We start from the raw sequence: 72,089 nt of genomic DNA, 5'->3' as shown, positions 1-72,089 counted from the left end.
TACAAACGGATTAAAACATGTAGGCCTACAAAAAATCCCACTTTGAATAGTGGGCTCTGATTGGTCATCCACAACTATGGGGTGAGCATAATGTAATTCAAACTGAGGAGTGTCAGACCAATCTCCCCAGGGACTTTTTTTTTGACAGATTTGTCTGGTTTCCAGGCTGGGTCATTCATGGCCTGAAACCCCAGGCCAATAGCAGTGTGGTTCTGTTAGGGTCTTTCTAACTGCTGCCAACTGGAGCACTGACCCAGTATTCTCTCTCTCTCTCTTTCTCTCACTCACTCACACACACACTCACACACACACACACACACACACACACACACACACACACACACACACACACACACACACACACACTTAAGCTTAAGCTTAAGCCTTCTCCTGCCCAGACTCAATGTTAAGAATTATTCAGAGAGCGAGAGTGTCTCTGTAGTGTCTGTCATGTGTCATCATTTCCTGGCACAGTCCTTTCATTGTGAGAATGAATCCCTACAGTATCTCTGCCTGCCTGTCATTGTGCCTGTCAGTGTGCCACTGTATAAATGCAGCACATTTCTGGCTGCTGTGGTGCACGACATGACTGATTGTACTCCTGCGACTGTCAGGCTTGTCTCTAATTATGTAGTGAATGCTGGCTTTCAGATTCACCCACACCACCATCCTATATAGCTCAGTGGTTCCAAAACTCTGCCCCCCAAAAATATATTTTGGGGGGTCCCCGGATGATTAGCTTAATGAAGTGTACAACATTGTTTTCTCACTCAACAGTCTAACAGCAATCTGGTTTTTCCTCCGCCATTGGTGTATGAATAATATGTGTGTGAATGGGGGAATGTAATGCACATCTACATCTACATTATGTAAAGCGATTTGGATAAATAAGGCGATATATGACCATTTTCCAGAACCAGTGCCAAGGGAATAGATATTAAATTGGACATGGACATTGACCATTGACATTGAAATTAGCATTTCTGTGAACTCTCACTCAATAGTGTCTGTCCTATATTTAAATTGCCTAGAGCAGTGCATATGTATTCCCAAACGTTTTTAGCTCGTTACCCGTAACCCAACAGAGACATTTGATGTCTCCTGTTACCCAAACTAGTACAAATAGCAAAGCTTACAATGTGTCAAATTGTGTTTGTGTTGTATAAGCTTATAGGCCTAATGTAGATCTTCTATTTCCACTATTTTTTTTAAAGTGATGAAATTTCTTATTTTTCTCATTTATTTAAGTTTTTATTGTTATTTCTTTCATGTTTGAATTTGTTTTTAATTCATGAACATTTTTTAATTCCTACATGTGCATGTTTTCCCTGTAGTATCAAAGTTAGGTGAACTTTGTGTGAAAAATAGAAAAAAGAAAAACAAACATTTTTCGTCAAACAAACAAACTCAACACTATTCCTATAAATGAAAGGACATTTTGTTTTGAGAACTGATGATATAGAAATATAGGTTTTTGTAGAATCGGCCTCAGGTCTTAATATGTTAAAATGACTAATGAACATCCCCACAATGCACTGCTGCTGCTGGGGTTGCAGACAGCCTATAGGCACACTTGAACTTCCATGTGCGGCCAAAGGAAGCTGTGTTTTGCGTCATCTCCGGGTTTTTAGACAGCTGGTGGATGGAAATGAAGCTCCACCCACGCGGCAGAATGCCGCTGGGGCAAGCTTTTCCGGGAATCTGGCATGGAATCTAAAGTGTGCTCAGACCCAGAGGGTGGACAAAGCTCTATTTGTTTGCTGGTGGGTGGTTAGGGTCGGTTAGGGACGGCGATATGAGGCATCGAAAAATTAATTAGAAATCATATCAGAAGCATAATTACACCCCTGGCCAGTCTAGCCTGGCCTGTAGAGCAGATTAGATGTGGGCCTATAATCTTTGGCAGGATTTGTTGTCTGCTCGATCCGCGCGCCACACACCCAACAACGGGCCAGCTGAATTACACTATAGTTAAAGATGGTTTTCATCAATCTGCTCCCCAGCGCTGCTCACCAAATCGATAGAGAATTATTTTAAATCCAGCATGTCCAACTCCAGAAGTAAATGGCGAACAATTAAAACCAAAATGTTGAATTATGGGTTTGAGCTCACATGCCCTTTTGATGTAAATCAAAAGGGGGGGGTAACTACCTGTCAGTGGGGAGTGTTGGCTGGGAGGAGGAGTAGGACTAAGGCCCTATAAGTCCTCTCTGGGCGGGGGTACTACGTACTGTCAGTGGGGCTGATGAATGAATATCTACATCCTAATACAGGGGGGTCAAATTATGACAGGCAATTCAGGCAATCAAAAAACACTTTGTTTGAAATAGACACTCGTGCTTTCTAAGGTGTGATTTGGGGTCCTATGGATGAATACAAAATGAATATCAACATCTTAAGCGAGTGAGGGCCACAGCTCAAATAATAACATTGGCAGTTTTGCTCTTTTAATGCAATTTTCTTTTCTCCTTTGAAGGCTGTGAGGGGTTGTGCAAAATGGGGGAGAAGATTGACCACGCCAGCTTGACAAGAGTGAACCTGGCATCATTATGGAATGGACAACTTTACAGTAAGTGAAATGAACCTCTTCAAGTCATTTAATGTCTCTGGCTGTGTTGAATTCTTGCTGTACTGATGTGTCGATATTGTAGACCAGGGGTTCTCAACAGGGGTCTTCAACAGTTGGTTGAACCCTTAGGGGGTTTTATACATTAGCACTTTTGGGGGGGGGGGGGGGGGGGTTTGTTCGAGCAACACCAGTCCAAAAGCTCACGATACTATGTATTTAATATGACTCAAACTAAATCGAATCCAGAAGGCTATGACAACAACTAAATCAACTCAACTGTCCTCAACTGATCTACAGTATACGCACCAGATCTTACATGTCCGGGGGGGCTTTGACCCCATCTGTGACCCCGTGGATCCCTTCCACTGTGGATAGGATGAGCTTTATTGATCACCAAAGGGGAAGCTGGTTTGTTGCCCACACACATTAAAATCCATAGTGTTCATTCACCAAAATGGACCCACATTTGATACACTCTTTACCGTGTTAGACAAACATCCAACACACACTATATAAATCGAACCACACAGTCTACAGTCAATTGATGATATATATCATCAACGGCTGCCATCTTGCCAGCAAGGTGCTACCTAGGTGCAACTTCCCATAGAGAGCCCATTCATCCAAACAGAAAAGTCCTATCTAATTGTATTATATAAGGTCAAACTCACCAACATTGCAGCTGTACGGAAAGCTTGAATTATCCTCTATCTGCAATGTGTTTGTTTAATAAAAATCCACTGTTGACATGTTATGAGCTACTGTACTCCCTGTCAAATTCCTTGGAGATGATTTTTTCCTAAGTGCTGGAGTTTGGAAGTGCTCCTTGACTTATCACTCTATAGCCCATGTGTACCACCTGTTTTGAATTTGCACATAATACAGGAGGCAGCAGGAGGTTGCTTTACTGATAACGAGTGCTTCCAAACTCACTTAGAAAAATAATCATCTGCAAGGAATTTCTTGACATGAAAGCTCATAACATGTCTACAGTGGATTTTTATGAAACAAACACTTTGTAGATAGTAAGACGATGAAGAAGATAATTCAAGCTTTTCGTACAGCTGCAATGTTGGTGAGTTTGACGTCATTTAATACAAATAAATAGGACTTTTCTGTTTGGATGAATGGGCTGTCTATGGGAAGTTGCACCTAGGTAGCACCTTGCTGGCAAGATGGCAGCCGTGTGCATATCATCAATAGAGGGCATGCACGTCATCATACCCGGAAGTTATGCAGGAAGAAGCGGTGAAATCGCCTCATGTGCTGGGTGAGCAACTCCACACAAATGGATGGGAGGGGCACTGCCGTCTCTATTATTTACCAGTAAGACGCCCTGAGGGCGCCCTGGCCCTGGCCATATATGGAGCGTGTCTTTAGTGTACAGGGTTTGATGAGGTTAGATCAACATATCGATTGTCAGAACAGGTCAACTCCATATATCGAGATCTAAGGGTGGCAGGGGGGGGGGCAGTCTTGAGCGTACAGTGTTTGATGAGGACTGGCCATATATGGAGCGTGTCTTGAGTGTACAGGATTTGATGAGGTCAGATCAACATTTCGGATGTCAGAACAGGTCATCTCATATATAGAGATCTAAGGGTTTGAGGTTTGAGGTCAGATGTGGAGTTGCTGGCTGGCTCCATGTATGCAGATCTAGGTGATCTAGTCTTCTCCATGTATGGCTATCCAGGGTTTGATGAGGTCAGTGTCATGATCTTCATATATGGAGAAGTCCATATATGGAGACGTGATGTCACGGGGCGTGATGTCATGAGGCATGATGGACCATATATGGAGGTGTGATACGACGGGTTTTGCAGGTTTTCATAGTAATCTGCGACCTACAGTCGCAATAACTATTACTGAGTAATACTCTATTAATGAGTAATACTCTTTTACTGAGTGGCAAAAAACGACTTTCTGGCCTTGACAGCCCATACATCCAAACAGAAAAGTCCTATCTGATTGCAGTAAATGATGTTAAACTCACTTTGCCAACTCACTTTATACTCTTTTTGAAATAACAGTCAATTACAGTTTTCAAATAAGTGTAGTGGAGTAAATGTACAAATATTTGCCTTTGAGATATATTAGAAATACTCCAGTAAAGTAAAAAATAAATAAAAAAGTACATGCACTTAATTATTTCCGCCACTGAATCAATACTGGAGAGAACATGACATCAACAGAGTTCATTAACTGCCGCACAACAAAACAACTTCCTGAGACCTTTCAGCGGAGCGTTTTGGCAACAGCAGCCGGTTGTAACTCGTTCCTGCTGCTACTCTTTAAAGAGGTTCTGCAAATGGACTGTGTTAATTGTATAGTGACTTTTAGTGAGTGCCTTTCTAGTCTGTCCTCCTATACCCTTCAAAGCGCTTCAAATGTATACCATAGGAGAGCTGACAGGTGGCAAAGAGATCTGAATGGGATGGAGCACTCATAACACAATTGAAGAACATGATAATGAGACGGAAAAGTATTAGAGGTTTAGGCAATCCTTGATCAAAATAAATAAGAATACATTCAATACATTCTCTAATTGTGTAGACTTCTTGTAAATCAAGTACTCTAGTACTAACAATAATGTATCTCTTGCGGGATGAAACCAAATGGACCTGGGTCTTTATCTATATCTTTAACTCTCAAGAGTTAAAGATATATAAGGGTCCATGTGGTTACCAACTCTCCATCAAAACAAAAAGTTAATACATGGAGATAAGATGTTTCTGCCCGACAACAGCGCTATGCTGCGCATAAAAGTGACAGACAGACAGACAGACAGACAGTGTCAGAGAGATTTGTGGGTTTATAGTATAGGCAACCTCTGATCCGACCGACCTCTCGCTTGGCACTGCAAGCGAGAGGTCTGAGGTTCTGTTTGAAGTCCATTGGTTGGACGGTTCTTCAGATACGCATGCAGCCTATACAGGGCAGGGACCGACACATTCTGTGCATGTGTTTATAGATAAATATTTCACTGTCGGTACTATACTGTCACTTTACGGTTTATGGCATTGGCATTCAAAAGTGTTGTTCACTGTCCCCTGAACGTTTTGTAATTATATTTGAATTTTGCCCTCTCAGCACACCTGTCTGCTCTGGGTGGGGGCTCCCCCCACTTTTGCAAGACCTCCCAGGGGTCCTTCCTTTATTTTCCAGTCAAAGTTTTTCCTTTTGCCCGGTTGAGGCTCAAAGTGACCTTTGATGTGTGTGTGTGTGTGTGTGTGTGTGTGTGTGTGTGTGTGTGTGTGTGTGTGTGTGTGTGTGTGTGTGTGTGTGTGTGTGTGTGTGTGTGTGTGTGTGTGTGTGTGTGTGTGTGTGTGTGTGTGTGTGTGTGTGTGTGTGTGTGTGTGTGTGTGTGCGCGCGCACACACACGTGTGTGCGTTTCCTGTAAATCTCTTTGATACTGTTAATTATAAAAGAGTAAGCCTACAAATAATATTGGGGTTGAGTTGAAAGGGAAATTGGGTACTACAGTAAGACTACAGTAAGAGCCCTTATGATTGCTGTTGTAGTTTTGTAGTCAAGTCCACCTAAAGCGAGTCTGAGTCAAGACCGAGTGTGGTCGAGTTCGAGGCGAGACCAGATTGTTTTTCTCATTTTATAGATACAGAAAACACTGCGCTCTGTTACTTAACAAGATAGCTGTCTATAAGTGTAATCGTTCATCGTTGGCAGGGAGTGTGTGTGCAAAATTTGGCATCGACCGGGTTAACAGTGCCAGAGATTAGCTGCTCAGACGGACGGACGGACACACACACACACACGGACGGACGGAGTGCAAAACATACTCTCTCCCCATGCCTTCGGCCTGGTGGAGACAATGAAAATGTGGACTCGAGACCGGACTCAAGACGAGTCAATGACTCAGCTACCCGGCACCACCAGGCAGGCTCAAATCTCGCTATCCCTACAACAAGGCAGCACAAGAGATGCTATACAGTATACAGTCTATCCCAGAGGACTTGTCCAGAGACGCCTGGCTGGCAGCATCCTGGAAACAGTCATGTGAGACGGCTGGGCCCTACCGCATCCAACGATGCATCCGGGACCCAGAAGGTGGTGTAAAATGCCATGCCATCTATGGACGGGTGTAGGCATTTGTTCCGACATACCAGTCATTAGTCCGACACCCTAACCAAACACTAACCTGACCCTAACCGCACGCTGACGCCACGGGTGATTTGTAACCCGCAGCACAGGTGATTTGTAACCCGCAGCACATGTCGGGAGTGACGGTGTTGTTTGACTAATGACTGGCGGACTCTTGGTATGTCGGATAAATGCCTGTACCCCCTATGGATCTTGCTGAACCACCTGCACTTTGACGTCGGACACTTCAGGTCATCTATGAAGAAGTAGGGCCTGTCGGACCTCGCCACACATGCGAGTGTGGCGAGCCTGAACAGACTGCCGAGCACATAATCACTGGCTGATCTACAGACTCATAATGAGCTTGTAGATCAGCTATTTTCAAAAGGTTTGCCTCTTTCTTAGGTAATATTTGAGCAAAATTTGGCTAATGTTTGACAACATTTTTATAGCACAGTTTGTTGAGTGAGACAACAATGTTGCACATTAAGCTAATCACCTGGGGAAATAATTTGGGGGACCCGATTGGGTGTCCCGACACCTAGTTTGGAAACCACATTGTATAGGGCTTAAATTATAGGGATGTCTGCGATCTCGATCACGTTATTTTGCTCCCAATCCGATATTTATATTATAATGGAACAGGTTTATACTTTATGCCATATTACAATAGTACAATATCCAAAATCACAGACAATATCCAGTCTAATATCATGATGGATATAATATTGATACAAGGATGTCACGTTTTTTTGCACCCGATCCGATTCCGATCATTTGAAAATGACGTGATCGGCCCCGACCGGGACAACCCTAGCTTGAATTGTTAACAGCACAGCTGGGTCACCCTTAACAAAGATTTGGACCAACTTTCTGTCTTCCAGCTCTCCTTATTGTGTGCTATGGGGTGTCATTCTGGATACGTGTCCTGTCCATGAGTCAATGCTGGCGGCGGTTATTAGTGTACACAGAGGGACACCTGCAGGGCCATTGCATGCATAGATAGGAAGCTAATGTTGCCAGGTCTTTCATCCATTCTTACAGGGGCAGAGTTCTCAACAGGCCTGAAAATCAAGGCCTGAGGCCCGGCCCGACGAATTAGCATAGATTTTTAGGCCCGACCTGGCCATAAAACGTCGGGCTGGGCCGGGTCGAGTTTGGGCAGAATTTGAGATAATACACAGAGTAAAAGTGAAACGCCAGTCAGCACCATCTTTATAATAGAAATATACACAGACAGAACAGAACTATTATTTGTATTATTATTTAAAAAATGCAATATATACAGTATATACATTTTTTCATGGAGCCCGAGGCCCTGCCTGGCCCAGGCTACTGACTAGCATACATTTTAGGCCCGGCCCGGTCCTGGTCGTGTTCGGGCAGACTATTTACACTACTGGACCGTTCCTTCTCCTCCCACTATACAACTTCAGGTAGTGTTGATTTTGACAGCAAATTTTGATTTCAGTTTGAGTCTCTTGAATAGTTTTAATTTAGTTTTAGTCACATTTTAGTCACCTGGAATGTTTTAGTGTTAGTCTAGTTTTAGTCGACTAAATCTACAGTTAATTTAGTCGTATGACTAATTTTACACTTGCTGAAAATAGCCGATCTACAAGCTCACGAGTCACAACGTATGTTGGTTTGTTTCATTCATTTTGAGTGAGTGAGAAAACAGTGTTGCGTCATCATGAAGCAAATCATTTGTAAAAATAACAGATCTATATGCTTCTGTTATTTTCAAATTGCAGAAGTAAAATAATTATAATTATTATTATATTTATATTTACATACACTTTGAGAAGCACTGCACTACAACTACAGTATAGTTATGGCAATATTGATGATGCCGAAAGGTCATATGGAACCCCCTGACCCGTATGGTTCTGTACGGGTCAATTGCACTCATTGTTAAAGAGCGTGTGTGTGTGTGTGTGTGTGTGTGTGTGTGTGTGTGTGTGTGTGTGTGTGTGTGTGTGTGTGTGTGTGTGTGTGTGTGTGTGTGTGTGTGTGTGTGTGTGTGTGTGTGTGTGTGTGTGTGTGTGTGTGTGTGTGTGTGTGTGTGTGTGTGTGTGTGCGCGTGTGTGTGTGTGCCCACGTTCGTACGTAAGTGCGTATGTGTGTGTGTTGGGGGGGGGGGGGGGGGGTCGGGGGGTCGGTCGTCAGTTAATTGAATGCCGGTTCGTATTTCACAGATGACTGAGTTTGTACCGGGGCTTGATTGCTTTGCATTCATCGTACATGTGCATACACTACAGTACAGAACAGTGTGTATACAGTACAGTGTGACCTGCTATGTCACACATCATGTACTGTCGTTGTACACTGAACATGAAAGGTCCACAGCACCTCAGGCCGAAGGCTCTGCTCTTTGCTGTGAGATACAAAGGAGGGAGAAGGCCAGCGATGGAAGAAGTGCTTGCGTGTTTTACTTGTAACTTTACCCATTTAGACACGAGGTCATTTCTACATAATGTCTTCTAAATCATGACCGTTTTCTGAAAAACCCTATGTTTCTGTAGCAGTGGTTCTCACAGGGTTAAAACCTATGTTTCTGTAGCAGTGGTTCTCACAGCGTAAAACCCTATGTTTCTGTAGCAGTGGTTCTCACAGGGTTAAAACCTATGTTTCTGTAGCAGTGGTTCTCACAGGGTTAAAACCCTATGTTTCTGTAGCAGTGGTTCTCACAGGGTTAAACCCTATGTTTCTGTAGCAGTGGTTCTCACAGGGTTAAAACCTATGTTTCTGTAGCAGTGGTTCTCACAGGGTTAAACCCTATGTTTCTGTAGCAGTGGTTCTCACAGGGTTAAACCCTATGTTTCTGTAGCAGTGGTTCTCACAGGGTTAAAACCTATGTTTCTGTAGCAGTGGTTCTCACAGGGTTAAAACCCTATGTTTCTGTAGCAGTGGTTCTCACAGGGTTAAACCCTATGTTTCTGTAGCAGTGGTTCTCACAGGGTTAAAACCCTATGTTTCTGTAGCAGTGGTTCTCACAGGGTTAAAACCTATGTTTCTGTAGCAGTGGTTCTCACAGGGTTAAAACCTATGTTTCTGTAGCAGTGGTTCTCACAGGGTTAAAACCCTATGTTTCTGTAGCAGTGGTTCTCACAGGGTTAAAACCTATGTTTCTGTAGCAGTGGTTCTCACAGGGTTAAACCCTATGTTTCTGTAGCAGTGGTTCTCACAGGGTTAAAACCTATGTTTCTGTAGCAGTGGTTCTCACAGGGTTAAAACCTATGTTTCTGTAGCAGTGGTTCTCAAACTATTTCATGTCAAGGAGCCCCCCCCCCCCCCCCCCCCCCATCTCAGAAGATGTTACCCCACCACCCCCAGAATCAAAGATTTTAGCTAAAAACGTTATTTAATATTGATATTATATTATTGTGACATTGCTGAATGAGTTTACTTCCTGTGCACATCAGAACTATGTATCGAGGGGCATAAAGCTTAGTACCAGATGTTGTGATGAATTTCCTCTTAATATGTTAATGTTAAAGCTAATATAATTCATCTGTATTTGCAGTTACAAAATGGTGGACATGCTGCTTGTTGCAGGACGTTGACAGTGCATAGGAAGGTAGGTTCTGGTTTTACACAATGCCCTGGTAGCTAACAAAGTACAGCTTCAGGCCACGACCTCCCAAAATAATCATCCTTGAACTGGGGACCCCCCCCCCATATTTAAACTGCATGGGACCCTGTTGTTTTGTGTTATTGAGCTATTCATATTCAAGTTCATAGTAGATTTCATAGTAGTAAAAGCTAATTGTAGCCTATAAAATATATATATAAAGTTCATGCATAAGTGTCATTTCATGAACTTTAATGTCATTTGACTCATTTGTCTTGACTAAAGTAGTCACTGTGTTCGATTCCTGCAAGACAACACATACCGAGCAATAGCTCCACCACGCCACAAGGGGGCACATGCACTCCAATGAGTGCTACAGAATTCTGTCAGGGCCTACAATTACATCCTGTACTGCAGTGTTGATTTTGACAGCTAATTTAGATTTTAGTTTCAGTCATAGTCCCTTGAATAGTTTTAATTTAGTCTTAGTCATATTTTAGTCACCTGGAATGTTTTAGTGTTTTAGTAGACTAAATATCATAACATTTTAGTCGACTATAGTTGATTTAGTCGACTAAAATGTATTTTGGGCCGGGCCTTGATGCCATCGTAGCCTTTATATATTTTGTACTTTCTGAAAATAGCTGATCTACATGCTGCGATGCGTTGTGAGCTTGTAGATCTGCTATTTTCAGCATGCAACCAAGTGTAAAATGACATGTATTTTATTTATACTGGATCTCTATTAATTAGTCCCTTCCTAACAATTTAGTCTTAGTTTTAGTCATCAGAGCTTATTTTTCATTTAGTTTCCATTTAGTTTTCGTCATTGAATAAAGGTAGTCGACGAACATTTTTCGTCTTAGTATTAGTCGACAAAATCAACACTGTTGTGATGCAGACGTTCTCAACCTTTTCAGGCCACGACCCCCCAAAATCATATCTCAACTCGAGACTGATATGGAAATAGAGGAATGGAAGCGCTGCAGGGATCTGTTAGTGGCTCTTAGATGGGTGCTTTTGGTGATACAGGTAAAACCATATAGACAAAAGTTATCCTTCCTCCAAGTTGTACTGCTTGTCAAATTGTAAATTGCAGACTTGAAAAGAAAATAATTCAAGGCACTCCGTCTTTGGTGAAAAGTTAAATAGTATATTTGATGATGAGCAAGGCAAGACACTGATACTGATATGGACTCATTAATTTGATGTGTGCAACACATAGGCTACATTACAGAGAGAGGTAAACAGATTGGATGCGACACAATTCAAAAAATGATTCTTTCACAATATGTTTTTTTAATACTTTTATTTCACACCTTTTAAAAAAGCTCTGTGGATGTATTATATTTCACATATTCGTCCAAATATATATAAAAAATATAACAATAGGCCTATTAGACCCTTAATTTAACTTGAGTGTACAAGTAGAACTAAATGGACATGTCTCTAACATTGAGCATTTTACTGCGTAGAGTCCTGTCCAGTGTTGATTTTGTCGACTAATACTATGACAAAACATGTTTGGCGACTACCTTTTTTCACGGACTAAATGGAAACTAAGCTATGATGATTAAAACTAAGACTAAATATATTGACAATTTGGTCAACAAATAAAAACTAGACTTTTCACAGGATGTTAAGACTAGTGGACAAGAGATCCAGTATAAGTCACTGAAAATAGCAGATCTACAAGCTCATTGTGTGGTGAGCTTGTAGATCAGCTATTTTCAGCAAGTGTATCAGTCATTATGATACCTCCCTCCCGTTGTTGTCGATCGCCTCCTCGAGTGTTTTCGAGTGTTTTGGCTACATCAAGCCAGAGCCATCTAATAGAAGAGTTATGATGTTGAGGGGGCAGAAACCGAGCGTTCGAGCGCTGTTCATGCAGCCTGAACTGAGACAAGCTGGAGTTGGAAATACATCGTTTTCAACGAGGGCGGCGCAAATAAGAGCTATTTTAAGCATGTGTGCAACATGACAACTGTTTTAAAGTATTGTACAGTAACAACTAAAGTAGACAGACAGTAGGCTGACAGGAAATGGGGGAGGGAGATGGGGGAGTGACATGCAGTGAGGGCCGTCGGGATCGGGAGTCGAACCCGCGGCACACTGCCAGACTTGGGCTAACGGCCAAGGTGCCTGGACCCGGGATAGCACCTGGTCCGTCGCTAAATGTGCTCCGCTGCTATAAATCGCTGGGCGCTCTGATTTAATGGATTAAATAACCCCGGGCGTTTGGGGTGTTTTAATGTGTATGTCCAGACATTTAGGGCTATCTTGCGCCACCACTTAAACCTTTTAAAAGAGTTCAAATAGCCGATCCACAAGCTCACAACCTATCGATGTATAGATCGGCTAGTTGAACTATTTTCAAATGTTTTTCAAATTAGTAAAAAATGGCAAATAAGTTTAGGGTTAAGGGGTAAGGGAGCTAACTGTGAGCTTGTAGATCTGTTATTATTTTTGGTTAAAGTTTTCCTCAGAATAGGAATGCTAGGATTTAACTGGTTAATGTAAAAACAGTTCCTACCACACAAAAGATTTGGCGCCCCCCATGTAGTAACTCTGAGGATCCCTACGGGCCCTGGACCCCCTGTTGAAGACCCCTGCTCCGAAACAATCATAAAAATAAATAAATAAAAACTCCAGCACAAATACGTTTTGTCTTTACAGTCGCACACATTTGTCCTAATGTAAATAAAAATGATCTAACCTAAGCATGCAGTATATAGCTTGTTGCTTAGCTGAGATTCTAAAATATTTTCGCGAATGAACAGCTTCCGTTGTCAGATGTAGGTGTAGTTCCAGACTCTATATAGCATTCAAGAGGTGTAGTTCCAGACTCTATAGAACATTCAGGAGGTGTAGTTCCAGATTCTATTCAGCATTTAGGAGGTGTAGTTCCAGAGTATATTGTATAGGCAGCATTCAGGAGGTGTAGTTCCAGATTCTATTCAGCATTCAGGAGGTGTAGTTCCAGATTCTATTCACCATTCAGGAGGTGTAGTTCCAGACTCTATAGCATTCAAAAGATTGTGGAATAGTTGTCTGGCTATGCGAGACTACCATACATCAGACACCAGTGGCTTCCACCATCATTTTCTCGTCCATTTCGGCGTCGCTCCTGGGCGACTTCTCCCGTCCTTTGAAGACGTTCACGTTACACAAGGTCAGGATGGGTCGGTGTGGCCACGCCTGGCGCAGGTCACTGGATGGAGTGGTCATACCGTTGGGATTCTGAAAGAAAACCCCAGTCCTGTTAAAAGGTAATATTAACAGTTTGACGCTAAACCCGTCTTTTTTCCAATTGGCTTTCCCTGCTAAACCCGCCTTTTGTTTTATATGTTTAATTTGTCGTTTTTTTTTTTTATATATTATTTTATCCCACAATTTTGTAACCCATTTTTCACCCCTGTGTCAATCATCTAATGTGATCCTGGGCTCTACACACCCTCCGCCAACCTGGGGAGAGCAACAGACTTAACTCATGCTTCCTTCATGCTTGAGTGTCCAAGTTGCTCCTTTACACCTGACAGGGGGGAGATTCCCTGGTTGGACGTAGCGCGTGGAAGGAACACGTTATTCCAACCAGTTCCTTTCCCCTCCATCAGGCGCCCCGGCTGGCCAGGGGGAGGCAGTTTAGAGACCAGGATTACTGCATGTTTTTGTGAGGGTATCTACCCTAGGGGACACGGGGAGAACATGCAAACTCCACACAGAAAGGCCCTTTCGCCAACCCCACCTTCGGGTATGGGCACTGATGACGCGGAGGAGGAAACACGCCGCCAGCACCCACAGCGCCCCGAGCGGGAATCGAACCCAGGACCTTCTAGCTGTGAGGCGACAGCACTACCAACTGTGCCACCGTGCCCCAATTTGTCGTTTTTTGATAACTTTTAAGACAGGTTTCTCTCAGACAGAGTGACGAAGATGACGCTTTGGGATGACGTAACCGGATATTGACCTATCACTGGCTTGCAGGGGCTTCTGGGAAGTTGAGGCTCAATGCATTCGAACGGGCAAGGGCGGCATGCAGTGGAGCTCTCGTCCTTCGCTCTTTGTTGTTGATCTGCAGTTTAGATTATTTTTCAACACGACGACAAACGACCAGGTGAATTTTCGTGAAACGGATGTACGTACATGCGAGACCGGGCAATGCTTCAAAGGTTAGTGTAAATCCCCGCTGTGAACCTTATATCAAGGTAATCAATTCAACGCAGTGAGAGTGAACTCAATGTCTGCCGAGGACTTAATTAACTTCTTTTTTATGATCTCCCAGACTGCTTTCCCGATTTGAATGGGTTTTAAGTTGTGCAGTACCATCCCAGGTAGTAGTGAGGTTCACTCACCCGCACCAGTGCAACAAATATATAGACGGGGATGCACATCAACGGGACGATGATGAGGATGGAGCAGAGCGAGGTGGTGAAGACACTGGGGACGTAGTCGTACACCATCAGAGGCTGTTGGACCGCCAGGTCGTACATCATGGTCACCTACAGCACAGTGCAGGGAACACAGGACACTCACGTTTAACACCCATTTAGGCCTGTCATACCTCTGATAAGTCTCTGTCTGTGTGTGTCTACTGTTGTAATCCACGTAACTCGAGAACCGTTCGCCCCACCGACTGCACCGACTGCGTACAGCATTGCCCAACGGGCACCGCTGTAGAGGCTCCAACGGGCACCACTCTAGTTATATATAACAATAATATTTTATGTCCCAAACTATTCCCTTTCATTCTAAAATAAGAATAATAATGGATGCATTTTTATAGTGCTTTTCTATGCACTATACATGCCTACTCAAAGTGCTTTTCAATTGTCCATTCATTCATACATTGGGAGGTGAAGCAGCGAACAGTCAACGGTGGCAACCACTGGAGGCAATGTGGGGTTCAGTGTCTTGCCCAAGGACTCTTCGACGATGTGGACAGGCGGAGCCGGGATTCGAACTGGCGGCCCATGGATCATTGGATGACCTGCTCTACTTCTTGAGCCACAGCCGCCCCAGATAGCAGATCAACAGGCTCAAAACATATTCGTTCGAGACGTGTTTTGCCAGCCCAGACTGATAACATGGATTCACTCACATAATGTTGCCCCACGGTATCAGTCTGGACTTCGGCCTACCAGAAATTGATCAGGCAATCAGTGACTGCGTTTCAATTGCTGTCCGTACAACAGTGAACATCTAGCATCAACAATAGCAGCTCTACAAGCTCACAATGCTTGTAGATCATATTTTTATGGCAAAGAGATCTACTAGGAATAGAGGGTTTAAGTTTAAGTGTGTGTGTGTGTGTGTGTGTGTGTGTGTGTGTGTGTGTGTGTGTGTGTGTGTGTGTGTGTGTGTGTGTGTGTGTGTGTGTGCGCGTGTGCGTGCGCGTGCGCCTCACCCCACAGATGAGCGGCGTGACAAACAGCCAGCAGTACTTCAGCACGGGGAACGGCCGGTACCCGATCATGTCCTCGATGTTGTCATAGAAACGGTCCGCACCTGTGAAGTCACCGTCACAACGTTTAGAGATCACACGGTCAGCCTGTCTATTTTCATAGGGCAGTGGTCTTCAACAGCGGGCCCGGGGACTCTTGAACCCTAGAATCCCTATCCTGGGGGAGCATTCGCGAAAAATAGCAGATCTACGAGCTTGTAGTTCACCTATTTTCGGCAACAGATTTAGTGTAGAGGTGGGAGAGCAAACCAAGTACACAGTCAACGGTCAAGTTTACTATGAATTGAGGGTTTAAGACAAGTGGTTGAATGTGAAACGCCATTAATTCACACAACACTGATGATACGGCTGTTAAGTCTATGGAGCCATCTATGAAATCTATGAATAGGTCGAATCTGCAACGCAGCTTTATACAATACTATGTACTAGTAGTGGGGGTCCCTGCTCCGTCTCATTCTCAGCTAAGGGGTCCTTGGCCTAGTTCAGATCACATGCAGTCAATATGTCTGTTTTCTTACCGTAGGGAACACACTATAACAGATGGGCAAATGCACTGGGCTGGTGGTACAAAGGTCCTGAATTCTCTCCTGTTGCTGAGACGTGATCTCAGTGACGTGTTGTGAATTGGCAAGGAGCGTTTATCTGTTACAGTACTAATTTCCCTTAAGTGTTTGTTGTCTTGTTGTGAGTAAGTGCATGAGCCTTTTTTTTTATTACAAGCAAGATAATTAAATTGTGTAGTTTATCTATTTTGTTTTATTGTGACATGTCACTTTGAAAATATATAGATATATTTCCTGTCATGACGTATCAGTAGTAATAATAATAGCTTGAATTTATATAGCGCCTTTCATGAACCCAAGGACACTTTACATCAAAACAATGAACAACCAAGTCACACACAAACAAACTAACTGGCTGACTAGGAGAGACCGTCAGACCAATGGTAATTTGGAAAAATGTATGTGGGACTAATGGAATGTTGGCTGACTGACTGAAGAGTACACAAACAAACATTATTAAATTACTGTAGCTACTGATTCCTTGAATATTGCTCCATGATACTTAATCCCCTTTGGTATTTCCTTTGGCAATGTAAACCTGAAATTTGAGAGGAAACGGTAATCTTTTTAATACCAAACAGTACTCCTAACTAAACTAGCTCCAGCTTATCCAAGATCCACATCTGGGATCTTGGCCAATCTAAAATGTACATAAAGTGGATTCAAATCATAAGAAAAGCCAATTGTTTTTAGATATTTATATTATATTATATATTATATTTATATTTGTTTTGTTTATTTGTTGACTTACCGTAATGTGCCTCTATCCTGGCTCTATATTTACCCATTAAAACTGGGAAAGCATAGCTGTGTCATTTTATATTTTAGCCTAGTGGTGTTGACTGCTATTTTGGAACATTTTAGAACAATCTTGAAAGGGTAAAAAATCTTTTAAATCATCTCTTCTGGGTACCAATTTGGGGATCCTCGTTGACACTAAAAGTTTTTGAGAACCACTGATTCAGAAGACTGGAGTTAGGTCTTATTGGGTTAAAGGACTAGTTCACCCTAAAAAATTAGAATCAATAATCAATCAATAATTTGATGACCGGGTCATCGGTCAATCGGTAAACTCTGAGTCTCCTCCTACCGGAATGTCTGTTTTTTTCCCCCCATTCTGAAATCCCATAGACGGTAATATTAGCGTTTTCTCATCGTCTGTTAATGCTTCATATCCATATGAGTCCATTTGTTTATTTTTGGAACACAGTTCTTATACGCCACGGTATTAAACACGGCTGTGGGAATTCAGAATGGGGAAACAAAAGCGTGACCCAGGCCAGATAAGAAGACTTTGGTCCTATATTAATAGCCGCCAGTGACAGAACGTACCATACACCCAGGCAATGACGACGGTCTCAAAACAGGCTATGAAGAGCAGGCTGGTTCCACTGGGACCGTAGGTGTCAATCAGTGTGAAGATCAGAGCCCCTCCCTATAACAGACGCACGCACGCACGCACGCACGCACGCACGCACGCACGCACGCACGCACGCACGCACGCACACACGCACACACGCACACACACACACACACACACACACACACACACACACACACACACACACACACACACACACACACACACACACACACACACACACAGAGGCATAGAACTGAAGGAACAAACCCTGGGTGGGGAATTAACTGTGTTGGTACGTACACATATGGTAGATGGAAAGTGTGGTGTAACAGTCTTAACCACTTGAATCTATTAACTAACCTACTGGGTCCCTAAGGGACTCACCCACTGCTTAACTTTCAGGCTATTAGGCGTCTTAAATACGTCTAAATGGCCGTCTAAAATGAAAGTTTTTTAGCGGTCTAGGCTTAATTAGACGACGTTGAAACAATGTCGTTTCAACATACAGTAGCCTATAGAATGGGCTATATGCAGCCAACACTTCTGCGTTCAGCTTCCTTGGCCTCAATTGCGCATGTTTCTTTCCTTCCAGAGAGCAACATGGAGTCCACCGTGCGGTCTTCGCTTCCCGTCCTCTTTTAATAGTCCTTGGACTACATGTTGTCTCAGTAAGACCGCCTGTTTCTGGCCATAGGGTGCAAATTTAAAATTGTGCTACTGTTATCTACCACAAATACTATTGAGTGACTGCAGTTTCTTCCAGCGGTGAAATGTCTATTTAAGGCACCCTCTTTGAGAAACCCCCTTTCTCCTTCCTCTCCGTCTCTACTAGGCGTATACCTGGCTGACGAGGGGCAGGCCCAGCAGGAAGCAGGACACGGCGATGGCGAGCACCAGGAGCTCCCTGCGGCCGCGCAGCGCCCCCGGGAACATGTCCGTGACGGCGGTGGCGACGCTCTCCACGCACACAAACTGGTGGAAGGAAACCAACGGTCAGTGCTCGCGTTGTCCCAAACCACACCATCAGGGACTCCTTGGGACAAAATCGTTTTAAGGTCAACCACACCAAAGCAACTCATTGAGTTGCAATGAGTTGCATTGGTGTGGTTGACCTTAAAAACCGTTTTGTCCCGACCTGTCCCTTTGGTGTAGTTTGGGCTTTATGCAGCAATAAGCAGTGGTGGGAAAAAGTACTCAAATGTTTTGCTTAAAGGACCACTTCACCACTTTTCAACCTATCTTCATATAATAGGTCCTCACTAATAATCATGAAAAAATGGCGCAATCTTTTTCTACTCAGTCTGTGTCTCATATAGTGCTGTGGGCAGTTCAGAAACCGTCCTCCAGTGACATCATCGATGGGGAATACAAGCTAATAGAAACTGAAGGCTTTCTTGTCCTGAAAAGTAGCAATGCGAAAATGGAAGCCATCATTCTCACGATAATGAAAATCTAAACATTTTTGTAAAATAAAACCTTGTTTAAAACAAAATCTGCCTAATGATGATGTCACTGGAGAACAGTTTCTAAACAGCCCACAGCAATCCTATGAGACACAGACTGAGTAGGAAAAGAATCGTGCCATTTTATCATGATTATTAGTGAGGACATATTATATGAAGATAGATTGAAAAGTATCGATACTGCAACTTCAATGTTTGAGTTTACGCAATGTTTGTGTTTACACAAACACTCAAAGCTTGTCATTCATTGTCAATGGCATTTGGCGTTTGTGTTGGGCCAATGATGTAAAACTAGCCATTCATTATCAATGGCATCTAATGTTTGTGTTAACACAATGTGTGCACAAACCCTCAAAGCTGGACATAGGAGGGGCTAGTGCCCCTCAAAAATAGCAGATCTAAAAGCTCACAATGCGTCGCTTCAATGCGTCACCTCAACATGGGTGTGATTTTTATTTTCTAACTGCCTCTGCCACTGATTCACATTGAAAAAAATGAGGGCCTGTGCCGCAACTGCACTACCGAGACTGAATAAATGTGATGATGTAATCATCATAACATTTCCAGATTTTTTGGGGAAAAACGTCAAGCCGTCAAAACTTCTAAACTTCTAATGTTCAAAGAATTATATATAATATATATAAAATGATAGCAGATCTATAAGCTGTGAGCACGCACCTGGCTGTCCAGACCCAGCAGAAAGAGCATGAGGAAGAAGAGAACAGCCCAGAAGTTGGATCCAGGCAGCATGGACAGAACCCTAGGATAGGAGATGAAGGCCAGCCCGTGACCTAGTGGTCACACAAGACACATTGAACTTGACCGTTGACTCTGTACTTTGTCTGCTCTCTTTCCCGCTCTACACAGCAAACCCCAAACAGTTAAGCCATTTTGGGCGGGAACCCCTTTTGGTGTTAGCATTATGTTATGCTTTAGCTATTGAAAAATAGCAGATCTACAAGCTTGTAGGTCTGCTATTTTTGAAAAATCGCCTTTTCAGAAAAAGGATGTAGAAGACATTTTTTTAATCTGATCTCAGGTCAGAATGGGTTAAGCCATTAAGAACGATTCTACAAATGCCTTCTAAATCACAATGTCACAACCACCAAGATTGTACAGGCTACAAACCTGTGTGGTAGTTTTCACATTCATGGATTAAATCTGGTGTAAATTAATGAACACATATTAACAAATATATATGGGGTAATGGTGAGAATCATGATGGCTTTCCTTTCAAATAAATAATCACTCAGAGTTAAGGGAGTGGACATATGTCTGTTCAAACAGACTATTGACCGCTGCAGCCATTCAGCTCTAGAAAGCAAGTAAGAATATTGTGTCTCTTTAAACTGTATATGAGGTGCCATCTACTGGACATTGGTTGACATAGCAGTTCCACTTATTGTCCATACCGAATGCATGCAAGTAAAGAAAAAAAAGACAAAAAGAAAGAAAGAAAGAAAGAGGTTCATTTAATTTAGAGCACAGCACAGATGTGCTATTGTGATTCACCAGTGACCTATGAAGACTTGCATATATCATACCACTGGCAAGTTATAATACATTAGAAGGCTAGTTTAAAAGGTCATGGAGTCCATTGTTTTATGTACTCTTTTCATTGTAACCTCGGGGTGACGAATTACAGCAGTAAAAGTCAACATCTTGTAACATAAAAGTCTTGTGATGACCCAGGCAGGCCTTTAACCCCCCCAAATATCACTCACACCCCTTTTAATAAACTAATCATTAAACGGATGCCACCGACTATGGCTGTGAAAATCATTCCAAAACACAACCTCTTAGGCTCTCATACAGATGTTGATTTTGACAGCAAATTTAGATTTAGTTTTAGTGATAGACTTTTGATTATTTATCATCTGAAACGTTTTAGTTTTAGTCTAGTTTCAGTTGACTAAATATCATTTTGATATAAATATCATTGAGATTTTAGTCGAGAAAATTGATTTTGTCGACAATTTTATTTTGTATTTATTTTTTGTCAGGACTTGATGCCGTCGTATTGACTCTTCTCCATTAGTCCCGCCCTAACATTTTTGTCTAGTTTTTATTTGTTGACAAAATTGTCAATATATTTAGACTTAGTTTTAGTCATCATAGCTTAGTTTTTATTTTGTTTTAAATGTGTTTTAATCTGTGAACAGATTCAACAGATCAACAGATACTCAACAAACTTTTGCTTTTAGTTTTTAGTTTTAGTCAACGAAATTAACACTAGCAGAAACCTATCCCAAACTGTTACTTTTCAGGGTTCAAATTCAAAAGGAGCAAAAGTAAAACACAGCATCCATTAAAAGACACTGTAACACTGGTCTCTTTCAAAATTAAGTTTTAAGGGATTAGGGATATTGTTTGCAAGCAATTGCAAGTAGTTGCATGTTGCAAGAAGTTGTCATGTTATCACGTCGGTGCACTAAATGGGTTAATGGCATAGTTCACTGTTCAAAATGAGTGGCATTCCCCCTTTAACGTCTGATTGTATGACGATTATGAAATTATGACCGATATCTGATCTCCGATTATTTTGCTGGGTCATATCTGCCGATACCGATTCTGACCGATAGGGGCTTGGCCAAAAGCCTGTTCATAAAGTATTCAATCACTTTTTCCAAGTGAAAGTTTATTTTTACTTACTATTTTAGATCGTATTTGATTTGGCTTTTGTTCTAGACTAGAGATACTAGACACGTCTGCCTTCAAACATCAGAAATACACAAAACAAAAGAGACAGACAGACAGACTGGGCTACAAGTACAAATTAAGCCATTGACGGTCACATTATTATTGCGTCATCCCGATCCGATACAGATATGGCATTTTTATGGCCGATATGGCCGATTTTGATATGCTACCGATTATATCGTGCATCACTACTAATAAAGCATTCAATAAAATAAAAAAACAGAAGTAAAGAAGGAAAGGAAAGTACTCACCAGATGATGCGACTTCGGAAACATCCACGCCCAGTTCATGAGCCATGTATCCCAGAGCCGAGAACACGGCGAAACCAGCAAAGATACTGGTGGCACTGTTCAGACAGCACAGTGCCACACAGTCCCTGTGAAACCACCACACGGAACCACTGAGAATCCCATCGGCAAATAACGGAAAAACAGCGGCCCCTAGTTTTGAGTCAACAGTCTGTCTTCAGTACATGAAAGCCTGGGTATCGAGGCTAGTCTTCAGAGACTATCCTCTCTGTTGTCCAAAATTGTCACTTTTCAAGATTAACCCATTCTGACCGGGCACCCATTTTGGTGTTGGCATCATGTTATGCTTTAGCTATTGAAAAATAGCAGATCTACAAGCTCATATCGCGCCACCGAGTGGCGCGATACGAGCTTGTAGGTCTGCTATTTTTGAAAAATTCGAAGAACGACTGACATTTTTAGAATCTGATCTCAGGTCAGAATGGGTTAATCAGACCAGTGTGTGTCCCGTGGAAACCTCGTATGAATCTGATCTCAGGTCAGAATGGGTTAAAATTCAAAAGTAGCAGATCGACAAGCTACTGTTGATGCTTTTGTGTGTGTTGATGCTTTTGTAGTATGATCAAGCAGAGCAGGGCGTTTTCGTGAAATGTATGGAAAACATACGATATACAATTGTACTGTTTCGGTGTGTGTGTGTGTGTGTGTGTGTGTGTGTGTGTGTGTGTGTGTGTGTGCGTGCGTGCGTGTGTGTGTGTGTGCGTGCGCGTGTGTGTGCGACCCATGCGTGTTGCTACTGACCTATAGCAGTTGTTGTTGTATTTGTTGTAACTTCCCAGGGCAGTTAACACTCCCTGACACACCGCATAGGAGAAGAATACCTGGGTTCCTGCATCACGCCATATCTGGAGAGAGAGATGGAGTAAGAAGGAGAGGCAGAGATGGGGAGAGGCCAGGGTGAGGGACAGTTTTGATTCTGACAGAAAATCTTGATTTTAATCATAGTCTTTAATTTATTCATTTATTGAAATATTTTTTGATATTTGTTTGGGGGGCTTTTTTATGCCTTACTTGATTATGTACACACAGTCACAGGGAAATGGGGAGAGAGATGGGGGGGGGGGGGGGTTGACGCGTGTCAGCAAAGGTCGTCGGGGTCGGGAGTTGAACCCGTGACATGCTGCCAGGCTGGATTACCGTTAATTGGGTATGGCAAGTTATGGCAGCTGCCATATATAGTAGTTCCGGGTGGATTATATATTTTTTACAAAAATACGAAAATATGCTCAAAAAAGAGGCAAATATCTGCAAAAGTAGAGGAAAATAGGCACAAAAAAAGGCAAATAACCGCACATAATGGCGAAAATGTCATACACGTAAGCACAACATCGTGAACTTGCCCTACCTTAGCTTTTACTGAAATGACAGCCTAGTTGCCCAGACAGCTACGCCAGCTGTCCAGGCCACTCATAGTCTTTTGAATAAACTTCCATTTAGTTTTAGTCACATTTTAGTCATCTGAAATGTTTAAGTGTTAGGGCCGATTCATACTCCTATTTTACCGCTGTTTCGGCGCTGTAGTGCCGAAATGATTTCGGTTTGTCAGAAATTTTCAGTAGCACCGAAGAGCCGACTTTAGGACGGTACCCGCCCCCCCGAACCTCAAATGACGTCAAATTGTAGGCTCTACAGAGCCGAACCGACTTTTATTCTGCTCTAAAATAGGAGTATGAATCGGCCCTAAGTCACCCTCAAACCACACCAAGGCCACCTTAAATTGTTTTTTATTTATGTTTTGACACTTTAGCAATGTAAACTTATGTTTTCTCATACCAAAATACAGCTCGACAATTTGCAAAATTGACAAAAGATAATAAAGGAAATAATATAAGGCAATTTTAAGTTTTCAAAGCCACCCGTCCCACACTGGGAGTTGAAACGTTTCACCCGGTGAGGAAAGATAAGCACGAGCATCTGGTTGCCATTACGTTTTTTCCTTGTAGGTCAATAAAAAGTCATTAGTCTCAGGTCAACAGCACCATTAAATAAAGCCTGCTTCATGCCAATATAAACAGTCATCTGTGTGTGTGTGTGTGTGTGTGTGTGTGTGTGTGTGTGTGTGTGTGTGTGTGTGTGTGTGTGTGTGCGCGTGTGCGTGTGCACGTGTGTGTTCGTTCAATGAATTGTCAATTGGGTAGCATTACTTGTGCCGCTGCGCATATGTAGTAGTGTTCTGTTGTTTCCAGTCTGCTTTGTTTGCTGTCACCTGCCTTGTCTCACCTCCCTGCATTAGTGAAACTCTAGCCACCTGTGTTCTGTTGCCCGTAAGCCTATACCAGTGTTGATTGTGTATTTCAGTTCACTTGTGTGTAGTTAGTCTTTGTCTATTTATATGCCCCAGTGTGTTCAGTGACAGTCCCTTGTCAGTTTGTCGTCGTATATGATGTGTTCAGCTCCTTGTGTGTATTCCTAGTCCTAGTTATTTCCAAATTTCTTGTGATTTCTTTGAGATTAAAACCTCTTGAACGACTACTTCTCTGCCTGGCCTGGTCGTTCTGCATGACGCTCCGTTACCCATGCAGCTCCCAGAGCCCCTCACTCCCATTCGTATGTGAGGAACACTGGCCTCTCTGACTCATCCATCCATCCATCCATCCAAACAAGGACATTGTACAGACTCTGAGGCAAATTTAAAGCTTTAGATTTTGAACAGAGCTGTCCCAAATCCATCTCCGCGCAGAGCGTGGGCACACACACACACACACACACACACACACACACACCGTACGCACGCGAGCAACAACGGACCCCTTTCAACTGCACTGGAGGTCCACTTCCTCTGAGGAGAGAATAAAGACGCTTGCACTCAGTCAGTCTCATTTGCCTGGGCGTTAGTTGTGTAACCTCGACCCTCTGACCCCCACAGCTGCTTTCACTGTGAACTTTTTCCCCACACGCAAAAAGAAAGAGGGGGGGGATTCTCACAACTTCCTGACTGACTGACTGTGTGCTCATCTGGCTTCTAATTGCCAGCGGAGCTGTACGCCTCGGCTCGCACAATCGTGGAGTAGGGAAACCACATTCCCAAGATGCTTCGGAGCAGTTCTTCTGACTGCCCCCCTTTGTTCAAAGACACAATGCATCTTTATTGGCTTAAAGACTGCCAGCAGCCAGAATCAATCTTCCACACTAAAATGTAAGAGTCAGATTAACAGATTCCTCGGATATTCCAGTTGAGTTGATTGAGCAGTCGCGTTCCTTGCTCTTATAAACACACAGGGAGTCCGGGACCCTCCTCGGGGGTACTCAGAGTTACTACACGGGGGCTGCAACAGATTTTGTGTGATTATTACATTAACCACTTGAACCCTATAGCATCCCTATTCTGCGGGAACGTTAGCCGGAAATGGACGATCAGATTTAAAGCTTTTGATGTTGAACAGAGCTGTCCCAAATCCATCTCCACACACCCACGCATGCATGCACGCGCACACACACACACACACACACACACACACACACACACACACACACACACACACACACACACACACACACACACACACTCACAATGCATGCATGCAGACACAAATACAGACAAATTAAGGCAAGCAGTACTGCAAAATAAACTATCATGCACATATCATAACACACATTGTTGGACGGCGGTATTTAAAACAGGAAGTGGGTGACCGTGACAGAGAGGAATTGACCCCACATTGCTGACATTGACCTTGAGCTGTGAAGACACACAATGATGTGTCTGCTGTGAGGATACAGACAGACGGACGGACGGACGGACACACGCTTCTATTACGGTCCAAAAATATGTTAATGAAGTTTGGGTCATGACCGAAAGAATAAGATTGTGGATACAAGCGGCCAAAATGAGTTTTCTCAGCCTGTTTATTTTATTTTATCGTAACTCAAAATCCCCATACATGGGGAAAGCCGCCATATATTGTGCCCAGGTCTCGTGACATCACTATGACATCATCAGGGACCCAGCAGCAGAGCCCAACAGGACCTAAGCGGTTTCCTGGAAGCATGTCACCCATAGTTTCTCTTTCTCCGTAGAGTCTTCTTTTTTTTTTGTGCAGCCGGCGAAAACTAGAGTTCTCAACAGGCCCGAAAATTAAGGCCCGGCCCTAGGGCCCTCATCAAACCCTGTTCACTCAAGACACGCTCCATATATGGCCAGTGCCCTTTAGGGCGAGATCGCTTCCCGCCCTCAGGCATCTTACCGGTATTATATACTACTTTAGCTAGTATATAATAGCAGATCTAAATAGCAGATCTACAAGCTCATAGTGTGCCACCGAGTGGCACGCTACGATCTTGTAGGTCTGCTAAGAGATACCCTTTTTGTGAATCATGAATCATGAGTGAATCATGGTGAATCATGGTGAATCATGAATCATGAGTGAATCATGGTGAATCATGGTGAATCATGAATCATGAGTGAATCATGGTGAATCATGAATCATGAGTGAATCATGAGTGAATCATGGTGAATCATGAATCATGAGTGAATCATGGTGAATCATGAATCATGAGTGAATCATGGTGAATCATGAATCATTATTCACCAGGATCCTGGATGGCTTGATTCCAGGCTTAAAATAATTCATATAAATAATTTTTGGAAATCTGTATGGGAAAAACAAATGGGCTTTCTATCTGTGGAACCACAAAATGAGCGAATCTGTGAATCAACTTTACTCAACTTTACTCAACTTGTCCCCACGTCGTCATGTTGCTTCAGATGTTGTGGAAAAAGCTGTTTTAATTAAGGTTATGGGCCTAGCTGGCTAGCTTCCTTTTATAAACGTATTAAGACTGCTACCGCACACGAAACCTGTGTTGCCAGATTTTGGAAGAGAAATAAGGTGCCAGGTCTATGACAACGAGCCCAAAAGGAAGCGACTATTAGGCCACATGAGCACTTTAAACCATTGTTTTCCTTAGGCTATGTAAAAGTATCAATACCATCATCTAGCAATACTCTTGTTTCAAGTAAAAGTCCAGTGTTCAAAATGTACTCGAGTAAAAGTGCAGAAGTATTATTGGCATCAAAATATATGTAGTATAGTAACTAAAGTACTCATTCTGCAGAATGTTCTGTTTAACACATTTTTTTAATGCATGAAAATCCTTTGAAAATAGCTGATCTGCAAGTTCAGTGATGTGACACGTTGTGAACTTGTAGATCGGCTATTTTCAAACAGTCAAAGTATATAGGGCTGAAGTGGTTAATATCATGTCATAATAATCAACTAGTAACTAAAGTTTTCAAATAATTGTAGCACAACATTTGCCTCTGAAATGTAGTGGGGGTAGACGTAAACGTATTGACAATTGAACACACTCCAGTAAAGTAAAAACACCTGGAATGTGTGCTAAAGTACAGTACTTGAGTCCACCACTGGTCTGGAGTTGTGCAATCATTTCCACTGGCAGAGTTGTTTACTTGGGTTACAGTTACACAATCAAACTCTCCAACTTTGAAATGGCACCAAAACATATGACTTGCCTATTGTTTATTGTTGTATTGTATATATATTATATCTTTACCTCCGATCTAATTCACATTAGTATTACTTACTGAGAAGGGCCTCTTGAGGTTTACAACGCAGAACAAAAAGCAATTTCACTTAGACCCATACCATAAGATTTATTTCACCAAATCAAGTACAAATGATCACATGAGCAATTTGTGATAATAACTCAAATAGCTTTTTGTTGATATTCCATATTGTTTGTCTGCAATTGCCTTCCGAAATTAGCGGGAGGGGCCTATTTCTTATTATTCTTAAGTGTGATATAGCATGTTGTTAAATGTCATGTATCATGAACGCAAAGTAGTTTGTTGAGGGGTCTCTAGAGCAGGGGGTATATCCACAAATTATGACTGGGGGGAGTTTAATGGTCATTACATCCTGATGTAAGGTTATACAATTTATTTTTCTTTTATGCTACCACAATATTTAGCTTATGGTGGTTATGGCATTTATATGTACATCTTTTTGGTATGTCCTGTATGGGTCTGTCACATATATTGCTATATTATCTGATTTACTGTATACCCTGAAATCTTGAATAAAAATAATCAATCAAAATCAAAATCAGCTGGGAATATTGGATTTGGTATCATAAAGTATGGCACGCTGACTATCACAGAAATGAAAGCATGGCTCTTCATGTGAAAAAGATTGCACTTTCACTTCTGCTGATAGGGGGCACCGCAGCCAAAAGTTGAACTGTATGTCAGAAGCTTCATTCCTCTGGTTCGGATGACTGCATCGCTCGTCCCAGGTTAGGCCACCAGGCCTGGCAAAGTTCTTAGTGTTAGTCTAGTTTTAGTCTACTAAATATAAGATTTTAGTCGACTAAATCTATAGTTGATTTAGTCTAAATTGTATTTTGGCAAACCTTGATGGCATCGTAATAGCTGATTTTACCCTTGCTGAAAATAGCCGATCTACAAGCTCACAACGTCCTCCGTGTCTTAGCGAGGTCTTACCGCGGGGTCGGCGATCTTGGAGAGGTCAGGCATGAGGTAGTATTTGATGCCCGTGGCGGCGCCCGGAAGCGTAACGCCACGGACGAACAGGATGAACAGCATGAAGTAAGGGAACGTCGCAGTGAAATACACCACCTAGAAACAAACGCACGCACACACACGCACACACACACACACACACACACACACACACACACACAGAAGTTTGCATTCACTGCATGTAGGGTTCTATTGAGTGAAAAAGTAAAAATTTATCCCAAGTTCTGTAAGAAGTGTTCTCCAAACACGGACAATATCACAATATCAAATGAAACTCAATATCTTATAAAACAACACATCTCTTGTGTGGTTTGTGTTGAGTCATTGATTGACAGTTATTCAGTCAGGACAACTCAAGAATGGATGGAATATATATTTATTGAATATAAGAGGAGCAATATATTTATTATGGTTTGGCGATGTATTGGATCTGCTTTTTAGGTACTCAGATCAAGCGCATCAATCCCGACCATAGGGACTCCGAATCCCCCGTACCTAAACAGTAGATCCAAAACGACAGGTGGTAGCTGGGGTGGAGGAGGGTGCGCAGCAAGGTTTGCATACAGCAGCGCAGCAGAATCAGCAGCAGCAAGCAAGGAAGTAGGAGGGGGAGTGCAAACCCTTCTAGTTTAAATAGCCGGTATGAAGATGGAGTGAGTGTGTGATTGGCTGAGTGAATCATGTGAATGAGAGCGTGATGCTGAGGTGGCCCAATGTTGGTCTGGGCAGCGACTGCACTGAGTGCACTGAGGTTCCCTGACTGAACTTGCTCTGCGCACAAATGCTCATTTGTCTCCCATGTTTTGGTACTATGATGCGCGGCGTTTGCACCTGTTTGAATTTAGTTATTTTGCTTTGATGTACTTCTCTGTTTAAGTTCTTTTGTAATTTACTCTGATTCTAAAATGTAATGTATATGGATTTGGATTGTGTTCTACTTCTATTGTAACTTCGGCTACATTAAGTCACAAACAGGGCCTGATTGGCTGTATGAGCAGGTCCTCACCTTGCCTGTGGACTTGATTCCCTTCCAGATACAGAAGTAACATATGACCCATGCTGCGGCCAGACAGAAGGCCAGGTCCCAGTGGATGTGCCCCACAGACATGTCGTCTGACATCCTCAACACACGTAACCTGAAGAAGAGGAGGAGGAGAAGAAAGAAACTTGGTAAACACCACATTATAACACCCCCCTTCCATATTGTCACACTGTCGGACACCTCTTATCTCCATATTCTACCTCTTTTGTGGGTTTTTTTGTGTTTTTCTAACTTTTTGACCAGGACCACATGAACTGCCCTGCAGGACACATTGCTACATGCGTGTGTTGTCACTGCTGTTGTATCCTACTGACTCGCTTCCCAGTGAGGAGACCCCACTCTTTACTCTTTTAATCTGAAATGGCACCTGCTGCTAACTTTTAACTTTAGTCTGGTGAGTGGTGAGCCAAGTTCCCAAGCCAAATAATTTAGGTCCCGGTAGAAAAATGATAAAACAATCCTTTGAGTTATGGAGGCTATCAGGCAGTCAGACTATAAAAGACTGTCTGGGTTTGTTATAAAATTGAGTATCATCAGCATAACATGTGGACATTTACATTATGCTGTCTAATGATGTAATGGAAGCATATATATGTGTGTTCCAGATACATGATAGCTCCCTGACTAACAGTGAATTCTGCACAGTTATGTAGGATCTCAAAGTGTACACTTCCACAGTGTGTTTGGGGTGGATGTCAGTGAGTCACGGATACATTTTTATGGTTTGTGACTTGCGAGTAAATACCCACCATTGTGGGTATTTACTGTGGGCGAGGTCGCGTGCACACATCCGCCTCGGTGACGGCAGACTGCTGGGCGCTTTGGCATGGGTGGTCAGATCCACATATGGAATTAATTCTGTACTGGCCATATATGCAGGTACAGGGTTTGATGAGGTCATATGAACATAATTATGGAATGTCAGAACAGGTCAGCTCCATATATGGAGATCTAAGGGTGACTGACTGACAGGTTAGACATGACTGACAGGTTTTGCAGGTTTTCATAGTAAACGGCGACATACAGTCGCAATTATTTCAAAAGATACAAAAATAAATCATCAATTAAAACCCCAACAAATTCAAGTATTTCATAAATCCAATAAAAAATAATATAATAAGAAGTAGTGAAAATAGCTCACAAACTTGTAGATGTTTCACTAGTTTGGGTCCCGGGGCAAACGTCTAATTTCTATTTTGGATGTTGGGCTAAAACGTTAGGGAAACCACTGCTCTACGCCCGTAATGATTTTAGCTATTCTTTTGCAACATACAGCACGGAATAATTCTAACATTCTACCAATTCATCATAGCAGGACAGCATGGGGCGGGAGGGGGCGGGGGGGAATATATATTCCAAACATTTTCCCCTTTCATTGTGTCCATATGGACTCCCTCCTCAAATGCATAAAGAGTCTGGAAACATCTGCAACATAAATACAGATGTTTCGGTCTGCCTACGGGGTTGGCTTTAGCCAGCACACATATTGTTCTGATCTGTACTGGGCAGCGCAGAGCAAAGTTCTCCTCTGATTTCCCAACATCTGAGCCTCAAAAGGAAGCAGGAATTCATTCATCACGTGGCGAGCATGCACCATTGCACCCACGTACGAAAGAAAGCCCCCTGACATTTTGATCCTTTGATCAAGTTCAAAACCTGTTGGAATTTGCATACCGGTATTATTGTATGTAAACAGAGATGATTGGGGACTCACTCTACTAACAGAACGACAGAATAATTTCCATGTTGTTTTGCAGGGACCGTTCCTGGTCAGTGGTGGAAAAAGGACTCACACGGTTTGCCTAAGTAAAAGTATCAATGATGCAATGTAGATGTACTCTATTGCAAGCGGACTTCAATACGGGACTATGACTTAAGTCCTGTATAAAAAATGTGCCTGAGTAAAAGTACAAAGGTTAAAGTACAAAAAGTAAAAGTACTCATTGTGCAGAATGTTTTTAAGCTACAAAGTAACTAGCTTTCATGTATAGTGTAGTAACAGTACAATATTTTCCTCTGAAGTAATCTGGGGCAGAAGTAATTATAAAACTTAGTAAGTAAGTATTGAAAACTGAAGAAAGTAGAAAATATGTACTGTTCCTGGTTCATCTCTTTGTGCGTCTGTCTGTCTGGCATGACTCCATCGTGCCAGAGATACATAAACGAGAAGAAACCCATGTTGTTGTGTGGGAAACATTACCGCAGAAGATTGCTTCCATGAACCAATGATCTGGCAGCACCAGAGGATTGAACTAGTGATTCATGAGGGGACTCCCTAAACCCTAACCCAAAATATGCCTAAACCCTAACCTTAAAGATGGAGTGCCGTGATCTTTTTCCACCCGAAAACTTGAACATCAGGTGTTAATATCATATAAGGAGGAAGACTTTTTTTTAAAAGGTGTTGTTAAAATGTTGTTTTTATGTGGACACGCCTTTTATTCAGTTCATTAAGGTTTGCCTGGTGGTGATCCACCTCCATCTTTAACCCTAACCTGAACAAACACTATGCATAACCCTAACCTTTACCATAACCTCACAGAAACTGCCTAAACCCAAGCTCGAAACCACGTCCACCTGGGCAAAACACCGGGAGAAGACTGAATCTAAGCCTTTTGAGAATGCGTGTAACCGTGTGTGCGTACATACATGCGCGGATGGGTGTATGTGTTGTCACTTACATCCAAAACTCCTCCTCGGGCGACTTGATTCCAAACATGGTGGTCCCATTGCTGAAAAATAATTATAATACATTGTTGTCATTATGTTGAGAGAGAGAGAGAGAGAGAGAGAGAGAGAGAGAGAGAGAGAGAGAGAGAGGTGTGTGGGGGGGGGGGGAATTGCACCACTCAGTTCACACGGGTGTGGTTTTGTAAATCAATCTGCACCCTCAGCTGTTTGTTTCCTTTGAATTGCTCAGAATCTGTTCTTGAGAGATTATACTCATGATGTCAATGCCGAACCCTTATGTTTGGTTTGTTGGACGACGGTGTAGGCAAGCACCCGTCTCTCAGGCTACAGTATTGGGGTTATCGTTTATATCTTTTGCTATACATATTTTCTGTGCAAATAATTCGGTTTATGTTTGTATTTAAACATTGAATGTATTACTGGTATTTTTAATGTGTATACTTTTAGCTTGTAACTTCTCTTGCACAATATCTTTCTTCTGCTTTTGACTTTTGCACGTGCTAATAAATAAAACCTAACCTAAACTTACATGTCACCGTAGTCGTCAGAGTAGTAGGAGGGCGTGGTGTTGTTGCTGAGGAAGGACCAGCTGGAGTCTGTGTTGAACATGTGGGGGTTGGCGTAGACACTCAGGCGGTTGTGACACATCTCTGGACAGAGACAGACAAAAACATAATTTAAGTATTTCATCTAACCAAAAAAGGTTAACACAAATAGACTAAACTAAACTAAGGTGACTGTTAACATACATTTAACCAATGCATTACAAGTGTACAACATTATAAGGACCTTTGAAAGAAAGTAAAAAGCCATAACAATATGTAACTTCCTGGTGTAAATCTTCGATAAAGAGAAGAGGTTGTGGTTTATACATCCTACAATCCTGGGGTTTGGTCGGCTAACCGCAGCTTTTATTGCGAACACCAGAGCGGGCTCTTCATGACACTGCCTTGTTGTAAATTATGTCACCTTAAATAAAATACAAAACATCTCTATGTTTTTTATTTCAAATGTATGTTTTCAAATGTATTTTACCGGAGGCTCGAGCGACAGATGCTAAAAACAGTTAACAGGCGGTAAATAAAATACTATTAATCCCAGAGAAACCCGGGAATTTGCATGTGTGGAACATTGTGTTAAAAGTGGTAATAAATGTATCCATACAAAAACAAGTAAACATAGTGCAGGGGACAGACACATTACAGTGAAATGTGATTAAGTGACACCAGTGACAAATGGAGCTGATAATTACTCATGATTACAAATTTGGTTTGCTTTTTTTAAGCCAACTCCTAAGGTTAAATTTGAAGGTCAAATAGTTGGAGGTCTCTCTTACTTCTATAGGGAGACTGTTCCAGTGATGGGAGGCTCTAACAGAGAAGACTGTTTCACCAAACACAGTACATCTGGATGGCACTTTGCAGTCCCCTCTCGCCCTCTGGTTGTTGCCAACTTGCCCTGGTTACTCCACTGTCCCTTCGATCTATGAACTGTTTCAGTGGTGGAGGTGCAAGTATGTTTAAAATCTTAGATGTGAAGTTTTTATAGTATAATTTGTTGATTTGATGCAGTAATGGTCTTTTTATTTTATTTTAGAGGGGGGTTTAATGTTTGTTTTTCCTTGAACAAACATTAAATGCCATTGACAATAAAGAGAGTTTAATGTTTGTTTTGTCCGTGTTTGTTTTACACCACCATTACATCACCTAATCATAGCATGAGTTAGCGCCCCTCACTTCACATGGGTGTGATTTTTTTTATTAAAAGTCTGTAAATTTACGTTTTATGTCCGTCGTCTCCCGTCTAAACCTGACCTCTAAATGGCTAATCCTACTCCTAAACCCAAACTGAATCTTTCCCTAATTGAACGACTAATTCCACAAACATTTTTCCATAAAACTTTTTTTTTTATTGTTAGGACCAGGCACATGCGTTCCTCACAATATTCTATTTCTCAATTTCTAACTGTGGGAACATTTAGCCTTCACAGGTACAGTAATACAATATGCAATGATACAAAATACAGTATACACTACCAGTGGTTCTCAAAGTGGGGTTTACACTTGTGCTATTAAAAAAAAAGCAGATCTACCTATATGAGCTTGTGAAAGTCTAACAATCATTGCTTCTGGAGGTCCCTGGCACGTACACATGAATGTAGGGGTCATTGACCTGAAAACATTTAAGAAGCACTACACACACACGCACACACACACACGCACACCCATGCTCGGCGTGCGCCCGTGCCGTGCATCTTACCAGTGTTCCAGTAGTTGTCGCAGGTGGACCAGGGCAGAGGGTACTTGAAGGAGTTGTACAGGTAGAAGAGAGCCCAGGCCAGGATCACGATGTAGTAGATGTTCAGGTACATGACGATCACCTGGGAGGCTATCCCGATCCCTGTAGGTCAGGACGCAGACAGGCACACATCCATCATTGTAACGGACCCACAGCCACAGGGAGGTTTCCATGGTCAATTTGTGTTTTCTTGAGGCTTTTATTTTGACATGTTTCCTGCCCCAAGTCAGTTCTCCAGGGCTTTCATTTTAAGGGTTTCCTGCCCACAGGGCCAAATCAGTTTAATTGAAATGATCAAGTTCACCTGTGACTGTGGACAACGCCCAGGATGGGGCTGCAGATAGCAGCATTTGATCATAAATGCCACCTGCCAACCTCAGTGGTAAGAGGATTGAGGAACAGATACTGCCTTGAGAAGGAATGGCAACACATGGAGAAGTTTGTCAAGGAAGGAACTAAGGACGGATGGCCAAAAGATCCCTGGAACAAACTGCACATGCCACTTTATTAGCGCCTGGCTGGAAGGGGAACAAGGTTAATACTTTTATTTGTCATATCTTGTATTTTCACTGCTTATGAATTTGATGGGCTTATTGTTGTGGGGTTTGTCATGGTTGATACAAAGGGGTTTTGAGTTATGATTCACTGTAAAAGGTAAACCGTGATTAACTTTGATTATGGGTTCATGTGAACATTTATGCTGTTTGTTTAGGTCTACTGTATATGCATATGTCTCAACCTTTGCTGTGTTTGTTTATGAATTTATTGATTTACTTATGTTATGTATATTTATCTTTTCTACGGTGAATTTTGAAATAAAGTATCAGTCAACATCATCAGTCAGTCTTCAACCTTATTGGCCAGCTGGGTCCGCTACAATCATGTCTATGTTTGCATTCCATTTCACTCATACCCTGGTTCACGGATGTTTTTCTCAATGGAGAATAACATGTGGTCATCTTAAAGTCGTCTCATAAAAGAATCGTGGTTCAAAAATAAACAAACTGTCTTGGCGATATTGTCGGAGGTGTCTCTGAATCGTTTACGACAGTCAGTCACTTATATTTGATACAGTCTTGTTTCTAGCGGAAGTTTTACTAATTCAGCAGCAGTAGCATTAGTGTTACCTCCTCGATAATACTAGTGTCACACAAACGTATTTGCAAATATAAGATCATTGGCAGAAGCAGAGATTATGATCTATTAGTTGTGAGTAATGAAATAATAATACATTGCATTTTTATAGCGCTTTTCTATGCACTACGTGCTTACTCAAAGTACTTTACAATGGTCCATTCATTCATTGGGAGGTGAAGCACCAGCGTCCTCACTTCCCACATTCACACACCAATGGTGGCAACCATTGGAGGCAAGGTGGGGTTCAGTGTCTTGCCCAAGGACACTTTGACATACTGTATGGACAGGAGGAGCCGGGATTCGAACCGCCGACCCACGGATCATTGGGCGACCTGCCCTACCTCCTGAGCCACAGCCTCCCCATAAACACTTTTATTGAAGAGAATGTTGAATATCCCACTTCAATTTTTGTGTACTTTGTTTTTAACAGATATAATTTGTGTTGTTGTTTGTTCTGTATTATGTACATTCGTCGTTTCTTGCAAATCAAATCGAGCGTTTCTGATTTCTCATACTGATGTAGCTATTTTAACATGGGGTCATCTCATCTTATAATCGTCTATAAGCATTGTGGTCCAAAAATAAACAAACTGTCTCAAGTCTGTTCCGAGCTAAACTAACTAACTGCAGCAGTAATTGAAGATTTGTTTATTTTTACAGTTCTTATATAAGGCGATCCATAATACCCCTATGGGGATTATAATGCAAATAAAAAAGTACACAAACCCTGGGAAGACTTCGGTGCTCTATTCCTTCCACATTTCGTGATAGATGCCAGATTCAAAACGCAAATGCATCCAATAGTTAATTGTATTGGACACAAAAATCACACAGCAAAGTGTTACAGAACAAACATATTATTACAGCGTCACGCTTTAAACTCTAAGTGATGAAATGTCTTGTGTGTGTGTGTGTGTGTGTGTGTGTGTGTGTGTGTGTGTGTGTGTGTGTGTGTGTGTGTGTGTGTGTGCATGCGTGTGTATGTGTGTATGTGCATCCGTTCGTCCGTCCATCCATCCGTCCAGAGCTAATTTCGCAAACCGCTGTACCGATCATTGCCAGATTTCTTGTGCACACTGCCAGAAGGCCAAATAAGAACCTTCCCACATAAATTATGTTTTACTTATTTCTTCACTAACATTTTACAATGGAAGACATTGGGTTTGTCGGATGTGCTGAAACCTCGGCCAACGATATCACAGATTGCGTATGTATAGAAAGATGACTGGCGTCATATAGATTCGTATGAATGCTACACCGTTGTTAAGGCCACCAAGCACACAGCCTGAAAAATTAAACCTCATCCAAACCAAGACGGAAAAGTTATACGATTTTATTTCACAAAAATGCATTTATCTGCTTTCTATTCCTCCTGCTTTCTTTCAGGTGTTTTTCGTTCAACTGCTAATAACTAAAGTACGGAACATAGCGGAAAGACACTTTATTTCCCTGATGAAGGTAGAGACTCTTCTTTCTTTTGAGATATTTGTTTGTTTACATATAGAACAGCATATTCCGTGGGTCATGACAGATTGGTACGAATGCTCAAAAACACCGGCAGTGGCTACAGAGCAACTCGGGCAGTAAATGAAGTATACTACTTGAGTACATGCACTTCTAATTACTTTACCTTCAAACATGGGGCAGATCTTCCTCCAGGCCGTCACTCCGCCCTGGCTGGTGTACTGGCCCATCGCCGTCTCCAGGAAGAAGACAGGAATACCACAGCAGAAAAGGAACACAAAGTACGGTATGAAGAAGACCCCTGTTGAACGGGGAACACACACACAACACACGCAAAGAAGAGTGAAGGTCTTGTATACCTTCGATTCAAATGTTTTAACGTTTAAACCCCATATCGTTGCTGTCTGGAAGAAACCTTTCATTTCCATATTCTCTTCATTCAACCTTTCATTTCCATACTCTTATTTTTTCTCTGTGCATTTACTTGAGCATCACACAAAAGCAGAGCCGGGTGGTATTATATTTATTATTTATTATAACTACTCCCTTTTTTCTCCTTCTACACAAAACTCTTCAGCGAATAATTATGGCTGATCTACAAGCTCACAACACATCACGTTGCAATGCATTGTGAGCTTTAGATATGAGTGTTGCGCCTGTCACAGACATGCGCAAAGCAAGGTCAGTCAGGAAACTCAGTGCCGTTGCCGGCGGCCGTTCATTGGGCCGCCAAATATATATCAATTCGGGGGGTACCTTGGTACTTCACCCGCCCCTAATGCATATGCATATCCCCCGAGGCAGATAGTGCAGCGCAGTGTTATATTAGTATCGCAACGCGAGGCTAGGTCCTTGGCACGGAATGGTTTGAGAACAACTGGGTAAGAAGAGTCCCAGAACTTTGAAAGGAAACCCTTATAATGAAGTGAATACAGAGAGAGCCATTGAGATAGCCTTCTAATTTCTAAAGCCCCGCCCACTGCGTGCAGACATGAGTTACTCTCTTCTAACACTCTTCTCTTTCTCACGATCAATCTCTCGGAATCTCCCTAATCGTTACTTCTCACAAATACCCCCTCACATACATAGATACACACATGAAGCACTATAGGGAATGCACAATAAATCGTTTCAGCATCGAACATACTACACACATGTGCAACAGAAAATGTTTTGAATTTGTTGATGTTGACGTGTATTACTGTGTTGATTTTGTATGCTATGTTGATGGATTGAATACATAGGACCACAATGGAAACAAGTCCCCAGGACTTTTCTTTTCTTCTTGTGTGTTATCCTTTTAAACATTATTATGTCTAACTGCACATGCTGACAAATGATCCAAAACAATCCAAAAAGAAAAACAGTGACATTGCAATGGAGACAAATTGAAGCAATTTCCCTCTTTATAGAAAAAACTAACCTGGCACATTTTCTTCACACAAATCTGAGAGAAAAACATGCAGTCCCATCTGATAAATACGTCTTAAGTCGTCTCTGTCGGGTGGAAACCTTGTATGTTAACACATCGCTTTGTGTCGCGTTTCGAGCTTGTGGATCTTGCTACTTTTGATGTTTTTGTGTGCGATGAAGGAGGGCATAGGAATAAACACAAAAAGTTAGAATATGGAGATAGGAGGTTTCTGCCCAACGACAAAATACTTCTTGGTTAACGGATCTTGCGCACACATTTCTAGCGTTCAGAGCTGTCATGTCGAGTCAAACCAGAATAATTAAACCTAACAACTGCCTCATTTCACCCTCTGAAATGACCCTAGTCACATGGAGTGATAAATCATTTCCAAATGGAGGAATTATTTTCTGCATTGCCTTTGTTTTGTGCTCTCCTCTTTGTTTGTGGTGGAAAGTACTTTTACTTAAGTATATTGTACAATTTGGGGGTAAGAGTTGTCAGCTTTTCTGTAGCATATACTTTTACTTCTATTCCACAGTCTCCTTTATATTGTACATTTACTCCACTACAATTATTTCACAACTTTAGTTCAGTCAGACAACTCACGGATAGATTTAACCAATATTTATTATAGAATGAGAATATAAGTGTGCATATGATATTTATCTTGGCATTCGGCTCTGATGCATTTTCTCCCTGCTCGGCGCGATTAAACACCATCATAAAACATTAAGAGCAGGGAGATAGATATACAATAAAACCCCCATGGGGAACATAAATAACAGAGCCCACCGGTGGTGCTGGGGTGGTGGTGGGAGCAAACATCACATAACAACCAGGAACCAAAAACACATGCGTTTCCACAAATTCAAAATGATTCGACATTTTCAAAACATTTTCAATATTCTTTAAAAAACTTTCAAAAGGGTTAGGATAATTCAAAAATACAGATGTACGTACAAACTCACGTGCTGTGAGTACCACACACTTCTTCTTACTTGTAATTTGAGAGCTGGTATACAGACAAACCATCATCACCCCCTGCATCAATCCATCACTAACATGACTGTACAAATTCTTCAAACATCACTCCATCACATCATCGTCCCTCACCTCCTCCGTTCTTGTAGCAGAGATAAGGGAAGCGCCAGACATTTCCCAGGCCGATTATCTCTCCAGCCATGGACAGCAGGAACTCCGTCTTGTTGGCCCACTTCCCCCTCGCCTCCTGGACCCCGTCATCCCCGACCTCTGGGTCCTCCGGGTCTTTGTGGGGCCCCGAGTTCTCTGCTGCGATCCCCCCAGCAGCAGGGGGCCCACTCGTTGTCTCCTCCTCAGCCATGCTCTCTCTCTCTCTCTCTCTCTCACCTCTCTCTCCTGATGGACACCCACTTCTCGTCTCTGTTGTTGGAAGACAAAGTATATTGTTGCTGTCAAGCAGAAACCTCTTATCTCCATATTCTAACTTTGTTGTTTAACAGTTAACGCTGGCTACTTAATAATACTACTATAATGTCACACAAAAGCATCAAAAGTTGCAGATCCACAAGGTCAAAACGCATCGTTTTGGTGGTACGTTTGATTGATTGATTGTTTGTTTGATTGATTGTTTGTTTGATTGATTGATTGAAGTATTTAGCAGTTTTGCAGAATTACAGTACATTTCAAGCACAACTCCATAGAAAAACTGTTGTGGGACGATACCATAAAGCATTACACTTGTTTACAATATAGGGTCCACCATTTTCAATCCATCAGAACATTTAGAGACGTACAAATATACACTTCTATATAGCTATAGTTTTGAACGTGTAGATCTGCTACATTTGAATCCTGAAAAGTAAACCGTAGGCCTATTGGACATATGAGGTTTCCACCCGACAGATAAAATAAGTAAATGGCCTATTGCAGTTCTTTGCATAATAGGCAATATTCACCTTCATAGGATATGAAACCACAGGGATGAACTTCAATAAAAATAAATAGTTCCCTGAAATACACAAACTATATGCTATACGCTCAATATCCACACAGAGTATCCTCTGAACAGTCTTGCCAATACATTTAGGAGCTCTGTGTAAAACCTCCCATATGCAAAAAGAGGCGTCCAAAAGAAAAACAATTTCACAAATGGGAAAACTAACATCATGATAGAGTAATTGATAAAAAACAAATTGACCCCATCACCCCAACAGAAAAGTAACTCTGAATGATTGGTATAATGGAGTGTAGGCCTACAATCTGAAAACTAGCTGTTAATAAAGTAAGTAATCAATCAATCAATCAATCAAACAAACAAACAAACAAACGTGCAGGAATTCTTGTCTTAGCTATAGGATATACGTTTGGTTGTGTTTATTGCAATGACAATTTATGCATCTATTTCTAAGCATGAAGCTAAAAAACAAACAAAACAAAAAATAGGCATCAATTGCCTAACTTTACAGATGCCAAGATTGAGCCTCAGTCAGTAGACCTAGACTATAGGCTGCAGGCTAGCTCATCATCACAATGCTCTGAAAAAAAGAAAGGAAAGAAGAATCTAATCTAAAACATATCCAATTAGCGGGGATGCAACTACTCACCAGATGGTTTGGGACAGATGTGTCAATCCAGAAGAACAGCACTCCTTGGACCGACTACTCTGACTGACTGAATTAAATAAGAAGTTAGGTTGAAAATAATATAAGTTTTATGGGGAGGGAGGGACGGGGCGGGACGGTTCTGTCTGCACGCGGCTCCTATCAGCAGACGGGTGAAAAGCCAGAGCTACTTCGTCGCACGACGGTGTTGCGCAAAGAAATGAGCAGACACAGATCTGCTGTTTTCTGCAAGCGATGAAGCGACACACCGTAGGCTAGAAGTACAGACTCTGACTGAGTATATCTTATTGTTTGTGGCAAATCAACCAAATCGGTGTGCTTATTGATTATAACTGTAAGCCAGTAAGTAGCCTTTTTTTCAATTGTTGAAATTGTTGTCCAATTCCTACTTTGATTTATTTTCTTGTAAAGAAAGAATGAAATACAGAAAGAAAGAAAGAAAGAAAGAAAGAAAAGATAAATATTTGGAAATAAGAGTTTTTTAAATGTATGTATTTAAACAAAATAGCAATCAATGCGTTATGTAAAGTTTGGTGCAGACTATCATTTTTGTTTTGTTTTATTTATTCAATTATTCTTTACGTCTTCTTCTTTCGTGTGTCATCATCATCAGATGTCCAGCTCAGTAGCGTGCATCCACGCCCTCGTCTGGGGGACAAGGACCAAACGCAGTGACGTCATTACCTACGTTGACAAAGCCGGAAGCAAACATAAACAACAAAGCGGCGGAGGAGCGGATTGTTATGTACAATTATAATTATATTATTATTGTCATTAAACCGCCGGGTTTCTGCTAATAATCTAATCCATCCGTGATGGACGAAGACCACCGCTTCATGTTCATGTCCATCTCGTTTCTAATCAAACTGGGGATAGATTGATATACACAACAATGGCAGCTGTTGTTGTGACACTAACATTTTGAAAACATTTCCTGGTTCTGACCGTGTTTTTTTTACGTTGTCATTCAACGTGAGGTAATATATATATGTACATAATATACGTTGATTATGTATTTATTATTATTGTATGTTACTGTCTTTACGTGTCTTGATGCATTGAATGCACAGAACATAGGACCACAATGGAAACGACAAGCCCCGTGTGTGTGTGTCAACAAGGCATTTTGTGTTATTCATTGTGGTAATCATTGTAAACCTTCCTTAAGTTACCTCTGTACAATCTCAAAACTTATTTTTGATTGATTGATTTAATACTATATTAGCAGTTTGCAAAAACATAAAAAATAGGCACGTTGGCACAGATTTATACAAAAGAGTGCTAAAAGGACAATAACACCCCAAAAATGCCTAAAAGGGCTTATTTCCATTGAAGTCCTGCGTATTCAATTAAACGAGACATTTAAAGACCAACAGACAGTATCCAATAATAAAGTATTCAATCAGTATAATATGAAGAAAATCAACAGCGTAAGATGATGTTGTGCTGGGCGCTTATTATTATTGGTTATGAATGTTGTGGCTGTATTCTTTCAGATTGAGTCATTATGTCGGCACCGCCAGAGGAGGACCAGGCTTCCTCCCCAGAGATGGAGGAGATGGACACCTCGGAACCCAACTGGTCCTGGTTCTATCTGGCCGAGTGTGGAGTGTGGCACATGTTTGAGGTACTGTGTATGAGCCATGAGCCTGTGTGTTACTGCCCACTAAAAGCAGTGGTAAAGTAGCAAGTACATACTGTACTGCGAAGTACAGCAAATAATAAAGTGTTTTTTGTGAAGATTTACAATCCTAACTCGGTTTAATTTCATCCACGGTTTTTCCATTGCAGGAGGGGACATTGATGGGAAAATGTGAAAGCTGAATTAATAATAAATAGAGTACCGGAGCGCAGGAGGCTTATTATCTCACTTTCATTCTTAAAGTCTGCTTCTGTAGGGCAGGGGTGGAACTCCTTTACCGGTAGATTCTAACTGCTCTAAATAATTGTTGCTGACATTTCTTGATTGTTGTATGTATGAATGATATTTTTCATATAATTTCATATAGTTTTACAGGGTTAAATTATATATATATATATATATATATATATATATATATATATTTTTTTTTTAACATCTCTGCACATCAGGTTCCGGAGCTAAGCTCATTTTATAAGCCTTAAAGGTCCTACCACACCACACCACACCATGAATTTCAATCATTTTTTTGTTTTTCGGGCTCCCCTATGTGTCTCCCCAATACCCAATAGGTCTCAGAACAGGCCATCTGATGTGGTGGTACCAGTGTTGTCATATGTATTGCCCTAATTGGTATAATCCTTCTCCCTCTCTTCAGTTCCAAATTAGCATTTGCTCTTTGTTTACAATGCCCACCATTGTTGATTTCCCCTTGTGGGATGCAGTAATATCATATCATATATATAGATATATTAACTGAAATAAAAGCCTAACCAAAACGTTGTGGTGGATAAATAGCGATACCAGCCATATCAGGACATTGTGGTACTGCAGCTGAAACTGCTTTAGAAGCCAGACAGAAATGACTTGGACTGGTTATATCAGCGTGGTGATTTAGGTCACATTCTCACCTAATACTTCGGTAGACTCATGCGTATGGGCGGAGATTTTGGGATTCTTGCATATTTAATTTGCTGCAGTTTGCCTTCACACTGTCATCCGTAGCAATTGGAAACGCAGCAGGGGGGACCTTTATCAATGTGTTCCATTCATAAACCTAGCCTACAACACAGCCTACAACACAGTGAACTCTATGGTGATAAAATTATACTCATAACGTGCATGTGTCGTGCCGTCTGGGACTGGACCCCCCCCCCCCCAGCTCTCTCGCTCTCTCACTACATGCAGCAGCCACGCCACGCACTTTTGGGCATGGAGGCACAGCGCTGAGCACACCGATATAACAGACAGCAGCGCAAAATGTTTACAAGTTTACAAGTCGAGATGAAAGTCCCTGCTCCCCAGTCCCCACACAGTGACAGCTCCATGTTTACGGCACAGACAGACAGAATATTCTGTAGGCTATACACTGCAGTGTTTTTATGTGTTTTCTTAAGCAATTGATTAATGTACTCCGACCATCCAAGGTAACGGGACATCTTTGCGCTGCGTAAAATATGCCTTCTCCGTCTCCAACTGTGTTCAGCTCCTCACCCGCCACATTGTTTGCTTCATTTCCTATTTCCTTTATTTACTGCGGATTGCATTCACACCTGCACCAAATCGTAATCAAGTGCGATTGGAAGCGAAGCGAAACCCCCGTTTTTGCTCGGAGTAAAATGCGGTTCTTTGATACGCATTAGGATTCGAATGAGCCTTCACACCTGTCAAACGAAGTGCACTTTCTGAAAATGCGCAGCAGGATTCGTTTTAATCGCAGCAAAGCTCTCTGGTGAGAATGTGACCTTAGGCTCGAACCACTAGAAATACGTTTGAGGGACATAAACCATGTGATGTTAAATATTAATTACAGCTTTAAAATGCGTGGTGTAGTTCCTTTAAGACCTTAATAGTGCATCCTTCCATTATATTCTTTATACATCCTGCCATCCACCTATTATTCCAACAATTGATACAGTAGGCCTATGTAAATCTCATTAAGGGCCACTTCACCCCTTTTGCAACCAGATCTTATTTTAATGATGTTTAGGACACAATAAACATGCACTTTCCTGGGGTTTTAATATGTATTGTGTAATATGTAGATATTTTAGTAATTCAAAGTGTCTGTGATGTCGCAGGCAATGGTCTCACTGCCTTCCTGGACCTCATATGTTGTCTCAGTAAGACCAAAGAGATTTAGCAAGAGTTGCGATCTTCGGTTTACTTCCCGTATCTGCGTGAAGTGGGTGGACACATTTTTTGGAGACAGGAAGCAGGTTGGAGTCTATTCATTTCCAAAGGGAGAATGAACGTGAACACAGCTTATGAACCATTCCTTGACTCCATTGTCACTGAACTAAATACTTGATAAAAAATCATCACAAGGCACACAATATTTCCAAGATATTCATACCAAAATGGCCTTTTTTTTGCAAGACAAATCAGGAGAATATAACATTGTTATCGACCTTTCTAGCAACAAACTCGCGAGATTTGAGAGGAGTCCGGAAGAGTCTCTCTGTCCATCTGCAGTCTGACAGACTCTTAAAGGGCTTAAGGGGATTAATATTATAACGTGAAATGAATGGACATATTAAAAGTTAAATAAAATGTGTGTTCCACTGCTTAATAATATAATTTTCCATAACTGTGTTAGACTTTTGGTTGATAGGAGCTGATTTGGGAAATGGGAATCATGACATTTGCCATATAATGCTCTCAATGCTCATTCATCCACATGACGTCAGTGTTGTTGTCAGCCTGGGACAGGGAGGGTGGTGGGAAGGTCGGGAGAGAAGCAAACCATTTGGAGACCATTTGTAGGCTTTGTGTACCATTTCGCCTCTAGTGGCTCCATCATCGACCATCTTTACTGTATATAGAAAAAGTCTTTGGTAAGACAGCCATCCCCGTCTCCACAAGGAGGAGCAGTGCACCAAAGCATTATGGTTATTGTAGGAATTCATCAAACCCTAGTCAAACACAGACTACATTATTGTTCTGGCCATAGGGTGCAAATTTCAAATCTGTGCTGCTGTTATCTATTACAAATACTATTAACATTGAGTGACTGCAGTTTCTTCCAGTGGTGAAATGTCCCTTTAATGTCCAACCGGTCCATCACGATGTTTGCTCATAAGCTAAACATTGTTCCTTCCTCGTCTTCCTGCAGATTGACCCCAGTGCCGCGTGCTCCGTGACCAGCGCTCAGATTGAACAGTTCTACAGCAGGAACCAACACGGTGTCATGGATTTCTACACGGCCAAGTACACCTACAAGTTGGACTTCTCAGGTATTGGGAGTACCAGTACAATACACTATTCGCCCCGGATCAAAAAATATAAATATTTTTGAAATTCACTACGGGGAAACACGATTGGGCTTTTTATCTGTGGAACCACAAAATGACCACCACTGTTATGCTCTCTATAACATTTGATTTGATGCATTTCCTTCCTAGTCATGAAACAGATCAACGTGACGACAGGGAAGCAGCGGCCAATCAAGCGCTCCTTGCATTCTGCAACTGGCTTCAGGTACATTTGAGGAACTTGTGTGAATGCCGGTTCAAAGGTCAAATATCTGCCTTAATAAGCACCTAGGCTGCCATTGATACTTCACTCTCATGGTGTAGCATTTGAATGTGTCATTGTAATATACAGAAAGTACTTCTGATGATGTCCTTGTTGAAATGTGCTATATTCCCAGTGTTCACTGACATCTTCCTTTCCCAGGTTCATCTGTGATAATCTCGCGTTGCCTGTTCCCTGTCATTGGGAAAGAATTAATACAGACGAACCCTATCAGGTTAGTAAACCTCCATGTGCAAAAATAGCCGCTCAAGAAAAAAAATGTCGCAGTGCGATGCGTTTTCAGTTTGTAGATCAGCTATCTTTTGCTATATTCGAATTACAATCCTGAATTCTTATTTTGCTATTTTTTAATTGGAATCCTGAAAAGTAACCCTTTGTATTTAATTTCAAATGCATTTAGTTATAGTTATGTTAAGTTGTTAACTAGCAGATCTACAAGCTCACCACGTGGCGGAAAGCGACACGTTGTGAGCTTGTAGATCAGCTATTTGACCTACTTCCCATAAACCCACTGGAAAGTCTCCATAGTACTTTGACAACGACTCCTGATCCTGACGACCTGTTGCGGCATGTCACTCCCCTTAATTCTCTCTCTCCCCATTTCCTGTTAGTCTACTATCTTTCAAATACGACAACGTATATCCCGGTATCTTTAAAAACTATAAAAATTGATTTAGTCATAGTGTTAGTCATCGTAGATTAGTTTTGATTTAGTTTTCACTAGAGGAAAAAAAGCTAGTTGATGGATACTCGTCATAGTTTTTGTTGATAAAATGAACACTGCTTTCTTTACTCCCATCCCCTCTTTTCAGCTCGTTCAGCTGGGCAGAGAAACCTACGAGTTCAAAGAAGTGGCCAGGCTGTATGACAGGACCATGGGACACCCCATCAAGTCCATCCAGAGGATCCAGAACCTAGACTTATGGGAGTTCTTTTGCAGGCAGGCAGAAGTAAAGTATATTAGAATGTTGACGTGTTGGTGGACCGAGGGTCGTTTTTAACAGAAAAGAACAAAGGAAAACAACAACAACAAAACGTTCCGTGTTTTGTTGCGGGGTCAGAGCTTCGTAACGAGGATGATTTGTTTGGGTTTTGGAATTCAGTTTCACTGGTTAAAAGAAAAAGAAATCACACCCGTGTGAGCTATGCTGAGGTGTGTGCGTGTGTGCTCTGTACTGTACTGTGCTATTGTTATAGGTCACTGTGAAGCTCAACAGCTGTACTACTTAGCCCTGTACTGCCGTACTCAAACAGACATACATACATACACATACACTTCCAATTTCACTTGTTTAATCTGTTTGACTTCTCTATCCTGATTGGATCAAATTGGTTTCATTACCTGAAAATGCTTTTTCTGAGAGCTGGAGACTGAGACATGGAGACAGCTGTTACTGAACAAACACTATAGCAATGAGTACTATCAGTATATAGTACTATATAATACTATACTTTTAAACAGAATTACTTTCCAATTACCATTAACTTTGGTTAACAATTATTTGTCATGTTTGAGTGCATTGATGCCTTAGTCGTTGATTCACCTGTTTTATGGTTGATGACCTTGACAATAAAAACTATGCTTTGTTGTGTTCTCGTTCGCTGGTTCTCCCTAAAAGGAAGAAGACACAGTTGAGAAAAATCAAGCGCACGCTGGACATCGATGAGCGAATGCTGTTCCATGGCACCGGCCACAGCAACGTACAGGCTATATGCACGTATAACTTTGACTGGCGCCTGACAGGGAGTCACGGCGATGTCTACGGCAAAGGTAGTACCACGTTGGGACACTACATACGATTTATACATACCTGGGTCACGTATTCTCCCCCATTCTGAATTCCCATATAGTCCGGCAGCCGATGTGGAGTGGGAAATTTGGTATATAGTATTTTTTATTGATCTAAAATATTTCCCATTTGTTTTATAGGGGTTTATATGTGACCATACCATTAACATATAAGGCAAAACTGTCTTTAAGTAGCTTTAAGTAGCATCCCCTAGTTTGACATGTCACATGATGATGTGACATGTCAAACTAGGGGATTTTCATGATTCTCAATCCATTCCAAGCATTGGTTCAGCACAAAAAACACTCCTTGGGCGAGAAACGCCATAGCGCACATTTTGTACATTTGTTTTCATACATTGCATAGATTATTATGCTGCTATATCGCTCAAATCTAAAATGACACTTTTTCTCTGTTAATATTTCGGAAACCCCTTTTTGTTCAGATGCTAACGTCAATTCTTCCTTCCGCTTCTTGCTTCTCTAACCAGGGAGCTATTTCGCTAGAGACGCCAAATACTCGAGCAAGTTCTGTCTGATGACGGGGAAGCACAACACCACCTTGCAGAGACACGGGCTCGCGCCGCCAATCTTCGCCACCGAGCCTCCTTACAAGACCATGTTCCTGGCCAGAGTGCTGGTGGGGGAGTACACCGCGGGCCATCCTCAGTACTGCAGACCACCCTCCAAGGACGCCGGCTTCACGCACTTCTACGACAGCTGTGTGGATGACGCGGGAAACCCAAAGATCTATGTCATCTTCGACAGCAACCAGATTTACCCCGAGTACCTGATCGAATTTTACTGATGTCTTGTAAGGATGGGACGATAAGCGTTATTATCGTTTTTTGTGGCAAAAACACTCACAATAATCGCATCATGGAGATTTTCAGATTTTCGTGAAATTGTCCACAGTCATACACTTGGAATTAGCTTTTGTTGAGCTGCAAATGCAGTACCACTTAAATCCTCTATACTTACGGACCTGTAAAGAGTGCATTTGGTATGCTCTCATTTCACTCTACACAAATCGATTCACCACAAATAGCAGATCTATAATCAACACGTTGTGAGCTTGCAGATCGGCTATTTTTGGCGAACGTTATCCTCAGAATAGGGATGCTAGGGGTATTGCAGTAATGTTGTTAATCGCAATTATTTTTGCGACAATAATCGTGACATTTTCACAATGTCCCATCCCTAAAGACCTGGACATGCCCTAATGTCTTGACAAGAAGAGTGCATTGATGTTTTTGCACATCTCTTCAAAAGATATATAAACTAACACACATCTCCAATCTGGATTAGATTTAGGTTATAAAGGGGGCACGGTTATAAAAAGCAAATGATCGGTAGAAAAGTCTTTGTGGGGGACCATGGTGTTTCGTTAGTTAGATTCAGCACCTAACTGGGCAAAGGGGTGATCTAAAGCAGTGGTTCTCAACCTTTTTCCGCGACCCCCCCAAAATAATCATATTTGAACTGGGGACCCCCCCCCCCAAATAATCACATTTGACTTGGGGAGTCTGTTCCACAGATAAATATTGTGAAAATAGTCGATCTTCAATGCAAGACATTGTGAGCTTGTAGATCAACTCTTTTCAAAGGTTTTGATAGTATAGTTTGTTCATTACATTTGACGCTGTAATGATTTAATATAATTTAATTTCTTTCCTTTGTTTTTTTTTCTCCCCCCCCCCCCCCCCAACAGTTATGTGGGGTCCTGACCCACAGGCTGAGAACCACTGATCTAAAGTGCCTTTTATGGGATTTTTTGGATGAAAACAAGAAGACAATGCAGCAATGTATGTAATTGTGTTGTGTTTTGTATAGGTTTTGTACTACTATATAATGTATAACTTAAACTTACCATTATGTGCAAAAGAAAGCCCCAAAATCGGAGAACAGCCACACATTGCCTGAGGCGTCTTGCAATGAAAAAGTATTGTAAGTATCTATTTTATACAGTAGCCTACATGTTGTTGCCTGTGTGTCGAGTATCTTGTGCGCAGTTGTTTTAAAATAGGTGACACATGCACACCTGGAGCGTCTTTAAGCCCAATCCACACCAACGGGACGAGACGTCTTTAGCGTTCTTCCCAGCGGTGTGATGTGTCCTGTCCTGTTGCACGTCGACCCAAGTGATTCAACTGGTTCAATTCAATGCCCCAAACACCACCAATGGGTCAACTCGCCATGCAACTCCTTGCAACCGTTTGGTTGCATGGCGACCCATTGGTGTTGATTGGGCTTAAGGATGTGTTATACTGTAGGTGTCACTCACTACCTGCATCTGAACCTGTCTCGTGGCCCATACGGGAAGCCAAACAGCAAAACGCTCAGGCAAAGGGTAAACGTTTCCTTGTCCTAGGCGGGCAAGGAAAAGAGGAACCCTTAGCCTAGGCCCTATAGCAGGGGTGTGTTCTAGTTTATTACGGAGGGCATACGATAATCATCCCATGCATGACATCCACGCGTATAGTGGTCAATGAATGGAGAAAAAAAAGTTTAGTGGCCGGTATACGCTTAAACAAATCAGACCTGTCTGAAGTGAGTGGTGCAACAGCGCCCCTGTTGGTACCCTAAACATACATACGGGCACGGAAACAGCCAGGGACGGACAAAGCTGGGCATTGGAAGTGGCTGCACCCTATGGTTGCACCACTCATGCAGGGCATACTATACTTACTGTATATAGCGTAACACGGTAGAACACACCACTTCCCTATAGGGAGATATCAGGTGTCTACTGCTCCGCCATGTGCAGTAGAAAATACACCACTGCATCCAAATCCACCTCATCAAGCATGAGCTACTATGGTTGTGTAGGGATCGTTGTAGAGTTCAGAACATCTTTGGCCAACTGTCTACTAGTGTTCTGAGCTTCCTGTTGCCTGAGAATACCGCCTTTAAACAAAAAAACACTGCTTTTTCTTGCTTACTCATTGGAACTGTGACCTTGTTAGTTGTCATCACATGGCGCAAATATATTATGTATGCATGGGAAGCCTTTTTTATGTTTGTTGGCGAAACCTACCTCTGAACTCGGAACATTTTGGCCCAAACCCAATATTTAGTTTTCCTTTCCATGAAAGGGTTTTTTTTAATCGTATCAGTATCACAATGTGAAATCAAACATTTCACATGAACTCATATGCTATGGGCAATACTTTAATGGATGTGCAAAACACTGAGATGTGAGATGATTCATTTATTGTGGCTGCGTTATGAGAACTTTCTGTGCCATTTTTTGATCTGCTGATGAGGCGAAGGCAAGTTTAAAAAGGTTTTATGTAAACTTGCGTAAAATGGCCAAGTGTAACTACTACTGTAAATAAAACGTGAACCGTGTATTATTGTGTTGATTATGACTGATGATCTTTGATCTAACCTTTTAACACTTTATTTGGACAGCAATGCAATTAATTTGCATTATGACAAAATCAGTACGATGATTCTATTAGACTATTACTGATCTAACTAATATAAATTTCAAGGTACGTTTATCCCTGTCAGAATGTGTTCACCCTCCAAAAGAAAGTTGATATAGGCTATGTGTTATGATCAGTGAAGGCAGTTAACTAATGTGTTTAATGTAGATTTGAGAGAATAGTGCCTGCCCACAGTGCCCATGCAGTCGTCTGAAGTGCCCACTCGACTTCAGTTCTCCTCCTGACACTTCATATTGGTTCCTATTTTACTTTACACCATAACATTACATGAATAATAATGCATATTCTGTTTCTAAATAATCATACTGTACACTCAAAGGGGTAAATGGTGACACTGTGTGGACAGAAGTTACAATAGCAGGCAGCAACTGTGTGCGATTTACCAAAAATATGATTTACCATTAATTAAAAAATAACAAATGAGTACAAATAGGTCCTGTATTAAAATATGATGATGATACCCATGATTGAATGAGAGAAAGAACGAATTGATTGAAGTATTATATTAACAGTATGCATAATGGTACATTTCAAATGAAAGCACAACTCAAAAACTGTTAAACCTTCAAATGAAAGCACAACTCAAAAACTGTTAAACCAACAGCTGGAAATCATCATATAAGGAGGTAAAAGGGGAGAAAGAAACATACAGTAAAGACAGACAGACATTAGGCTAATTAAACCGACACACCACGCTTCACATGTGTGATTGGCTAAAGGGCTATGGGATACGCCCACTGCTCCAGGAAGTAACTGCTTGTTGGCATATTTAAAAACCCAGCTGTGTAGTTCGCCCCTTCCAAGTTCCGAGGAAGGGGAATATTATGTGATTGAGACACCGTTTCGCCTTCTCCTCCTTGGTTTACTTTTACAGTTCCAAGAGTTTATATTTCTCTCATCAACGAGATTGATTTGTATCAGGTTTGTAGGCCTACTTGTTTCAAATGTGGTCGTCGTGACATAGAAACACAACCGTATTTGACCATACACCCGCTAACGGTTAACGTTACTTAAATTTAAACGCTTTCGGGACCCTTGTTTACCGTTTCTGTATTTGGGGACATCTAGTTACCGACGTCCTAAATATAGAAAAGGTAAAACTAGGGTCCCGACTCACGAAAGGGGCTTTTAACAGACGACGATTTCAAAGTCTAGCCACCAGGCTACTTGTGGTGTGTGTTTAGCGTCATGCCGCTCACGGAGACATCGCATACTGGGAGATTGTCTTCAACTACAGAGAGGCGGCAAACCTTAACTGCCGCTTATAAAATCAAGAAGAAACTCTTAAGTAAGTTGGTTACACGTAAAAATCACACAAGCTATATTTCCGTATGGTCCAAACTACTGTGTGGGGGGTGGGGGGTTAATGTACTCGTGTTGAGTTCTACATTGCAGAACAACCTACAAGTGCAGAGTTTAATGCAAGTAGTATGTAGACTGGGTACATTTCAAACTAAGACTTTGATTGAAATATTTATTAACAGTTTGCAGTACATTTCAAGCACAAACTCAATACAAAGACTGTTAACTGAGTGGACGACCCAATGCTTAAGTAAATGTGATTAGTTACTTTCCAGTGCCGAATGTGATGATGATCATGGCCGCTCAGTTTTTTTTTACTGTGACTACACCAACAGACTGCTCCAGTTTCTTCAAGTTGTCACTGAAGAGCCAGAACCGAGCCTTTGCTCAGGAAGTGACACTGCTGAAGAACAACAACAGAGGACTGCAGGTGCAGAACACGGCCCTGCTGAAAGACATACAGGCTTACAAGTTTGACCTGGCCACCAGCAGGGGCAACGAGAGGAGGCTGGTTAGTGTTGTAGTGCACTCTTTCCCAAACAGTGGGCCGTGGACCCATTTCTATGGGTCACGACTCCAGCAATCTGCTAGTCTAACCCAAACATTTAATCCCTAATACATTTTGTAGTTCACCGAATGCCGCAAAAGGTTGAAAACGTTCGTCCAGGGCCACATATATATGATGCGAGACTTCCCCTTCCCTACGGTGCGGGGCTTCTTTCTTTTTGTTGGGTGTTGTACTGTTATTCTAACACAGCCTGATAACCCATTTTGGCAGCCATCTCAGTAACATGCCTCGCTAGTCATTAGACTCCCAATCCATACCTCCCGGGTTCGAATCAAATTGTGGTCAAACTAGCAATATGTTTCTGAAGAGTCTTCCGCAAAATAACATCGTAATAGTTGGGATATTTTATATAAGGGTAAGGGCCAACAAATCCTTTTCCCCCCTTGTGCTAGGCAGTATGTAGAATGGCAGGAACATTATTCCTAATTTTATTCATTTTTTTTAAAGGAAATTACACATTAGTACTTGGTCATACAAAATATTTCAGTCATACGATTCTATTTCGCTTTCATCTGTGGGATATATATATATATTAGGGCACACAGTGTTGAACCAAAGGGATGATTTGTTGTCGCACTGTCGAATGCAAGTGACAAAATTATATGACAATGTTCTTTTTTTCCCCCACCCCACAGTTGGTCATCCTTAATGGTCTAAAAGCCCACGTGATCAAGGCAACGGTCCTGTCCTCGGATCTCCAAGCCCATGTAGACATGATGATTGGCTGGGTCTCTCCCGACGACGTAAGGACATTTCTATCACACTGTGCATTATTTATTCTATTTATATGTATTGCTTTAGTTTAACTTCTATGTATTGTTCATATCTACATGTTTTTGTTTAACTTCTAAACTCTTAAACCCCCCCCATTTGAATTGAGGACCCCTCACCCTGAAAAGCACTTGGAATTGTAGGCATTACAATTTAATTTGACTCCTTTGAACCTTAACCTAATCATCTGGGTACTACTACTGCCATCTCAAAACAATTTGAACCCCCAGTCACGTTGTGAGTTTGTAGAATGGTGACATTTTATATGTTGGCGTCCTTGACATAGAAAAGCTCTGGATTTAGAGTACATATGCACTGTCCTCTGATTTTGGGGGAGGATTCTTCAGCATATACTGTATGCCTGCTATTACTGGGAATGATGTGATTGTGTTTGATTTTTCAGGACACTCCAGATAAATCTGATGGCTTCACTAGTGATGACCATATACAGACGGAGAGGTGAGACATTTAGTAAGCTATAGGTTGCATTAGAAACGTGCATCCGTTTCAGTGTGTTCTGTTTTGAAGGCCGTTATCAGACTGGGAGTGAGTGACCTGCCTCAGTAATTCATTTTCAATGGTAGCCAGGGGCGATTTTTATTTATTTATTTTTCCCGGATGCACACCGCACTGCGATGTTGAGGGGAAAAAACCATCGTCCAAGAACTGGAATGTGATCCCAGCTGCTGATCCAAGCAAGAGCGCCACTCGCTCTGCGTCTGAAACGGCCTTTACTAATATCTCAAGACAGATTCTGTTGTACGGAGTACTGACCCCTCATTCCCATCTCCCCCTCACTCAGTGGGAAACACCCAGTCCAGTTTCCTTCCGTGCCAGGTCTCTCAACAAATGACCGGCACAGACCCACCAACTCTACTGGTATAGTATAATAACTGCAATTTTCAGTGGTGCTTGATATTTTCGGAACCAGTTAATACTTTCTATATTTCTACATAAATATGACCCAACTCCTACTAACTAATTTATTGAGGAAAATGTTTCCAGTGTTTCTCACTGAAAATATGCAATCTACAAGCTTGCAATGCGTCTGTGATGTGCTGTAAGCTTGTAGACTGCCTATTTTTGGTTATTAGTTGTTAAGATTTCTTTAATGTTTTCTTTGCAAAATGTCAAATATATTAAAGAAATGCACGTTCAATCTTCCAGAAACCCCTAATGATCTCATATTTCATTATATTACATATTTGGGGTGCGCACGCTTTTCCGACACACCGAAGATCCGAAGCGGGGGGGGCATGCGATGCGAAAAAGCGATGGTCCGACATGCGCTTCTCCCGTGCTTGCGGTTAGGGTTAGGTTAGGATTGAGGTTTCGGATCAATAGTATGTCGGAACTAAAGCCTGCACCCACATATTTTGCTTGTTTATGAAACACCTTCAAATAACTAGCTAATCCAAAGGTTCACAGACTTTTGCCATTCAGAGATGTGTAATATTGGTCCATTTTCCATTCTTGTGAAAATCTGATGTTTTATACAAATTATAGACTATTCTAAAGGCTCCACAATTGGTATATTTAGCTTTCTTTATTTCTGTTTGAAAGTGAAATTACACTCATTGATGTCAGATTTGTGTACCGTTTTAACTATTTGAAAAAAATAAAAACACTGGATTTATATATATGCGTTGTATGGAGGTGCATTACAGCAGCGGCCATCTTGGTGAGGGCAAACACTACTATATGGAAGAGGCTATTCTGGATTTGTAAAAGCCCCAAAAATGGAGACCTCCACCCATGGTAGACAATGTGTTAAATATGTCGGTCATTTCTACAACGCCTAAATACTAAACGGAAATTATTTTTTTATTCCAATGGCCAAATTATTAACAGTTTATTCGTTAATTGCAACAATTAAATGTGTCAATGAATTGTACATTTTGTAATTGACAGCCCTGCACACTTCCCCAGTCGTCATCAGATGTGAGGAGTTGCCATCACTTGCCTCGGCTCGGGTAATTGACCCTCCCAGTACCTTGGCTGTTGGAAATCCCAGCACCATGCTTCTAAACGCAGAGGTGGAGCAGACGGCATCTGATGAGACGGTCACCGCAGCAAACGCTGTCAAGAAGACAACGCACTCTGTGAAAAATAAGGACAAGACGAGGGTCGGGGGAAAAGCAGTGCGTGTGAAGGCTGGAAAAGAAAACAAAACATTGACAGATCCTCAAGGTGCTGGTGGTGACTGTGAGGCTGAGAAGTCAGAGACGACGATGCAGAGTAAGCCCATTAGCACTTTGTTGCAGTTATGCAACCATAGACTATTCAGGATTAATGACTCCAAAAAAACTGAGATCTCTGACCATGGCTGTCAATATGTTAAATGTGTAATTTCTAGGAAGCCTAAATGGAAATGTAATTTTTATTCCAATGGACAAAAAACCCCCACAATTGAGTCATAAAATGTCAATTAATCTACTTTCAATTTTTTTTATCGTTGACAGCTCTGCACACTTCCCCAGTTGCCATCGGATGCGAGGAGTTGACATTACTTGCCTCGGCTCGGGTAATTGACCCTCCCAGTACCTTGACTGTTGGAAATCCCAGCACAAGCAGCACCATGCTTCTAAACACGGAGGTGGAGCAGACGGCATCTGATGAGACGGAGACGGTCACCGCAGCAAACGCTGTCAAGAAGACAACGCACTCTGTGAAAAATAAGGAAAAGACGAGGGTCGGGGGAAAAGCAGTGCGTGTGAAGGCTGGAAAAGAAAACAAAACATTGACAGATCCTCAAGGTGCTGGTGGTGACTGTGAGGCTGAGAAGTCAGAGACGACGATGCAGAGTAAGCCCATTAGCACTTTGTTGCAGTTATGCAACCATAGACTATTCAGGATTAATGACTCCAAAAAAGCTGAGATCTCTGACCATGGCTGTCAATATGTTAAATGTGTCATTTCTAGGAAGCCTAAATGCAATTTTTATTCCAATAGACAAAAAAACCCACAATTGAGTCATAAAATCGCATTTATTTTGTCAATTAATCTACTTTCAAATTTTTAATCGTTGACAGCCCTGCACACTTCCCCAGTCGCCATCGGATGCGAGGAGTTGCCATCACTTGCCTCGGCTCAGGTCATTGACCCTCCCAGTACCTTGACTGTTGGAAATCCCAGCACCATGCTTCTAAACGCAGAGGTGGAGCAGACTGCATCTGATGAGACGGAGACGGTCACCGCAGCAAACGCTGTCAAGAAGACAACGCACTCTGTGAAAAATAAGGACAAGACCCGGGTCGGGGGAAAAGCAGTGCGTCTGAAGGCTGGAAAAGAAAACAAAACATCGACAGATCCTAAAGGTGCTGGTGGTGACTGTGAGGCTGAGAAGTCAGAGACGACGATGCAGAGTAAGCCCATTAGCACTTTGTTGCAGAAATGCAACTATACGGCAGAGGTCCAGCCTTCTGGTACGCAACATCACATCGCCTCTCGTATTCCCAAGTTAAGGCAGCGTCACGCTTGTGACCCAAACTCTGAACCGAACAGCTCCAGAGCCAAACAAAGTTCAGAAAGCGACATGCCAGAGTACTTCCAGAGGTTTGATACACGACAGCTCCAGTCGGATGATGACGATAATGCACAAGAACATGAAACGGATCACAATGATATGCAAGACAGCCTTTCTCTCACACTCCCGTTATTAGAACCTAGTCGCAGTCCTCCCATAACCTTGACCAGAAAGCGAAAGATGACTCCTGCAGAATGTCCAGGACCTTCTAGGGATAACGAAACCCCTTTGCGGGTCAAGAGACGGAATAAAGAAAGTATTCTGGAATCCATGTCGGTAGACTCGTCACTGGACGACGGCCCTGCTGACCTGGACCTGGACTCTGTGCTCTCTACCTCTGCTGTGCCTGTTGTAATTCCACCTGAAGCATCTACAGGTAGGTATTGGGTAACATCACTATTGTTGTAATTCCACCTGAAGCATCTACAGGTGGGTAACATCACTATTGTTGTAATTCCACCTGAAGCATCTACAGGTGGGTAACATCACTATTGTCAGGCAGAAAGCTTATCTCAAAATGTCTTTCTCCTAAATAATCCATAATTGGATCATACTACCGTGTCTTGCAAAAATATAATAATTTTAATAATAATGCACTTTACATTCCAAGGAATCTCAAAGTGCTAACAATAGGCAGAGCATAAAATTAAGAAACGTCACACAATTAAAAACATCAGATATAAGATTTACAGGGTGCATACTTAGTTTAGACTAGTCAATGCTTGACTAGGTGCGCACGCTTTTCCAACACCAAAGGTCTGAACATGCGACATGCGATGTGATGGTCCGACATGCGCTGCTCCCCTGCTTGCGCTTATGGTTAGGTTAGGAATTGAGGTTTCGGATCAATATAGTATGTCGGAACTAGTTGTAGGACTAATGACTGGTCTAACCAAATGACTAGTCTAAACTAAGTACTGCACCCGTTAATGCTGTTTATTGTGGTTTAACAAACCTTCAGTAATGAGAACAATCTTGGTTATATTATATTTGTTATAAAAAGAATATTTCATCCTTTGTGTCATGGCAGAACTGACTAACACCACTACAGCCATCGATCATGGACTTACTGTTGGACATTCAAAAAGAAACAGGCCAAGATGTAGAGAGACATTTGTTGTCTTGGGTAAACATGATACAGCTTTTAAATCAATTCTACCTTACCTAACTCTATATGATTATGTGAGGTGATTATTTATTTTAACTGTTCTTGTATGCAAAGATATTTATTATCTGTTCATCCTGTGTCATGGCAGAGAGAGTGTTGACGCCACCAACCAGCATCAACACAGCCACAGATAATGCAGTTGTGAGAGAGAGGCATACAGCAGAAGTCCACGTTCCTTCTAGAAGAAACGACAGACTGAGATGCAGAGAGACATTTGTTGTCCCAGAGAACAACAATGAAAGTGGAACTTATGAAGACCCCGTTGTTCCAGGTGTGATATGAGTAGCTGATGCCAGTATTGGAATCAGTCTATCTAGAGTCAGTATCTATGCCAATCCGATTCCATGTAATTTATCACATAAATGCGCTGACTCAACTTTCAGTTAAATCAGGGGTTCTCAACGTTTTTGGCCTGCCCCTCCCCACCCCCAATACAAACTGACTGCAAAAAAGAACCTTAAATAGAAAATGTATCATAAATGAATACTGAAACCAGATATAATCATTAAGGAAAGTTTATGCATGTACTATGTAAACTCTTCATTTCCATTTTAAGTGGGCAGGCAAGGCTATCGCTTCCGGTCTGCTCTTAGGTGTGTGTGTGTGTGTGTGTGTGTGTGTGTGTGCTCACTGGTACGAACAACATTAACGCAGATCTGTGTGTAGGAAGGAAACGATTGGCATTTTGGTAGGAAAAAAGGTTTGGTTATAGTTGTGGTTTATATTGTGTGTAAAAAAAAATGTATTTCATCCTTTGTCATGGCAGAACTGACCAACACCACTACGGCCATCGTTCATGGAGTTACTGTTGGACGTTCAAGACGAAACAGGCCAAGATGCAGAGAGACATTTGTTGTCTTAGGTAAACCTAAGGAGATATTTCAATTTTAATGATATGTTTCAGCCCAGTTATGGCTTTACTTTAACTAACTTGAGTAATGAGGGGGGGGGGAGTCTAATGCAGTGTTTTTGCAAGATTTATCACTTGTCATTTCATTGTGTGTCATGGCAGAGAAACTGTTGCCATCACAAACCAGCACCAACACGGCCACAGATGATGGAGGCGAGAGAGGGAGACCTGCAGGAGAGGTCCACATTCCGTTGAGAGGAAACGGCAGACCAGGAGACAGAGAGACAAATGTTCCAGAGAACAATGAAAGTTCTGCGAGTGTAACATTGTATGAAGACTCTGTTGGTCCAGCTGAAGCATCTCCAGGTGTGACATGATTTACAATTTAGGCATTGGACACTCTTAATCAATGCAAGCATGCTTATTGCTTACTTACCAATATCAATTTTAGATTGTGTTCATTATCTCTGATAGGCCAGGAAGTGGCCGGACACTTTATCACCTGTCTGTTTAGCAGCTGGCCCTAATAAGACATTTCTTGGTTATATTTGTTTTTTACATACAACAATAATATAAACCAACCACAATGATTCTTGTTTAATCCTTTTTCATGGCAGAAATCTTAACGTCACTGACCAACACGACTACGGACACAGATCATGGAGTTACTGTTGGACGTTCAAGACGAAACAGACCAAGATGCAGAGAGACATTTGTTGTCTTGGGTAAATGTCAATCAATTATAACAATGTTTCAGCCCTGTTATGACTGTACTGTACTGAACTATGAGATGGAAAAAGTCTTAATTTGAACATTGTGGGAGGCAAGTCTGGTGGCTGACCACGTGAGAGTAGGTCATCGGTAATTAAATCTTTTGGCTTGATCTACAATTTATTTTTTACTGTTAAGCTATTTATTGTCTGTTCATCCTGTGTCGTGGCAGAGAGAGTGTCGACACCACCAACGTGCACCAACACAGCCACAGGTGTGAGGGAAAGACCTGCAGCAGAAGTCCATGTTCCTTTTAGAAGAAATGTCAGATCAACATCCAGACAGACATTTGCCGTCAATGACTCCTCAGCCATTGATGAACACCCTGCTGTAATTTCACTCGATGACTCTACAGGTGTGAGCATTACTTAACCAATATTCATTTTAGAATTTTTAATGGGTCAGGAAGCGGATATTATGCTTCTTGCAGCTAATGATAAAGTTCCTGATTAGTAGTCCTTACGAATATATGAATACCAAATTATGTACAGGGATGGGCACAAAATGTATGTTGGTATGCAGGTGGTCCGAGGAAATTGCCGTTTGACTCTCTCGCACACATGCACACCAGTGCCTTGCACAAACGTCCACGTGCCCCGTCAGCGGACATCACACCTGTTGTGTCCATGATTGAGTTGTTTTAGGTATAATGCGTAGATTGGCTATTTTCAAAGAGTGACATCTGCACACAACCATGCATAAAATGACTTTTCTTAGTTCTACTGGATCTCTTCTCCACTAGCCCCTCCCTAACATTTCAGTGTAGTTTTAATTAGTTGACAATTGTCAGAATATTTACTCTTGTTATATCGTAGTTTTTATTTAATTTCTCGTCTGTGAAAACTAAATCAGACGAATGTCTACTGACATTTTTCATCATGGTTTTCGTCGATGGAATCAACACTGGTGTCATGGCAGAATAACGTAACTGTCTAACACCATTGCGGCCACAGATAATGGAGATACTGTTCGACTTTCAAGAAGAAACGACAGACCAGCAACATTTGTAGACTCCGGAGTGACAGTTGCTGTCCCAGATGAAAGTCCAGCCATTGAAACCTATGAAGACCCTGTTCCCGATGAAGCATCTCCAGGTGAGATATGATACATGCTTTACTTTTTTTTTTTTTTTAGATTTTATTTAGGATATTATGTTTTTGCCTGTCTGTGTCAGTTTGCAGCTGATATTCGATGTAAGAGTGCTGTGCAGTCCAGCTCAGCGGTTCCCAAAGGTTTTAGCTCAAAACGAATTGGACGTTATCCCGACAAAGTCCGACCGTGGAAACGGCCGGACGTGCGGTCGAACATGCGCTGCTCCCGTGCTTGTGGTTATGGTTAGGTTAGGGTTTGAGGTAGGTTGTCGGTCTAATGACAGTCGGACCAATAGTATGTCTGAACTAAAGCCTGTACCCTGCCCGGCACCCAAACTAGTGAAAAACGAGCGAAATTAAAGTCTGGGGGAAAAGTGTAGAAATTTTAAATTCCAAATTTGTAGGAACCCTGCCATTGACTGTCTTAGCAGAAATGACTCTACACTGCAGCATGTTACTAGGCAGCTGATGCCCAGGGAACCGCTCCTTGAATTAGTCTATATGGTAATGTATATTTTGAGAGAATTAACCACTTAAACCGTCAATACTTGGAAAAAGTGAGTGAAAGTTTACTGTCTACACCTCTTTGCTGACGATAGCCGATCTACAAGCTCTAAAGCATTGCATCACGAGGCATTGAGCTTATAGAGGGGCTGTTTTTGGCTAAAAGTTCTCAGAATGGCGAGTGAGGAGGATAACATGGTCTCAGAAGAAGCTACAACAGGGAGGGTGGTAATGGCGCGCGAGGAGGATAACATGGTCTCAGAAGAATCAACGGGAGCCTTGAGGCCACGGAGGAGACGCCATGCCGCCATTAGTTACAAGGAACCAACTATCAATTGGTGAGTGTTTACGTGATGGGTGCCTACACTTTTTTTGACTTGAGAACTACTTTTAAAGTTACAAGCTCAACATCTACCCACCCAAAAATGTATTCTCTATTTCTCCCATTGCTGAAAAGATGTACCTTAGCTATGGAATAGTGAGTATAAGACAAACGCACTCGCAACGTTCTGAATTGTTTATTATCACGATTTCAATTTAAAACCATCCTGTACACAACCTCTTCGTCAAAAATTGCTGATCTACAAACTTCTGCCCCCAGGCTGGAGATGACAGGGTTCAAGTGATTAATGTATGTAAAGTCCCTATCACACAAAGATTTTCATTTTTCCCATAGACATTTCAAAAATTATTTATTTAAAGCCTCAGACAAATCCAACTCGGATTGTGACAAATCATGACAACACAATATTTTAACCCACAGTGCATTTATTCATACTGATAATTTTCGCTACAGACTATGGTGACATAATTTACCAAAACACCTCTGAATCACACCTTCACTCTTTAAATGTTGCCTTTAATACTATTTGTAGGTTTGTTCTGAGGTGTCCTTACCTTACTCACCATTGTGTAATGTATGCGTCAGACTGGAATGCCCTGCCCTTGTCTCTCAGATCAAGCACTTCCTTTATTGCTTTCAAAAATGCATTATTAGTTCATCTTATATCTAGCTGTTGTTTTTGACTGCTTCTTTTGTGTTATCTGAGACTATCCTATTGGCATCATACTCATTTGTATATTGAATGACTCATTTCTAGCATTATTGTATATTCTTTTCAATGAAACTCTGGGTGTATGACTATACTGATGTAGTGGGTTTGTGATGGGGAAGAGCTTTTGTATGTCATTGTTTGTTGCTGTGGTGTTCGTTGTATGTTGTGCCTTGAGGACCCCCTTGAAAACAAGTTGCTGCAACTCAAGGGAGTATCCTCTAGTGAAATTTCAAAATAAAAGTCCTAAATTGTGATTGTCTCTTTGGTTTTTAGCAAACTGAGGCGTGGAGACAAATGGACGGACACGCAGTTCCTGAGATCTCCAACATTCAAAGCCAAGAAGAAACCAAAGAAACCTTCACGTATGCCTACTACTGATGACTAGTTGAGTTTCTCTCAAAGGAATATGAACAAATGTGCTTGATGGCTAGTTATGTAAATGGCCTAAGATGATTGATAACAGATTTTTGCTAAGCAAACCGTTCTGCAGTGATTTTAATCTTAAACTTGGCTATTTGTTTTTATACATTGTTCACTGGTTTATTAAAGAACATTATTATCACAGCCTCATGAATATTAAGTCTGATCATTCTGCAAAACTGGGGTTCCCCAAAGGATTAGCTCAAAGTGCAATCATTGTTTTCTCACTCATTAAACAAACAACATACTGTATATTCAGGGTATCTGCACATTTCTACACTGTCAATTTAAGCGCTTTTAAGACAGTTTTTGAATAGTTCTAAAATTAAATGAGACCATTGCTGTGTCAAAAGTAACTAAACGATCTATAAATGCCTCAAAAGAACCGTTCGCCCCACCGACTTCAAATTCAACCACAGTGGGTGCAGTGCCCGGTGTCGAGTTGGTCGGACCCACACTTGTCCAGAACCGCCCCCAAAAAAGGCCTCTGGACAGGGCCCATGATCCATATATGGAGCTAGCCTGTTCTGACATCACACCACTCCATATTTGGGCATGCCTGACACAGAACTCCATAAGCTGGCCTGTTCTGACGTCGGCAACACGGGCACCGATCTAGTACTACAAATGGTCAAACCTTGAATTGTCATTACAAAGGGGCAAAAACGGAAAATGGCAGATCTACAAGCTCTCAATGTCTTGCATTGTGAGGTGTTGTGAGCTTGTATGGCTGTCTCACTGTGGAACCGTAGTGCCTCCTACATTGTCCATGCACAACTCTTGTTTTCTTAAATGTGTAATGGCTACTCTAGAAACCGCATTGTAATGTTACTATGCTGCCATATAGTTTCTACAGTAACTATGTATGACAAATACAAGACAGGTAGGCTACATTATTTTAAAATACAGGAGTAATAAGATTCATATTGAAAAGGTTTTGTTCAATTGCCAATCTTTTATACAGCATCACTTTTTATTTTATTGTGGCACATGGTTCTCCATAGTTGGACAAGAGGCAAGAAAGCTAGGGTGTGATGTTTGAATGCAAAGAAAACAACCCTGTAGCACAGTAAGTACGGTACCCAAATGACCAACAAATGTGACTTATTTGTATATTACGGTAAGTTATTGTGGAGCTGGATACCTGCTCATGTGGGCATAGAAGGGAATTTTAAAAGAAAGAAGCGTCTACAATTTTTCAATGACCTGATTAACAGGCAAGGGTGCCCCTGGGTCAATCTTTTAGGGAGCCTAACCCCAGATGGTCTGAATTGGTGCTTGCACACAAATGGAGTGATGAGGCATGTGTGTGTTTAAGAAAACACCTGTAGAGTGTTGTACAACATCTACAGTCGACCCTATACAGTATTTACTTTAAATTTACATGTTTAAAATCCCTATCAGCTCTGGTCGGATGGCTATAGTTTACAAGAGGGTACTGGTACTCCTGTAGGCTTTTAAGGCACCCACTACCCACCTAATCGAGCCCCCAAGACTAAGAGGGGATCTCTGTCCCCTCTAAAGTTGCTGTGTGCTGGGGCACGACCAGCCCTGAGCTAAGTTATTGCCTCTTGATTGTAGCCTACTTTGATTAAAAATTTAAATAAATAATAATCAAAATTTACATCGGACTCACTTTCTTTGTTTGGATCATGGTATGAATTACTTTAAACTTTGTGGATCTTCCTGTCACAAGGTGGGTTAGGATTTCAACAAAATGCATTGGTGTTTCCTCTGGACCAGAGGCTGACCATGGTTGGACAAAAATAGCCAACATATCCCTCTAGTGGTGACTCAGAGTTATGGCAGCCTTACTTCACTGCCCATATTTTATTTAAGGCAGAACAAATTAATCTCAGAAGTTTTCAAATAATTGTAAAGGAGTAATAAGTACAATATATTTGCCTCTGAGATGTCCTGCACAGAGCATATCGGCCTGGATTTCCAGGCTAGAGATCTATTGAAGTAGAAGTATATTGGTTTATTTTATTGTATTGAGCTACCTGCTTGCCAGGGGATAAAATTGAATCTTGACGATCAGGTCAAAACTCATGTCAGATCCTGTGTGACATGACCATTGACACAATCTAAATGTCTCAAAAGAAGAGCAGGGAGACAACATACAACCACTACTTTTGTTCACAATATGTTTTTAGATCTTACATGCAAATCCTGCCTGGTCCAATGGTCCTTGCGTAGGCACCCACCTCAAATCTCCTTTGTGCCTTATTTCTATTTACTTCTATGTCATGTACAGACATGACACATTCGATTGAGTACTTTATTAACAGTTCACCAAAAAAGATGGCACAGATTAATAAAGTAATGCTAAAAGTATAACCCAAATAAGCCCTCTGGGCTTGTTTCCAGCTGTATTCAATTCATTGAGGCATTTCTAGAGAAAAACTATAAACAAGTATCTGTTTACTTATTTCTTATTATTTTTCAACTAATTTTAATTTACCGGGTAGGTGTATCTTTCCCTTTATTTATTCTTTATGGGTAAAGATACACCGTGACCTACATACATACAGTATACATACAAGTATTTTGAGTATCCAACATATATCACGAATCGATCGGTACAATAACTTTTCCAGCCGTGGTGAGACTGTATGCGGTTATCAGGTGCTGTTAGGTAGATTCAGATGCGAGTGTCCTGTTTCACATTCATACTGTGGTGATTGATTTTCCTTCCAGTTCCATTGATCAGATCAATAAAGGTCTATCAATCAATCACCAGGCTCTAATGATTGAATACATAATACATGAGCTGACCATTGCACTCAGCTTGGCCAACAACCGGTTTTAAAGCAGGATTGAAAGAATGTTGCACCCCTCACCCACTCCAAACTCACTCATCTCAGTTTACAAACAACTATTCCAAGAACACGTGGCCATTACTTGTGCCATCAGGCCATGGGGGAGGGTCCCTGGATGTTTAGAAGTTAGAACCTACCTGAGATGTTAGCAAATTCTAGTTTGAAAGCTTCCTTTTCTACAAAATGTATTGTTACTGCCATTTCATTGGGCCTACTTTTTTTAGCCGCCTCTCATTCTGGTTGTTTTATGTGCACTGGTTCTCAGAAAAGTGGGGTCTTCTGAGAACCCCAGGGGTCCTTGATGGGGTTCCAGAGGTCCCCAGCATTTAGTTCATTCATTGACAATAGTCTATATGTATAAGATCACAACGGCCCGGCAGGATTAAGGTTCCAGGGGTCACCATCTAAATAAATAATGTGATACAAATTTACCCTTAAGCCATTAATACAGGGAAAGCATGATCTGTGACAGGATATACAGTAGTATAATATCAATTTGGGGGTCCTTGGCACAAACATGTTTGAGAACTACTGAGACATTTGTGGAAGGCCTCAGGTCTGGGTTAAGAATTTAAACAAAAATACAATGGTTTTATTTGTCACTCACTCAGGTACAAACAGCGGAATGCTGGTAAAGCATGTCCGAACAACAGCAGCAGCACAAAAATACAAGATAATACTGGGTTTCAAAGAACCAACTGAAAAAGAACAACAATACAAGATAAACAGGTTAAACAAAAATGGGGCAAACAAAAGTACAGTCAAAGACCCCCCACCACACACACACACACACACACACACACAGGAATGCAGCAGTGGGGGGATGTGCATACCCCCTGTTGCTGACAACTATAGTGTTGCCATGGGCTTCTTTTTCTGTGAAGAGTGTGTGTGTGTGTGTGTGTGTGTGTGTGTGTGTGTGTGTGTTGCTGTGATAGGAGAAGGATATCAAACGGAACACAACCACCCTAAAGACTAATCATTGTGTATATTCCTGCACTATACCTGCATCCAGTGATCTTGGTACATAGAAATTGATCTATTGAAGATTCTGACTTTCAAATGTACATCATTTTTGTTTTGATTGTATTGCTGTATTGTTGTATAAACTTGTATTGTGCTTTCTGCTTTGGCAATGTAAACGTATGTTTGCTCATGCCAATAAAGCCCTTTGAATTGAAATTGAATTGTGTTTGTGTGTGTGGCGGGCTTTTTGATTGATTGATTGAAATCTTTATTAACAGTTTGCAGAATTACAGTACATTTCAAGCACAAACTCAATACAAAGACTGTTAACTGTGAGTGGACGACCCAATTAAGCCTTACACTTGTTTACAACAGGGTCCACATTGTTCAATTCATCAAAACATTTAGAGACAAACAAATAGACACTTCTATGTAGTTAAGAACAGAACAGGAATTCATCATATAGGAAGCGAAAAGGGAAAAAAATATATATACAGTGAGGGGAACAGGGGGATAAAAGAAAACGAAAGACAGAGTGTAGGGCGCCTGCACACAACACCATGCGTTGATGCCATGTGTGCATATGTGCAGGCACCCAACACCACGTCCATACAAAAACATTGTACAATCCATAGTACAAAGACAGAGTGTAGGGCGCCTGCACACAACACCATGCGTTTATGCCATGTGTGCATATGTGCAGGCACCCAACACCACGTCCATACAAAAACATAGTACAATCCAGATAAAAATTCAGCTTTTACAGAGGCCAGTTTCGAATTGCAGCCATCCGTAGGTGCCCTTTGAGAGCAGTTTTGAAGGAGCCAAGGGATTCACATGTCTTAATGACTGTTGGTAGGGCGTTCCACATTTTGGTCGCATAGGAGCGAAAATAATTTAGCCCCTTGTTTGTGCCGAATCTGGGTTGTACATGGTTTGTTGCACTCCATCTGGTGTTGTGGGTGTGGACTTCGTTTACATTAAGGAAGTATTTAGACAGGTACATGGGTATCTTGGTGGTGTATCTAATCTTGTGGACCAGACCCATTGCAAGATGCTGTACTCTGTCGTCGACCCTAAGCCATCCCAGCCTGTCAAAGTGGGCAGGGGTGAGGTGGGTTCGGGGGGTGAGGCCAAGTAGGAGCCTGACCAGTTTGTTTTGGGAGGTCTGGAGCCTTGTTTTAAGGGCCTTTGAGGTGCTGTGGTACCAGGAGGTGGATGCATAGTCAAAGAAACCTTGTACGAGGGCTCCTGTTAAGGTCTTCAAGGTGTTTTTGTCGACCAGTGAGGAGATCCTGTAGAGGAATCTTGTTCTTTGATTGACTTTTTTGATTACGTTGGGCGGGCGGTTAAGCTGGTGTAAAAGGGTAAAACTTTCTTTTGTGCTTGTTTTCATAGACCATTATAGTGTAGATTGGGGTGGGATCCAACCACCAGACATCTTATGAAATTGGGGTCCATGACGAATGTAGGTCCTTAAAAAGGTTTGCGAATCAATGTTTAAGGGGCCTTGCTAGTGCTACCCAACCTCTAATCGTAGCTCCTTCGCTCCCCTCAAAGGAGCTTATCGGCACTAGGAAGACTGCATTCACTTCGCCAAGTGGAACAAGCGATTAAAACAAAACTCTCTCCTCCCCAGGTTCCTGCTGGGGGGTGATCGTCCATGCGCACCGAACGCCTTACGACGAACGCCATACGACCTCCCCAAAGACTCCAGGGTCAGCGACCCCCCCTGGAAACTACACACCCGAACTCCTTCATTTATCCCTCCATTTCCTTTAATACTGTCAATAAATCCTTAAACCTCCCCAATGGTGTGTTTTCTACACTAGTGAATAGAGAGATTTTCCGTGAAAATAATCCATGGAATTTACTGTGAATATGTTTGCACTTTTATTAGTCAGAAATGTAAACAGCACGAGGGTACAGTAAGACTAAAAGAATCACCCCCCAAAAGTCATGTGATCACTTCAAAATGCAGGGCTCCAAATCTTTCAATTAAAAGATAGAACATTAACAAGTGGTGAACTTTGCACTTTTAATTTACTTCCTACAAAATCGTTAATTCAGCATCAAACATTTGAACAAACATCAAACAAGTTAACAACATGTTACAAAAACTAAAAACTATGTTTACACACACACACACACACACACACACACACACACACACTCCTAGCCGCTAGGGACAGCAGAATAGCACCCTGCACCCCGCCCTCTCACCCGGACGCAGACAGAAAGAGACTCCATTCATGATGAGTCATTGATAAACTTGGCTCCGTCTTATGAGCTAATTTAGTACTTCCTGTCTGAGAGCTAGCTAATTTAAGACATCCGGTTGCCTTCAGAATAAGATAAGGTTATTTAATTCGTTAATTAAATAATTATTACATTACATTATTAGTATTATTATTACATTACAGTTATTGTAAAGACACACATTATGTTTCTGTGTAAAAATAAGTAATTAAATAACATAAAAAAGTTATCTAAATGGATAAATGCTATTCACTGGAGTGCATGGACTTTATAAAGTGGACACTGGACAAAAGACGGCTCCGCGAGGCAACTATCTGGACACACCCACGCGTTCGGGAAGATGTCCTCTACCACCCCACAGTCTCCGCTAAGCGGGAGAGGTGTAAAATTCACAGCAGCAGAGCTTCTACTGGGGTCAATGCAAAAAAATGTACCGTTTCCGGACCCAGAATGGACACTGGACAAAAGACGGCTCCGCGAGGCAACTATCTGGACATACCCACGCGTCCGGGGAGATGTCCTCTACCACCCCACAGTCTCCGCTAAGCGGGAGAGGTGTAAAATTCACAGCTGGAGCCCTTCTACTGGGGTCAATGCAAAAAAAATACCGTTTCCGGACCCAGAATGGACACTGGACAAAAGACGGCTCCGCGAGGCAACTATCTGGACATACCCACGCGTCCGGGGAGATGTCCTCTACCACTCCACAGTCTCCGCTAAGCGGGAGAGGTGTAAAATTCACAGCTGGAGCCCTTCTACTGGGGTCAATGCAAAAAAAATACCGTTTCCGGACCCAGAATGGACACTGGACAAAAGACGGCTCCGCGAGGCAACTATCTGGACATACCCACGCGTCCGGGGAGATGTCCTCTACCACCCCACAGTCTCCGCTAAGCGGGAGAGGTGTAAAATTCACAGCTGGAGCCCTTCTACTGGGGTCAATGCAAAAGAAATACCGTTTCCGGACCCAGAATGGACACTGGACAAAAGACGGCTCCGCGAGGCAACTATCTGGACATACCCACGCGTCCGGGGAGATGTCCTCTACCACCCCACAGTCTCCGCTAAGCGGGAGAGGTGTAAAATTCACAGCTGGAGCCCTTCTACTGGGGTCAATGCAAAAAAAATACCGTTTCCGGACCCAGAATGGACACTGGACAAAAGACGGCTCCGCGAGGCAACTATCTGGACATACCCACGCGTCCGGGGAGATGTCCTCTACCACCCCACAGTCTCCGCTAAGCGGGAGAGGTGTAAAATTCACAGCAGCAGAGCTTCTACTGGAGTCAATGCAAAAAAAATACCGTTTCCGGACCCAGAATGGACACTGGACAAAAGACGGCTCCGCGAGGCAACTATCTGGACATACCCACGCGTCCGGGGAGATGTCCTCTACCACCCCACAGTCTCCGCTAAGCGGGAGAGGTGTAAAATTCACAGCTGGAGCCCTTCTACTGGGGTCAATGCAAAAAAAATACCGTTTCCGGACCCAGAATGGACACTGGACAAAAGACGGCTCCGCGAGGCAACTATCTGGACATACCCACGCGTCCGGGGAGATGTCCTCTACCACCCCACAGTCTCCGCTAAGCGGGAGAGGTGTAAAAGAGGTGTAAAGTCGAGACTTTGACAAACTCAATTATGCGTGTTTATCCACTACTTGCAATCATGAGCCATTGACACAGGGGATTTTATATACTGAAAAGAATAGCAGTGTTCATGTGCAGCCTATAAAGCCTGAAAAGAATAGCAGTGTTCATGTGCAGGAAGACAGCACTAGTGTAGATGAATCACATTTAAATCAAACCAACAGTGTTCATGTGCAGCCTATAAAGCCTGAAAAGAATAGCAGTGTTCATGTGCAGGAAGACAGCACTAGTGTAGATGAATCACATTTAAATCAAACCAGCAGTGTTCATGTGCCTATAAAGCCAGTTGTTGTGCACCACGCATTTCATGAGAGCACTGTACATAATCATTCTGTACAGACTCTGAGTCTAGATGCTGTAGAAATAGATCACTCGTATAGCACTGTACAGAATCAGTCTGTACAGACTCTGAGTCTAGATGCTGTAGAAATAGATCACTCGTATAGCACTGTACAGACTCTGAGTCTAGATGCTGTAGAAATAGATCACTCGTATAGCACTGTACATCAGTCTGTACAGACTCTGAGTCTAGATGATGGTACTGTTCAGAGTGTCATGGGACTATCTAGTGCTACATTAGGACCCTTCAAACACAGTGCCATTGAACCTACTACCTTTACTTTGAAGTCTTCAGAATGGGACACTGTAAACTCCTTAAGAGTCAAAGGAAATAAATATTTTAAGATGTATGAATGGCAA

The 72,089-nt window shown here is 41.9% G+C and overlaps 3 protein-coding genes across 5 annotated transcripts; 2 read left to right on the top strand and 1 right to left on the bottom strand.

Annotated features, from left to right (window-relative positions):
* Positions 1 to 11,534: 11,534 nt before the first annotated feature.
* Positions 11,535 to 41,328, bottom strand: LOC308311275 (sodium- and chloride-dependent betaine transporter-like). Its single transcript, XM_080757921.1, has 16 exons — positions 41,234 to 41,328; positions 39,762 to 40,049; positions 37,401 to 37,535; positions 34,595 to 34,735; positions 32,865 to 32,985; positions 32,326 to 32,376; positions 29,609 to 29,738; positions 28,564 to 28,698; positions 22,842 to 22,945; positions 22,044 to 22,168; positions 19,771 to 19,883; positions 18,470 to 18,601; positions 17,599 to 17,701; positions 15,647 to 15,747; positions 14,595 to 14,741; positions 11,535 to 13,482 (listed from the first exon to the last, which is right to left on the bottom strand). Exons 2-16 carry the CDS (start codon positions 39,988 to 39,990, stop codon positions 13,318 to 13,320), a joined length of 1,932 nt encoding a protein of 643 aa, XP_080614047.1. The 5' UTR covers positions 39,991 to 40,049; positions 41,234 to 41,328; the 3' UTR covers positions 11,535 to 13,317.
* A 164-nt stretch (positions 41,329 to 41,492) lies between these two features.
* On the top strand, positions 41,493 to 51,556 carry LOC308310859 (protein mono-ADP-ribosyltransferase PARP11-like). Its single transcript, XM_080757312.1, has 9 exons — positions 41,493 to 41,593; positions 41,865 to 42,228; positions 42,748 to 42,878; positions 46,006 to 46,126; positions 46,295 to 46,370; positions 46,569 to 46,641; positions 47,240 to 47,367; positions 48,047 to 48,198; positions 48,708 to 51,556. Exons 3-9 carry the CDS (start codon positions 42,759 to 42,761, stop codon positions 49,022 to 49,024), a joined length of 987 nt encoding a protein of 328 aa, XP_080613438.1. The 5' UTR covers positions 41,493 to 41,593; positions 41,865 to 42,228; positions 42,748 to 42,758; the 3' UTR covers positions 49,025 to 51,556.
* A 927-nt stretch (positions 51,557 to 52,483) lies between these two features.
* On the top strand, positions 52,484 to 63,802 carry LOC308310745 (uncharacterized protein). Of its 3 annotated transcripts, XM_080757148.1 has the most exons (17): positions 52,484 to 52,956; positions 53,306 to 53,481; positions 54,174 to 54,281; positions 54,713 to 54,768; positions 55,112 to 55,188; positions 56,221 to 56,547; positions 56,772 to 57,113; positions 57,342 to 58,211; positions 58,866 to 58,961; positions 59,092 to 59,274; positions 59,770 to 59,865; positions 60,016 to 60,219; positions 60,471 to 60,578; positions 60,797 to 60,979; positions 61,578 to 61,718; positions 62,386 to 62,557; positions 63,548 to 63,802. In XM_080757148.1, exons 1-17 carry the CDS (start codon positions 52,857 to 52,859, stop codon positions 63,657 to 63,659), a joined length of 3,351 nt encoding a protein of 1,116 aa, XP_080613274.1. In that variant the 5' UTR covers positions 52,484 to 52,856; the 3' UTR covers positions 63,660 to 63,802. The 3 variants fall into 3 exon arrangements, with proteins under 3 accessions (XP_080613274.1, XP_080613275.1, XP_080613276.1); XM_080757149.1 differs by lacking the exon at positions 60,797 to 60,979; XM_080757150.1 differs by lacking the exon at positions 62,386 to 62,557 and having other exon boundaries at positions 63,548 to 63,647.
* Positions 63,803 to 72,089: the final 8,287 nt, after the last annotated feature.

The sequence above is a fragment of the Protomyctophum bolini genome (assembly GCF_963924005.1).
Source record: "Protomyctophum bolini genome assembly, chromosome: 23".
Classification (NCBI taxonomy): Eukaryota; Metazoa; Chordata; class Actinopteri; order Myctophiformes; family Myctophidae; genus Protomyctophum; species Protomyctophum bolini.
Note: the sequence above shows the minus strand (reverse complement) of the source record. Positions and strands in the feature narration are given on the sequence as shown.

Bases quoted from the DNA above. Each gene is read 5' to 3' on its own strand.
- LOC308310745 (XM_080757148.1), top strand. From the start codon at position 52,857: ATGCCGCTCACGGAGACATCGCATACTGGGAGATTGTCTTCAACTACA. The intron at 54,282-54,712 runs GTAAGGACATTT...TTGATTTTTCAG, and splicing joins GCTGGGTCTCTCCCGACGAC to GACACTCCAGATAAATCTGA. The intron at 58,962-59,091 runs GTAAACATGATA...GTGTCATGGCAG, and splicing joins AGAGACATTTGTTGTCTTGG to AGAGAGTGTTGACGCCACCA.
- LOC308311275 (XM_080757921.1), bottom strand. From the start codon at position 39,990: ATGGCTGAGGAGGAGACAACGAGTGGGCCCCCTGCTGCTGGGGGGATC. The intron at 37,536-39,761 runs GTGAGGGACGAT...CCCGTTCAACAG, and splicing joins CTGCTACAAGAACGGAGGAG to GGGTCTTCTTCATACCGTAC. The intron at 15,748-17,598 runs GTACGTTCTGTC...GTGACTTCACAG, and splicing joins CGTCATTGCCTGGGTGTATG to GTGCGGACCGTTTCTATGAC.
- LOC308310859 (XM_080757312.1), top strand. From the start codon at position 42,759: ATGTCGGCACCGCCAGAGGAGGACCAGGCTTCCTCCCCAGAGATGGAG. The intron at 42,879-46,005 runs GTACTGTGTATG...GTCTTCCTGCAG, and splicing joins GAGTGTGGCACATGTTTGAG to ATTGACCCCAGTGCCGCGTG. The intron at 46,642-47,239 runs GTTAGTAAACCT...CCCTCTTTTCAG, and splicing joins ATACAGACGAACCCTATCAG to CTCGTTCAGCTGGGCAGAGA.